The following is a 72,089-nucleotide window of genomic DNA, read 5'->3' as shown; positions in this document are numbered from 1 at the left end:
ACTGCTCCTCCGCTTCCACATACTCCTGCTCCCGCTACTGCTCCTGTTTTGTTAACCCCTGTTGTTGCTACTGTTTCTACTCCTTCTCTTGTTAGCCCTGTGTCTTATTCTTCTCCCTCTACTCGTAGTCGCAATTCTCCCCTTGCGGCTAGCTTCTTTCAGTCGCTCGGACCTGTTCATGGGTCTGCTGGTTCCGATGGTCCTCAGAGACGTAGTCAGCTTCCTGGAAACAGAGAACGTGTTGCGCTATATAATATGGCGATGGGTTGGATGGTAAATCCGCAGAGAAGTCCACCCCGTGTTGTTCTCGAAACGTTCTGTCAATTCAATATACCAACCCAGAGATATGTGTTTAATGAAATGTGTAAGTTCCTTTATGATCAAATAGCGGCCAATGCGCCTGACGAGGTGCTCGCCGCCCTGTCTGATCTCCAGCTTCAGTTCGCAAATGGGCTGATAGTGGATACCAACGTTCGACGTGCTGTTGAACGATTGCTATCTCTTCGTCCCGCTCCCATCCCTCATGCATTATTTGTTGAGGATATTGAAAAACAACCAGACGAGTCTGGCCAATACCCTATGCGGGAAGTTCCACCAGTGTGGATGCCAGGCGATGCTACTGCTATTCCTATTGTTCCGCCGCATTTCCAGAGAGTATGGATACATCTCCCATGGAAAAGATCGGAAGTGTTACAGGTGAAGCAATCTTTGCCTGACCCTCGCAAGAATCCTGCAGGGTATTACAAAGAATTATCGCAGCTCGTAGATGCTACGATAATGAATCTTGCCGATATCGATATGTTTGGTAACGTCGTACCGCAACCGGTATGGGCTAAGATTCGTCAACAAGATCACACAAACGAACTAGGTGGTGATTGGGCTGCCATTGTAGCGGCGGATGGGTTGCAAGTTGGTGGTGCAAAGCCTGAGCAGTTGATTGCTGCTCTTCCCCAGCGAATAATTACGTTGATGAAGACTCTTATGCCAGCTATGAGGGTAAATTGGGACAAATTGTCAGCTTGCAAACAAAAGAAAGACGAGAGTGTTTCCGACTTCTTTACGAGGTTTGAGGAAGCATTCATTGACCATAGTGGACAGGATATGGGTACCGAGGGTGGACAAAGGTTGTTTGTGGATAAATTTGTGTCAAATTTGTTGCCCGATCTGAGCAATAAATTAAAGAATTCGGAGAGTGCATGGGCCGTTTCTACCTCAGCTCAGATATTGGCTACGGCACAATATTATGAGAATAGGGAGAAAGAGGAGAATGACCGTGCTGACAAAAAGACGAAAGAACTGAAAACTAAAGTGTTGTTGCAACAAGCGTATCCGCCGCGTTCTAATCAGAATGCGCCCCAACAGAATAGATCGCAGTCGCAATCGAATCGATCGCAGCCGCGTAATGATTCCTCCTCTCAAAGATCATCGTTAGGGTACAATCAATGTGCTTATTGTAGACAGGAAGGACACATTAAATTCAACTGCCCCGTTCTAAATGAACGTAATAGTGGTAATTCGTCTAAAGGAGGTCGTGGTGGTTCACAGCAGGCATCGCGTGGTAGAGGTCGTGGTGCTCAAAACGATCGCTCAGACAACTCATCTAATTCTAATAACTGTTTCGATCAACGTGGATCATCGCAAGGACGATCTGTGCAGTACAATGTAGACGATTATTACGTCGATCAGGGAACTGACGACAGTAATTACTAGGACAGCCAAAGACAAGGAGAGGGAGTGGTATCAGTTCCGGTTGATCAGAGAGGGCCTTACGTCGCAGTTGCTACATCGGGCGTCGTTGAGCCTTTTCTGTTGGACACTGGTGCAGCGAAAAGTTCTATCATACATTCGAAACTCCCTGGCGCACCTTTGTCTGGCTTAACAAATGTTTCCGTTGGATTCTCTGGCGCCCCTGTTAGCAATCCAGTTTCGCGCCCTTTGCCCCTTCAAATTGGGCCACTTGAGCTCCAAGCTCCGTTGATTTTGACTACTGGTTGTGGTGAAAATCTTTTGGGCCTGGATTTGCTTAAACGTTTGTACGCAACTTTGTATTGTTCTCCTGCGGGTGTAAAGCTTACGTTAGGAGAGAGGGTTGTCTCTCCTATGTATTTGTCTCTCGATAAGCTTCCACCGGAATTGAGTTCTCTTCCTGCGTCTTTGTGGGCGACGGGTCCAAATGACGTGGGCCTACTTGATATCTCCCCCTATGTTGTTCAGTTGAAAGCTAATGTGCGATTGCCACGAATTCCCCAATATCGTATCTCCCTTGATGGTGAACGAGCTTTGTTAGCGATCATTTATGATCTGATCGAGAAAGATGTTATTGAAGAGACTCGGGGAAACGTGTGCAATAGCCCTGTACTGCCCATTCTTAAACGTACTGATCCTACAAAACCGCCTGTTTATCGTTTTGTTATCGATTTACGGGAGGTCAATAAAATTGTGGTTCCTCAATTCCCTGTTGTGCCTGACATCACGGCGCTACTGACTCTGATTCCAGCTACTGCATCATGGTTTTCGGTGATTGATTTGAAAAATGCGTTTTTCAGCATCCCGATTGCCGAAGAGAGCAGGGACCTTTTCGGTTTCTCTCTCGGTGGACGTAGCTTCCGGTTCAAACGCGCTCCTCAGGGCTACTGTGAAAGTCCATCTATTTACAGTCAAGCCTTGAAGGGTCAACTGGATGCATTTAGGTTGCCGGTTGGTGCGGCTTTAATCCAATACGTCGACGACTTATTGGTGGCCGCTGATACTCAGGACATTTGCAAAATTGCTACTGTGTCGTTGCTGCAACATCTCTGTGAGTTAAATCACAAGGTGTCACCTTCTAAACTCCAATATTGTTGTCAAGAAGTAACCTATCTAGGTCACTTATTGTCAAAGGAGGGAAGGAGATTGACCCCAGAGAGAATTGCAGCGATTGCGCGAATGGCTGTGCCAAAAACCCAAAGAGATGTGCGTGCCTTTCTAGGTATCACGTCGTACTGCAGGCAATGGATTCCTAATTTTTCATTGCTAGCGAAACCATTGGTGGCTCTTACGTGCAAGGATGTTTCAACTCCTTTACCATGGACGGAAGAATGTCAGAAAAGTTTTTCAGAACTGCGTGATTCATTGTGTTCGGCTCCTGTGTTAGGTACCCCTGATTACAGTAAGCCGTTCACGTTATATGTTCACGAGAGGGAAGGTTGTGCTTTGAGTGTTTTAACGCAACCTTTTGGTGGTAAACAGCGTCCATGTGCATATTTTTCCTCGACCTTAGACCCAGTAGCTAGAGCATTGCCGAGTTGTTTACGAGCAACAGCGGCAGCTGCGGTCTCCATCCGACAATCAGCAGGATTGGTCATGGATAATATGCTTACGGTGATGGTTCCGCATGCAGTCGATACTCTTTTGAATCGAACGAAAACTCAGCACTTGACGAGTGCGAGGTTGTCTGGGTACGAATTGACGCTCTTGGCAAGCCACATTCAGATAAAACGTTGTAACGTCCTGAACCCGGCAACTTTGTTACCAATTAGCACAGAGTCAGATGAAGTAGCAGAACATGACTGCTACTTGAGGACTGAAGAGGAAACGAAAGGTCGAGTGGACCTTAAAAACACCCCATTGGAAGATCCGGATGGCACTCTGTATGTGGATGGGTCATGTTTTAAGTTGCCGAATGGTGATGTGACTACTGCTTATGCTGTTGTAACATTGAATACTGTTGTTGAGACTGCAAGATTGAATCAGAATTCTGCCCAAGCTGCGGAATTGATTGCTCTCACTAGAGCATGTGTGTTAGCAAAAGGGAAACGTGTGAATGTGTACACCGATAGTCAATACGCTTTTGGTGTAGCGCATAGTTTTGGACGATTGTGGCGAGAGAGAGGTTTCTTGACGTCGCACGGTACGAAGATACAGCATGGCCAGCTTGTGAACGATCTTTTGGATGCATTGACTTTGCCTACGCAAGTTGCGATTGTTAAGTGTAGTGCGCATCGTAAAGTGACGGATGATGTTGGTCGTGGTAATGCGTTTGCGGATGAGACTGCTAAGGAGACTGCCCGGAACCTTAGCACTCGAATGTATGTGACGAGTTCGGTTAGGTGGCCTACAGAATCGAGTATGTGTGAAGATACTATCGAGAGCGTGAAAGCAATTCAGAATGAGGCCACTGAGATTGAAAAGACGAAGTGGAAAGAAAGTACGGGAAAGTTGGATGCGAATGGTTGTTGGATTGATTTGTCGGATCAGAAAAGATGGATGTTGCCTGATGCGTATGTGCTGGCCGTTGTGACAATGGCACATGGGTTAGCACATATTAGCGCGAAAGGTATTTGTAAGTTGCTGGCTGCTGTGTGGAAGAATGATGGCATTACGAAATGTGCTGAACGTTTGGTGAAGAATTGTATGGTGTGTATAATGTACAACCCTGGCAAAGGAACCCCAACTCCTCCTGGCAGTTTTGCTCCCCCTTCATATCCCTTTGAGGTGATTCAATTGGACTTCATCCATATGGAGCGATGCAATAACCTGAAATACGTTTTAGTTGTGGTTTGCGCATTCTCCCGATGGATCGAGGCCTATCCCCTCAAAGACAATACTGCTTTGTCTACTGCGAAAATCCTACTGAAGGAATATTTTCCTCGGTATGGAATGCCTAGAGTCGTGTGGTCAGATAACGGAAGTGAGTTTGTTGGAAGTGTGATGAAGAGTGTGTGTAAGGGCCTTGGAATAAATCAAAAATTCCATAGCGCCAATCATCCCCAGTCAGCTGGATTAGTTGAGGGGTACAACGGCACCCTTAAACTAAAGTTAGCAAAGATTCAGGCTACGACTGGTCTTTCGTGGCCTGACGCTTTACCTTTAGCACTACTGTCAACTAGGGCGACTGTACACTCCCGAATAGGGCTTAGTCCCTATGAGATAGTGTTCGGCCGTCCTGCGAATGTGTGGGGGGTTCCTAGGCCAGGAATGTTTTCTGATCTTGAGTATCCAATGTTGATTGACTATTTACATGACTTGACTGCTAAACTGAGGTTAATTCACCAACAGGTTTACGACGCATTGCCGACGCAGACGGAGGGTCCAGGCCACCAGCTCCAGCCCGGAGACTGGGTGGTAACACAAAACTTTTCACGCAAGAATAATCTGGACCCGAGGTTCACCGGACCTTACCAGGTGCTCCTGGCCACGAGGACTGCCGTTCGTCTTGAGGGGCGTAAAAATTGGGTGCATGCTACGCACACCAAGCGAGTCCCCATCCCTTTGCCGGCAGACCCGTGGGTAAGGAAAGGCATTGCGTCAACAGAAACAGAAACATTGCCGGCGTTTGTGCCTTTCAGCGACGCACAGCCTGTTGGAGAATCCTCAGCGCAGCAGAAAGCCACTGTTGAACAATTGTCAGCCAAAGACTCAAGACCAGAACAATCAACTGATCAGCAGGACGCTGTCTCTTCAACGGATCCTTTGTTCGACGAGCAGACACGTCCCGGGAAACACCGATATTCTTTGCGATCTCGCACTAAGGACAAATAAAAATTTTTCTTGCTTTGCTGAAATTGACAACTGCATTATCCCCGTTTTCCGTGATCAGTTTTGAACATTCGTATCACTGTGATTTGTGTACATATATATATATTGAGCTTCCTCCCTTGTATCTTTTTACTTCTACAGCCGAGAGACTTTGTGCTTGTATATACATATTGTGTATTGAAGGCCGTAGGGCCGCGCGCGTACTTCCTTCTGGACAGTAGGTCTTGACGCTAGGTTAAAGGCCGTCGGTTCCTAGGAACTCCTAGGGATTGGCTATTGCTGCACAGAACGAAGTGCGTCAAGAAACGTTGCGGACGGTCGTAGGGAATGGCATTCTCGAAGCTGAATGATTTGGAGGGAGCTAAGGCGCACAGACTTAAGCTGCAGCAACTCAGTCGTACCAAATGTTTTATATTCCAACTGTTTGTATTGTTTTTGACTGCTTCTGCATTATTGGCGGGTGGGGTGTATTACATGATGTCTTATTTCTTACCTGCTACACCTACTCCTATTCCTTACCCTAATCTTACCTCTACTGCTTCTCCCCATTCCTTTCACATGTTACCGGAACACGAGCAGGCTAAACGTGTAGAATTCCGCAACAATTCCTTTATTCAGCTCCTCCATCAGCATCAGTTAGTGGTTAACACTACTAATTGTTGGGTGTGTGGGTTGATGCCACATACTACGGATAAGGGAATTCCATATCTGGTGTTACCGTATAGTTCCCAAGGGTCAGCTCGAGCATTCCAAACAATGTTTCGAAGCGCACTGGGTTTCCACCCCATTCGAGAACCACGTTCCCCCTACTCTGGCCCTACCTCGTATCAGAAGCCTTTGTCGATAGCCATAGAGGATTTAGATAGTGAGATCTATGATCCTTCGCTTATTCCCGAAGAAGAGGTACAGGCCTATAAGGTCCTAAGTAGAGGTGAATATAGTGCGTTCACTAGTGAAAAGCAGCTTAAAAGCTCGCCTCCAATATGGGTCGTACCCCACACTGGTAATTTTTGTCTTATGGGTCGTGGCCGAAGATCGCAAGCCCGACTTGGAGCAAGTGCTTGCACTGAAAATTACATTCTGCCGATGTTCTCGTCCCCTGTGTTTCTGGCTGCCAAGGGTACATACTTTATCTGTTATGATCGTGCATACACATGGTTGCCCGCAGACTTCATGGGCTCATGTTTTATTGCAAATCTGTTGCCTCCGACGTTCACTGTAGATGCCGATTATCATAAGACTAGAGTTGTACGAGGCGTAATTAGCGAAGAAGACACTGCCGGTCAAGAGGCAGGAGACTTTTTCAAGGGTTTTCTCCCGTTTTGGGGACCTATGGTTAACAGTAGGAACCTGAGACAGTTGACTCGAGTGGTAGAATCGACAGCTAATATTACTGCCAGTGCCCTTGGTAATATCACCACAGAACTTCAGGCGGAGAGACTTATGACGTTACAAAACCGTATGGTTTTAGATGTCATCTTAGCAGATCGAGGTGGGGTATGTAAGGTGATCCATTCGAGCTGCTGCATTTTCATTCCAGATAATGCTCCTACTGTCTATCAAGCCATCTCGAGGTTGCATAAGATCTCCGAATCCATACACGTGGATGTAGGGGATTGGACGCTACTTGGATGGTTTTGGGGCCTGATGTCGACTTGGGGTTGGAAAATTCTGATGATCATTGGAGTTGTGGTAGTGTTCCTGTTCACGTGTTGCCTTTGTGTGCAGTGTGGTCCTGCCTTATGTGGCCTCTGTGCTACAACGTGTATGAGACAACCATCTGTTACCAAGGGGACTCGGTTGGACAGAGCTATGCTACAGCAACATCTCGATGGTCTGATGAATATCGAGTATGATTCCGACTAGTGCTTGCCTACATGAGGGCAAAAGGAGCGTCTGAGGTTCCGTGACAATTGTAAGTGGTGTTTTTGACTCGCACGAATATGGTCGAGTCTGGTATCTATGAACCGCAAATGACGAGTTTAGTAAGTGTGCGCAGTTTCGCTGTGCTAACTTAAACCGTTCATTTGTTATGTGGGTTTTTCATCTGTACCCACGGGTTCCATCTTAGATACGGCATCCATTTTGTCTCTTGCCCTCAAGTAGCCAGCGAACGGACGTTGTCCGCTTCGCGACCCTGGGACTCCCAAGATATTTGCGGAAGACACATGTTCTTTGTAAGTGTCTTTATGACGAGGGGGATGCTACTGTAAGGCAGATGGCGCCGCTCGAGGCTCATCTTGCCGCACGGACTTATTGTCTCAGCCGTGCATCTCATTAGGCACGTCCCTTTGATGCCTGTATCTCGTGTTTCCCGATACCTCCCCTTTTACACCCTTTCCGATCTCCCCACTGTCTCCGTCTTCCTCTGCACCTGTCTTCGTTCCTATTTCGATCTATTTTACTGCTGATTGGAATTTGCTAATGGTGGGAAGATGGTTTTTACAGTTGGGAACCGCCAAATGTTTCCGCACTTATGTTCCGGACCTGATGTGTTTCAAAGTGACCAAAGCGACCCCTCTGGGGGATAATTGTGGGAACCGGGTTGTAAACTTTTGTGTTCAATGTTATCCTATGGGTAAAAACTGTATAAAAGGAGCGATCCCCAGAACCAATTTGAAGCAGTCTCCCCAAGTTGCACGTGTTGTACTTGTCGTGACTTCTGTGTTCCCTGCAGCAAATAAACCTTGAATCTTTGACGCCGAAGGAAGTGTCCCGTGTCTCTGTGACTTGTACGCCGGAGCAGGTTACCCACGAAGGTTTCAGGTGTTGTGCCCTGGCACCGCTGGGTCTTAAAGAACCCAGTCCTTCAGGCCCTCCCCCCAAATTATGCTATAGTCAGGAAAGATCGATGGAATCAATGTGGGGGCGGCATAGCAATAGTTTTTAAAAAAACTTATCAATGCAAATGGGTAGATCTTAATCTGGCCAACTGTGAAGCTGGTCTTTTCAAAATTATGCTAACTTCCCAAATTACATTCCCTAGAATTTTGATCTATCGGCCACCTGGGGCGGCTGGAGATTGGGCAGCCTCTTTATCAGAGCTGATTGCCCCATTCTTAATGGAAGCTTCTATGTTCTCCATTCTTGGGGATCTCAATTTGCACATGGAGGATCGTAGCTGCCCTATGATCCTCAATTTTCTCTCTAACCTTGAAGCTCTTAATGTTCAATTGAGGAACAATGGCCCGACGCATTTGGCGGGTCACTTATTAGATCCAATTTTTACAAATTTCGATCGTATAGTCTGTAAACCTGCTTCCCCTATTCTATGGTCTGATCACTTTCTTACCCATTTCAAAATGTGGGCTCCCAGTACCAAAAATTTGGTTAGATCACAAATTTAGTATAGAAATTGGCAAAAACTCAGTATAAATGACCTCAATGCACAGCTAATCTATTCTAGCCTTGACATTGCCCCAACTGAGTTTAAAATTAGTGACTATAAAGCCATTAATACCTGGCTAACCACTGCTGTACAGACTATAGCCCCGCTTACTCTGAGTAAATGTACATCTTGTAATCCCCCTGCCCCATGGTTTACCGAAAAATTACGAGAAGAAAAAAGTAACTGTTAAAAATTAGAGAGGCAGTGGAGAAGAGACTACAATCTAACCAATAAGGAAACTTATAAGCAAGCGCTTAATGTTTACCATTTGTCCTGTAAAATAGCTAAGGGTAATCATATTAAAGATACCATCTTAGCCGCACAGAGCAACTCTGGCACCCTTTTCAAAGTTTTAAAAAACTTGGCAGGAGCCGCTCATCAACCAGAACCACCGACTCGATCCACTACGCAATGCAATCATATAGCTAATTTTTTTAATGAGAAATTAACTAAGATCTATTCCCATTTTAGCAAAAATGATGAGGCCACAGTTTCTGTGGCTATCACCTCTCCCCTTAGTGAGAAAGTGGAAAGGGTAGACTCCCCGGAGAATGTATTAACAAGTTGGCAATCTATGTATGGACAATGCGACCTTTGTAGAAATACTTAACTGCATTAGGTCAGGCTCACCTCCGGACCCAATTCCTGTGTCCATTTTAAAGCAGCTGGATTCCTCTATTTTGGGTGTAATTAGATCCTTGCTAAACGCTTCGTTAGAGGAAGCTGTGGTACCCGATGATTGGAAGCGTGCGATGGTAGTCCCTTTACTGAAAAAGGCCGATGGCGACCCAGAGATCTTTTCTAACTTTCGTCCAATATCATTACTACCAATCTGCTCGAAAAGTCTGGAAAAGCATGTAAATAAACAACTATCGGACTTTGTCAATGATAACAATCTGTTGCATTACTCACAGTCAGGGTTTAGAAAGGGACACTCCACGGAATCAACCCTATTAAGGGTTACTGAAGCCATCCGAAAGAAACTGGATGGAGTGGGCACTGCGGCACTCATTCTTTTAGATTTGAGTGCCGCTTTTGACACCATCTCCCACAACACCCTGATCCAGACATTGGAGGACATAGGAGTAAGAGGGAAAGCACTGAGATAGTTGGAACAATTCCTTTCACACCGGACCTTTCAGGTCTTTTCCAAAAAAAACTCCTCTGATATTCTGAATTCTCTTTATGGGGTACCTCAGGGCTCTATTTTAAGCCCACTTTTATTTAATATTTATATTACCCCACTAGCCAAAATTGCTGAAGAAATGGGTCTTACTATTTATTCCTATGCGGACAATATGCAAGTAGTGTTCTCCCTAGCAACGACAGACAAATCTAATATCTCCCCTCTCCGCTCTGGACTCCTAAGAATGGCTGATTGGCTTTACTCTAACAAATTAAAACTGAACGGGGATAAAACAGAGTTACTTATCTTTGGTGACCACAAGGATCTGTGGGGCCCCGTTCATTGGCCAGATGAAATGGTCCCGACCCCGGTTGCGGTACAATCTGCTCGCAACCTTGGAATCATAATTGATGATAAGCTGTCAATGCGTGCACATACCGCGAAAATGGCCTCAACTTGCTTTACAATCCTTAAATGGTTAAGGAAAATTCTTTGGCAACTCCCGGAAGGAGCACAGAGGACAGTATTGCAGGTCTTAATAGGATCTCGATTAGATTATGGAAACATCCTTTATCTAAGATCTAATAAAGATACTATTAACCGTCTTCAAGTTATACAAAACGCTGCAGCTAGGTTGCTCCTTCATCTCCCAGGGCGTACAAGCATGTCAGAACACCTGAAGAAACTGCATTGGCTGAAAATCGCCAACAGAGTGAAATTTAAAGCACTCTGTTATATGTTTAGGATTAATGTGAAGGAGGCACCTTCCTATTTATGTAGACTGGCCCAGAATTACTTGCTCTCTCGTACTCTTCGATCCATGTCACAAGCCAAATTTGTTGTTCCCAGATTTAAACGAGTACGTCTGGGTGGATGCTCATTCACTTTTCTGGCCCCAGTTCTGTGGAACTCTCTCCTGCCCAAACTGCGTCTGGAACAAAATTACCTCCTATTCCGGAGGGGAGTCAAAGCTTGGCTTTTTAATCAGTAGCATCCACAATATTACAATACTTCTAGTTTAGTTAAACAGATCCAAGGCGCCGGGAAACCCTCAGGGTAGCTGTTGCTCCATACAAATGTAATAAATAAAATAAATAAATAAAATAAATTATGCTATGCTAGGTTTTGTTATGTAATGCTATGTTTTGTTGTTTTTTATTATGCTATGCTTTGTTTTGCTATGCTATGTTTTGTTATGCTGTGCTATGCTATGTTTTGTTGTGTTTGGTATGCTATGCTATGTTTTGCTATGCTATTATAGGTTTTGTTTTGCTATGCTATGTTTTGTTGTGTTTTGTTAAGCTATGCTATGTTTTGTTGTGTTTTGCAATGTTTTGTTATGCTATGTGTTGTTGTGTTTTGTTATGCTATGTTTTGTTATGTTATTTTTTGTTTCGCTATCCTATGCTTTGTTTTGTTATGCTATGCTAGGTTTAGTTTTGCTATCCTATGCTTTGTTTTGTTATGCTATGCTATGTTTTGTTGTGTTTAGCTAAGTTATGATTTGTTTTGTTATGCTATGCTATGTTTTGTTGTGTTTTATTATGCTATGCTTTGTTTTGCTTGGCTATATTTTGTTATGCTATGTTTTGTTATGCTATGTTTTGTTATGATATGCTATGCTTTGCTATGCTATGTTTTGTTATGCTATGATAAGCTTTGTTTTGTCATGCTATGTTATGTTGTGTTTTGTTATGCTATGCTATGTTTTGTTGTGTTGTGTTTTGTTATGCTATGCTATGTTTTCCTATGCTATGTTTTGTTATGTATGCTATATTTTGTTGTGTTTTGTTACGCTATGCTATGTTTTGTTATGTTTTCCTATATTTTGTTATGCTATGTTTTACTATGCTATGCTTTGTTTTGTTATGTTATGCTATGTTTTGTTATGTTATGCTATGTTTTGTTATGTTATGCTATGTTTTTTCTGCTATGTTTTGTTGTGTTTTGTTATGCTATGCTATGTTTTGTTATACTTTGCTACGTTTTGTTTCTCAATGCTTTGTTACGTTATGCTATGCTTTGTTTTGCTATGTTTTGTTATGCTATGCTTTGTTGTGTTTTGCTATGCTATGTTTTGTTTTATTATGTTATGTTTGTTTTGCTATCCTATGCTTTGTTTTGTTATGCTATGCTATGTTTTGCTAGCCTATGCTTTTGTGTTATGCTATGCTATGCTGTGTTTTGTTATGCTATGCTATGTTTACTTATGCTATGCTGGTGAGCGTGTGTGAGGGTGAGGGAGGGTGAGTGAGGGTGAGGGTGTGTGAGGGTGAGGGTGTGTGAGGGTGAGGGGGTGTGAGGGTGTGTGAGGGTGAGGGTGTGTGAGGGTGAGGGTGTGTGAGGGTGAGGGGCTGTGAGGGTGAGTGAGGGTGTGTGAGGGTGAGGGGGTGTGAGGATAAGGGTGTGTGAGGATATGAGGGTGAGGGGGTGTAATGGTGAGGGGGTGTGAGGGTGAGGGTGTGTGTGAGGGTGTGTGAAGGTGAGGAGTGTGAAGGTGAGGGAGGGTGAGGGGGTGTGAGGGTGAGGGGGTATGAGGGTGAGTGTGGGTGTGTGAGGGTGAGAGGGGTGTGAGAGTGAGGGTGTGTGAGGATGAGGGTGTGTGAGGGTGATGGGGTATGAGGGTGAGGGGTTGTGAGGGTGAGGGGGTGTGAGGGTGAGGGGGTGTGAGGGTTGGGGGGTGAGGGGGTATGAGGGTGAGTGTGGGTGTGTGAGGGTGAGAGGGGTGTGAGGGTGAGGGTGAGTGAGGGTGTGTGAGGGTGAGGGTGTGTGAGGGTGAGAGTGTGTGAGGGTGAGGGGGGATGAGGGTGAGGGTGAGGGGAGGTGAGGGGGAGTGAGGGTGAGGGGGTGTGAGGGTGAGGGGGTGTGAGGTTGAGGGGGTGTGAAGGTGAAGGGGGTATTAGGGTGAGGGGGTGTGAGGGTGATGTGCTGTGAGGGTGTGTGAGTGTGAAAGGGTGTGAGGGTGAGGGGGGATGAGGGTGAGGGGAGGTGAGGGGGAGTGAGGGTGAGGGGCTGTGAGGGTGAGGGGGGTGAGGGTGAGGGGGTGTGAACGTGAAGGGGTTGTGAGGGTGAGGGGATGTGAGGGGGTGGGGGTGTGAGGGTGAGGGGGTGTGAGGGTGAGGGGGTGTGAGGGTGAGGATGTGTGAGGGTGAGGATGTGTGAGGGTGAAGGGGTGTGAGGGTGACTTGGGTGAGGGTGAAGGGGTGAGGGTTTGTGACGGTGAGGGTGTGTGAGTTCGAGGGTGTGTGAGTTCGAGGGTGTGTGAGGGTGAGGGTGGGTGAGAGTGTTAGAGGTTGAGGGTGAGGGGTTTGAGTGTGATAGGGTGAGGGTGTGTGAGAGTGAGGGGGTGTGAGGGTGAGGGGGTGTGAGGAGGTGAGGGTGAGGGGGTGTGAGGGTGAGGGTGTGTGTGAGGGTTAGGGTGTGAGGGGAAGTGGGGGTGAGGGTGATGGTGGGTGATGGTGGGTGAGAGGGTGAGTGAGGGTGAGGGTGAGAGGGTGAAAGGGTGTCTGAGTGTGAGAGGGTGTGAGAGATTGAGAGGGTGGGTGAGGGTGGGTGAGAGAGGGTGAGGGGGTGTGAAGGTGTGGGTGTGTGAGGGTGAGGGGGTGTGAGGTTGAGGGTGTGTGAGGGTGAAGGGGTGTGAGGGTGTGGTGTTGTGAGGGTGAGGGGGTGTGAGGGTGAGGGTGAGGGTGTGTGCGGGTGAGGGTGTGAGGGTGAGGGTGACTGGGGTGAGGGTGATGGGGTGAGGGGGTGTGAGGGTGAGGGTGTGAGGGTGAGAGGGTGTGAGGGTGTGAGGGTCAGGGTGTGTGAGGGTGAGGGTGGGTGAGAGTGTGTGAGGTTGAGGATGAGGATGAGGGGTGTGAGGGTGTGTGAGAGTGAGGGGGTGTGAGGGTGAGGGGGGTGAGGTGAGGGTGAGTGGGTGTGGGGGAGTGAGGGGGTGTGAGGGTGAGGGGTAAGTATGAGCGGAAAATCCGTTCCGCTCGCGGATTGTGCGAATTTTCGGTAAATTCGCGATCCGCGAACTCCCGCGAATTTACCGAGAATTCGCAAATCCGCGAGCGGCAGATTTTTCCGGGGGCAAAAGTTGAAGCCTGGCCTGTTGTAACTATTTTACGATGGCGCCGGCAAGCTGCCAGCGCCATCCTAAAATAGTTACTAAGTTAGCTTCAACAGGAAGCTCTAATAGATAAAATAAAGCAGGTGCTCGATTTTATCTATTAGAGCTTCCTGTTGAAGCTAATTTAGTAAGTATTTTAGGATGGCGCTGGCAGCTTGCCGGCGCCATCCTAAAATATTTACCATGCCCTTCCTGTGACTCATTCATCAGCCCAAAAACAATCGTGAGCGTCGTCGAGGCAGGTGTGCCTTCTTCACAAATCTACCGTGGAAAATCAGCTGTGATGCTGGATAGAGGCTTTTGCATCCGTGACTTTCACGAGCGCAATACCCGTGCAGTTTCTGTGACCAGGAGCTTATTCCTCTTCATCTGCTGAACTAATCTTTCTCTGACCTTTTATACACACTAGAAGCATGTGTGAACTCGCATGGTAGCCCTGCCCGTTTGGCCCCGTCCACACACTCGCGGTTTGCACGGTCTTCCCGCCATTCACCCACTATGATGGACAGCTCACTCAAGGGACCCCTGCGCCCTTCGGGGCGATTGCATAGTAACACACACATGGTCGCTCGAACTAGTTGATGCTCAAATTCAGTGACTCATTCATTAGCCCAAAAACAATCGTGAGCGTCGTCGAGGAAATCTACCGTGGAAAATCAGATGTGATGCTGGATAGGCTTTGCATCCTTGACTTTCACGAGCGCAATACCCATGCTGTTCCTGTGACCAGGTCAGAGCTTCTTTCTCTTCATCTGCTGAACTGATCTTTCTCCGACCTTTTATTTACACAAGAGGCACATACCCTACTGGGCACATTGTGTTCGCACGGGTTTCTGCAAGTTCGCACGCGTTTTGTACAATTTCGCAATTTGCGAAATTGTACAAAACCCTCGCGAACTTGCAGAAACCCGTGCGAACATAAAAAATAAAAAAAATCCGCAAATTCGCGGGAATTCGTGGATTTTGCGGATTGCGAGTTCGCAAATCCGCAAAATTCGCGAACGCGAGATTCGCAAAATTCGCCCAAGCCTAGTGAGGGGATGTATGAGGGTGAGTGTGTTTAGGGTGTGAGGGTGAGTAGGGGTGAGGGTGAGGGTGGGTGAGAGGGTGTGTGAGGGTGAGGATTAGAGGGTGAAAGCGTGTCTGAGGGTGAGAGGGTGTGAGAGGGTGAGAGAGGGTGAGGGGGTCTGAGGGTTAGGGAGGGTGAGGGTGATGGGGGTGAGGGTGATGGGGTGAGGGGGTGATGGTGAGGGGGTGTGAGGGTGAGGGATGTGAGGGTGAGGGTGTGTGAGGGTGAGAGGGTGTGTGAGGGGGTGTGTGAGGGTGAGTGTGTGAGGGTAAGGGTGTGAGGATGAGGGGGTGTGAGGGTATGAGGGGGTGTGAGGGTGAGAGTGTGTGAGGGTGAGAGGGTGAGTGAGGGTGAGAGGATGTGAGGGTGAGGGGGTGGAAGGGGGTGTGAGGGTGAGGTTTAGGGGGTGTGAGGGTGAGGGGGTGTGAGAGTGAGGGGGTGAGAGGGGGGAGGGGTGTGAGGGTGAGGGTTGGTGAGAGGGTGTGTGAAAGTGATGGTGAGAGGGCATGTGAGCCTGAGGGTGTGTGAGGAGAGAGGGTGTGTGAGGGTGAGAGGGTGGGTGAGGGTTGGTGAGGGGGTGGGTGAGGGGCTGTGTGAGGGTGAGGGGGATTGAGGGGGAGTGAAGGTGAGGGGGTGTGAGGGTGAGGGGGTGTGAGGGTGTGATGGTGTGTGAGGGTGGGTGTGTGTGAGGGTGTGTGAGGGTGAGGGTGGGTGAGGGTGTGAGGGTGAGTGAGGGTGAGAGGGTTGTGAGGGTGAGGGTGTGAGGGTGTGAGGGTGAGTGAGGGTGTTTGATGGTGTGTGAGGGTGAGGGGCCGAGGGTGTGTTAGGGTGAGGGTGTGATGGTGGGTGAGGGTGTGTGAGGGTGGGTCAGGGTATGAGGGTGAGTGAGGTTGGGCCACAGTGTCTCTGAAAGCAGTTGTTTTCATTTACTTGGCGCTGGTTCAGGTCCGATAGAATGAAATGATACGGGCTAAGCGCATTCCTCCGCCGTGAAGCCATCCCAAGAGCCGTTTTAAAGTTAACAGTAGTATATCCCCCATGCTGTTCTCATCTGTCATTCCCTGAGACATCTGTTCTCCAAGCGCTCACTAGTAGTCAGATAGAGAGAGTTAGTGAGTTAGTGAGGTAGAGCGAGATATTGAGGTAGTGAGAGGGAGAGAGAGTGAGGTAGTGATGTAGTGAGAGAGAGTGAGTTAGTGAGAGATAGAGAGAGAGAGAGTGAGGTAGTGAGGGAGAGTGCAATAGTGAGTTAGTGTGATTGAGAGATAGTGAGGTAATCAGGTAGTGTGATTGAGAGACAAAGTGAGGTGGTGAGAGAGATAGAGAGAGTGAGGTAGTGTGGAGAGAGTGAGGTATAGAGAGAGAGCAAGTTAGTGAGATAGAGAGTGTGGTAGAGAGAGAGAGAGAGATAGAGAGAGAGTGAGGGAGAGAGAGAGAGAGAGAGAGAGTGAGATAGTGAGAGAGTGAGGTAGTGAGGTAGTGAGATAGAGAGACTGAGTTAGTGAGGTAGTGAGATAGAGAGAGAGTGAGGTAGTGAGATAGAGAGAGAGTTAGTGAGGTAGAGAGAGAGAGTGAGGTAGCGAGTTTGAGAGAGAGAGTGATGTAGTGAGAGAGACAGAGAGAGTGAGGAAGTGAGGTAGTGTGATTGAGAGAGAGTTTGGTAGTGAGGTATTGTGATTGAGAGAGTGCGGTAGTGAGGTAGTGTGATTGAGAGTGAGTGCGGTAGTGAGGTAGTGTAATTGGAGTGTGAGGTAGTAAGAGAGAGAGTGAGGTAGTGAGAGAGAGAATTAGGTAGATAGAGAGAGAGTGAGGTAGTGAGATAGAGAGAGTGAGGTAGTGAGACAGAGAGTGAGGTTGTGAGAGAGAGAGAGGGTTTGAGAGAGATAGTGAGAGAGAGTGAGGTAGATAGAGAGTGTGGCAGTCAGAGAGAGGGTGGGGCAGTGAGAGAGAGTGTGGCAGTGAGAGAGAGAGTGTGGCAGTGAGAGATTTGGTGGTGTCCATGAATGGTGTGGTGTTGACCATGAGTGATGTGTGGTGGTGTCCCTGAGTGGTGTGGTGGTGTCCATGAGTGGTGTGGTGGTGTCCCTGAGTGGTGTGGGGGTGTACCTGAGTGGTGTGGTGGTGTACCAGAGTGATGTGGTGGTGTACCTGAGTGATGCTGTGGTGTCCCTGAATGATGCCGTGGTGTCCCTGAGAGATGCCGTGGTGTCCCTGAGTGATGCCGTGATGTCCCTGGGTGATGTGCTGGTGTCTTTGAGTGGTGCCGTGGTGTCCCTGGGTGATGTGCTGGTGTCTGAGTGATGCTGTGGTGTCCCTGACTGATGTGCTGGTGTCTCTGAGTGATGTGCTGGTGTCCCTGAGTGATGTGGGGGTATCCCTGAGTGTTGTGGGGGTGTCCCTGAGTGATGTGGTGGTGTCCCTGAGTGATGTGGGGGTGTCCCTGAGTGATGTGCTGGTGTCCCTGAGTGATGTGCTGGTGTCCCTGAGTGATGTGCTGGTGTCTCTGAGTGATGTTGGGATGTCCCTGAGTGATGGTGTGGTTTCCCTGAGTGATGTGGGGGTGTCCCTGAGTGATGGTGTGGTTTCCCTGAGTGATGTGGGGGTGTCCCTGAGTGATGTGGTGATGTCTCAGAGTGATGTGGTGGTGCCCCCGAGTGATGTGGTAGTGAATCCAATCATAACAGTGTTGTTTGCGTAGAATGTCTATTTGTAATTTGCCTTAGATTGTAATCTGTCTAAAGAAAATATTTGCATACAAAACAATGACAAACAAATTTCGGCGCGTAAATGTGACTTACTAAAGCATTGTAAGTAAATAAATGTAATATACGCAGGCAACATGTTTGCATGTAAAACAATGATCGAGTTTGTGCGAGTACATGTAAAAGGAATTCGTAGCTCCAGGGAGGCTGAGAGACGCGTGGGTGGAGAGGAGCCTTTGAGAACGCGCGGCGGAGATCAAAGAAAACTCTAGCGACCATATGGAGAGGGAGGGGGTGTTGTGCTTCGTGAGTTTAATGTTTGTGGTAAGCAGGGGCGTAGCTAGAGCTTGTGGCGCCTGGGGCTACCTCTCGGATTGCCACCCCTGGGGGGGGGGGGGGGGGGAGGGGGGGAACGGAAGGACAGTGAGCACTTGAAAGATGTCCGAGTCTCCGAGGAGAGTCACGTAGTATTGCTGCTAACAGTTACCTCGATCATGCAGGTTACAGTTATTTATTTATAAAGTTTTATATAGCGCAAACTTGATCCCGAAGGATATCAGAGCGCTTTACAGTTTGAGGCAAAGGTAAAAAATCAGAACATTAGTCCAACATGGGGAATCTAATGGGCATTGAGATGTTTACTCCTCTCAAAATCGGAATGGTTGTTTGTTAGAAATGGGGGTCTCTAGTTGGCAATGGCTGGCCAATGTCCAAGTGAGGACCCTTCTTCCTAACTCAGAGTAAGGAGCTGCACCCTTTGATAACCCCTGCTCAACCCTGTGGTAACGTAGTATGAGCAGCTAGGCTTATCTCAGAGGCAGTGTGTAAAGCATTTATGATCATACACAGTAACACAGTGAAGAACACTACACAGGGACACCACACAAGTAGTTATAAAAAATACGCCGCCACAATGTTACACCCCCAGGTCATGTACTGAGATGTTTTGCAGCCTGGTAATGTGGGGACTCCTTGGCCAAATTTGCCTGGATCCTTGAGGAAAAGCCTGTCCGAGGTACCCTATTAATTTATATCAACTAATACTAATGTTGTGTGCAGGGCTAGAGTAAACCCCCAGGGCTGATTGTGGGTAAATTTTTTCCTGATGTAACCTAGGCCACAATTAGTTCAGCTTTTGCTTAAGCGTGTAGCCTAAGGCCTTAAACAGGATACACTCTTTATGACATAGATGTCCCTCTGTTTCTTCTGTGGGGAGTATTGCTGTGATAAAGACAGTGATTTTGGAATGCATGCATTGCTTTCAGCTTCCGAAGTCACGGGATTTCTGTAGGTTATTTTAACACTTCGCATGCTTGGGACCCAGAGCGCTGCACACAGCCACATGCTGGTACATTGAGGCTCGGACGTCACTTTATAATTTTGATATGCTGTTACGAAGGCACACCTCACCCCACGTTTCCTTTCACCCAGTGGCATAGCTAGGGGAGATGGGGGAAGGTCGAGCACTGCTTTTGGTGGTGGCGGAGGTGAGCAAGTCATGTCTGTTGACTACCACCAGCCCCCCCTTCCCACTGAATAAGTCGCCGGCTCCCCCTTACCTGCACCAGGCAGCAAACTTAGGGTATGCCCTGGGTGGCATTAGGTCCAGCTACGCCACTTGCAGGAGTTGGACCCATTCTCTGAGGAAGGAAAGCTCACACTTTTGCTACCAGTGTTGTCCTTCCTCTATGTCGGTGATGGAATCGTGTGCAGCTGGGTCTGATGCTACTATTTGTACGGTATCATTTCCGTCTTTTAGGACAGATTGAATAGCTACAGTTGGGACTGTGTGGTGTGTTAGTGATGCAAGGCATACACTTTTCATATGAAATGATTCATGTTTTCGAAATGGACTAAATCACTTTGTAAAATCATAACTTCATCCATTTCAGATTTTTTAGCCCATATTGAGATTGCGTTAAAAGCAAAACTGCAATCCCCGTAAGGCAAGATCATATTGAGTGGAAAGTCAAGACTGGCCAATGGCATCACATGTCACTGAGACTCTTGACAGCCTTGTGCAAAACAATAGTTAGTTTAGTTGGTGATTTTCTTATTTTTCTTGAAGCAATTAAAGGTGAAACAGTTCAGTGTGAGGAAGAGTGGAGAGGATATTCTGGTGCTGATGCAACAATTGCAGGGTCTATGGCCTAACTTTATTCCTGCTTAAAAGCAAAGGAAGTCGCTGAAGACTTTGTTGCAGTTACCCAGAACAGTGAGGTTTGGGCACTCCAGCATAACAGGAGCTGCAGTTTCTTTCACGGTAAAGCACACGCTGATTTTTGTGATTGAACAAGCATGAAAATAAAAACAATGTCTTGTCGCCTCGAGGACTGGTTCATCCACCCGTTTGAAGTCCCCCTATTAAACACTGCAGTCCTCTTGACCTCCGGTGTGACAGTGACCTGGGCCCATCATAGCATCAGGCAAGGAAGCCGAAAAGAGGCTATTCAATCCTTATTTTTAACAATCGTCCTAGGACTGTATTTTACCTCTCTTCAAGCCATAGAATACTACGAGGCCCCTTTTACAATTGCAGACGGAGTCTACGGCTCAACTTTTTTTGTTGCAACAGGTTTTCACGGTCTGCACGTGGTCATTGGCTCCCTTTTCCTATCTGTGTGTTTATTACGACAAATTAAATTCCACTTTACATCAAACCTTTAACCACCATTTCGGCTTTCGAAGCAGCAGCCTGATATTGACACTTCGTCGACGTAGTGTGATTATTCCTCTACGTCTCAATCTATTGATGAGGATCTTGTCTTTTTAGTACAACCAGTATAAATGACTTCCAATTATTAGACCTGCGTTAAAAATCTAAGAAAAGACAATGAACCTGATCACACTTATACTCATGATTTTTACGGCAGCCCTGTCTACAATTCTCATCACCTTCGGGTTTTGATTACCACTAAACAATCCAGACACAGAGAAACTGTCACATTATGAGTGCGGATTCGACACCCCCCTTGGCTCAGCCTGACTACCATTTTCAATCCGATTCCGATTTTTTTAAATCGCTATTCTATTCTTACTCTTTGACCTAGAAATTGCCCTTTTACTGCCCACCCCCTGAGCATCTCAGATATCCCCAACAGGTACACTACTTTGATGATGATCAGGCCAGCAATCATCCTAGTCAGTCTTACATTAGGCCTAGTGTATGACGATCCATCGGAGATAGAATTGCTAACAACGGGGGGGGGGGGGGAATATGGGGAATATCATCAGAACTCAACGTGCACCTGCTGGTGTTAAAGGCCCTATTACTTCAAGCACAATGCTTTGGGAAAGAATAGGCATTCACAGCAGCTGCCGACACATTACTCTGAACCGCACCGACAGGGCTATGAGCAGGCCAGGTCTGCAAAGTGGGGACAACGCTGTGGTTACCGCAGACGGATGTAGCCTGCGTATTACCTGTGTGTAGACCCCCAACAGCACTAAGCATGCATGCTCCCCCATCGCCCAATGAGAATTGCCCCTGAAAGACGCCAGAGATAAACACCAGCAGATCATCAGCCAGGGGTGGTTGTGGGGTGGAGGGGGCAACCTTAGGATGACAAATCAGGAGGAGTAATCTACCCAATTGTGATTCGACCGAGCTACCTCTGAGCAGTGCTGCTGCCAAAATTTTCGTAAAGGCGACAAGCTTACAGTGCTGGCGTTCCCCAAGGAAATAGAGCTTCACTGGGGCACCAATTCTCCATCAATACAAGGAGGCCAGACCTAGAATGAGATCTAGCGGTCACTGGCCACAGCATGTAGAGTGCAAAACGAGTCTGGGTGCGTGCGTGCTTGTTGTTGGAATTTATTTTGGAAATAAAGACTAAGAGTGTAATTTGGTGCCGTCGTGCAATCATTGTAATTGGGCCACCACGGATGGATTCTTTCTCTCAGTCTGTCTCACCTTGCATTAAGCTGCACAGCAAGTCACAGAATGGTCGTCTCCACACACTCCCGACTCCGGCGAGGGGCGAGCGAGCCGAGCGTAGGGGGCAGTGAGCGCGTAACGCTTCACACTGCTACGGTGCGGCGAGGGGGCTGGCCAAAAATGTCCTACAGGGCCGTCATTGGTTGCGCTCGCGCGCGCCGCGCACGCTACCACAGATTGACGGCCCTGGACTAGTGTGAGAGAGGCTGGGGGTGAATGGGGGGGCCCGCCCAACAACAGTCGGGTTCACTTCAGATTATTGTGATGTTGATCAGATTCGAATCGATTTGTTACAGTATTTATTCCATTGCGCCTTCAATGCCGATGTAGATATAACTTCTTTATATCATATTCATATATATTCTGCAATCCCTAGAAATTGTCTACTCTGTACTAACTTGATGATGGCTGGGACTGGTAACGGCCGGCCGGGTTTATTATCAAAGTGAATGCCGGCCCGTGCGACCGCGGCCGCCTCAGGACAGGTGCCGCCTCAAAAATGGTTCAGAAAATGGGGTGGTGATGAACAGAGTGTCTGAATTAAGCAGACCACTCTTACCCAGTCCAAAGATCAGGGCTTGATCCATCACCGTTATTTATCTCACTGCACCATCCCAGCTCAGAACCTGGCTATATGCAAATCAGTCTGTCCCTGGCCCAGTGCATCATGGGAACAGGGCAGACTAAACTACCAAGCCAATTCTTCACCAGAAAGGAGACAAGCTACCGGGGACCGGTTTCTGGCATTTCAGCCGTCTTCGGCCCGGCTTGCTTGAATCCTGATGGTGCAGTGAGAAAGGGACTCATGTCTGAGTATACCCTGCCACACCTATAGTGGCCAAAAACGATTCAGAAAATGGGGTGGTGATGAACAGAGTGTCTGAATTAAGCAGACCACTCTTACCCAGTCCAAAGATCAGGGCTTGATCCATCACCGTTATTTATCTCACTGCACCATCCCAGCTCAGAACCTGGCTATATGCAAATCAGTCTGTCCCTGGCCCAGTGCATCATGGGAACAGGGCAGACTAAACTACCAAGCCAATTCTTCACCAGAAAGGAGACAAGCTACCGGGGTCCGGTTTCTGGCATTTCAGCCGTCTTCGGCCCGGCTTGCTTGAATCCTGATGGTGCAGTGAGAAAGGGACTCATGTCTGAGTATACCCTGCCACACCTGTAGTGGCCAAAAACGATTCAGAAAATGGGGTGGTGATGAACAGAGTGTCTGAATTAAGCAGACCACTCTTACCCAGTCCAAAGATCAGGGCTTGATCCATCACCGTTATTTATCTCACTGCACCATCCCAGCTCAGAACCTGGCTATATGCTATATGCCTCAAAAAAGGTGGCGCCTGGGGCGGATCGCCCCCCTCTAGCTACACGGCTGGTGGTAAGAGAGTGAGAGCTGGACGCGTCGGCGCCACCACATTTGTAGACTGCAAACCCACGTGCACTTATTGTAAAATGTAGGTATACAAAAAAGATGCACCAAACACATAGCCTCAACAGGCATTTACAACCCCCTACAATTCAAATGAAAATGTAATGACGCCTTTTGGAAACGCTTTCATCCTGAATGTGTGTTTTATTGTATAATTTGAAAAAAAAAATACTGACATCGTAAGAAAGCAGTGTGTGAGGGTGAATTGTATAAGGGCAAAGTGTAAGGGTGCGGCCTGTGTGTGTGCGCAGGTTGTAAGTGTGCAGAGTGTGTGGCCTAAAGTACTCTGAGTGGCTAATGTGTGAGAGAGCAGTGAAATGGGGGCAGTGTGTGAGGAGGGGTCAGTGTATGTGGGTGTAGTGTGCATTCTGAATTCCCGGGTGCGTGAGGCTGGTGTGGTGCATGAGGCAGGTGAGTGTGTCAGACTACGGAATCTTTAATGGTGCAACTCTTGCATTTCAATGTGCTAAATACAGTGACAGCGCAATAGTCTGTTCTGTTAAACTCAACGCAAAACCTATTCCCTACTGCCTTTGCAAATATTAACACCTATTTCCCACCTGTAAGTAAAAATAACGAAACAGTACACTTATTTTTGTATTTGCTAAAATCCAATCTCACTGTAGTGCATCTAAATTCGCCTTCAAACATCAAAAGATGAAAATTGAAAGAATATTAGTACTCAGTGTTAAAGGTCTGTCAGTATAAAAAAAAAGAGGCTTCTGGGGGATGGAAGTGTTAGAAACTGAACCTAAGCAAAGGAGTCCGCAGAAAGGATGCAGGATTAAAGGAGGAGTAATCTCTAGTTTGTGCTCTCCTGGCGCCGCAGGTCAGTTTACTTCTGACACTTGTAAACATCCCATTGTAAGGCAACAGCAGGAAAGTGGCGCTATCGGCATGCGTGCACCACAAGGCCCACTTTGTTTTTCAGTTACTTCTAAGAAAAAAATATTTTTTTTCAGGGAATATATTTTTAAACGTTAAACTATCCTTGAATCAGTGTTTTTTTGAAGCGGATTAAGGCAACACCAAATTGTGTCGAAAATAGGGCAAAAGGGAGAACTATGATAATTTGTTTGTTTATTTTCGTTCCCATACACATTTGATGACAGCTTTTTGATTTTTCAGATAACTGTATTTGTTTTTATTGTAAAAAGGCTGTCTTACTCTTGTAAAAATGAACACAATGTGACACGGGCTCACGTAAATGATTGCAGTGCCTTGCAAGTGAAATATATTTGTATTTTTTGAGGGTGAGGTGGTGCATAGTGTGAGGGGTATTATGTGTGTAGATCAGTGTGTGATATGGCATTTAGTATGGTCTAATGTGTGTAGTGCAGTGTGTGAGGACGAAGTTTGTGTGGGCTAATGTGTGTAGGGGAGTGTGTGATGTGGTATTTAGTGTGGTCTACTGTGTGTAGACCATTGTGTAAGGTGTCAAATTATGGTGTCTAATGTGTGCTGTTGAGTGTGGGCGATGTGTAATTTTGTGTGCTGTAATCTGGTAGGACAGTGTGAGGTGGCAGTGTAGAGTGGGAAGTGTGGAGTAGTCTGTGTGTGGGGGTAATTGTGAGTGGTCTGTGTAGAAGTGTAATTCTGAGTGGTCAGTGTGAGTGGGGCAGTGTGTGTGTGGTCTGTCAGAGGGGGACAGTGTGTATACTTTGTGTGAGGGTGCAGTATGTGTTGTCTGTGAGAGGTGTCAGTGTGTGTGGATTGTGTGAGAGGGGGCCAGTATGTGTGTTTTGTGCGAGTAGTAGAGTGTGTGTGGTGTGTGTGCGAGGGCGCAGTGTGTGTGGTCTTTGTGAGAGGGTGGTATTGTGTTTGGTCTGTGTAATAGGGAGCAGTGTGTGTGTGGTCTGTGTGAGAGGGAGGAGCAGTGTGTGTATGTTGTGTGTGTGAGTGGGGAGTAGTGTGTGTGGGGTAGGGTGTTAAAATATCGATAACAAAAATATAGCTGACATAAATATCGTTGCAAAAATATCATTTACAAAAATATCGACACCCTATACTTAAACAGGTAAGTACATAAATATCGACTCCAAAATATCGTTGTAATTAATATAGATGTAAAAAATATCGACTTTTTAAAATAATTAAAATTACATTAAATAATAAATAAATATAAGTACTATTAACAAAATACATTACATTACTTTTATTTTTTAACTATTTCAAAAAAATTTACTACACTTTTTAATTATAAACTTAATAAATGTGGACATATAAATTGATTTTACACATTACTTTATATAACAACAATAATACATATATATAATTAAAATACCCCTTTACCCAAAAACCCAAAACTGACCCTGAACCCTAAAAATACCCTTTTACCCAAAAACTGAAAACTGACCCTGAACCCAAAAAATACCCCTTTACCCAAAAACTAAAAACTGACCCTGAACCCTAAAAATACCCCTTTACCCAAAAACTGAAAACTGACCCTGAACCCAAAAAATACCACTTTACCCAAAAACTGAAAACTGACCCTGAACCCTAAAAATACCCCTTTACCCAAAAACTGAAAACTGACCCTGAACCCTAAAAATACCCCTTTACCCAAAAACTGAAAACTGACCCTGAACCCTAAAAATACCCCTTTACCCAAAAACTGAAAACTGACCCTGAACCCAAAAAATACCCCTTTACCCAAAAACTGAAAACTGACCCTGAACCCTAAAAATACCCCTTTACCCAAAAACTGAAAACTGACCCTGAACCCAAAAAATACCCCTTTACCCAAAAACTGAAAACTGACCCTGAACCCTAAAAATACCCCTTTACCCAAAAACTGAAAACTGACCCTGAACCCCAAAAATACCCCTTTACCCAAAAACTGAAAACTGACCCTGAACCCTAAAAATACCCCTTTACCCAAAAACATTTTCACTAAAATAATCCTGTACACACACCTAAAAATTATTAAAAAATTAACATAATTAATTACATAATTATTATTCAATTAACTAATTGAAATTAATTAAGTATTATTTATTACACTATTTATATTCATTTAAAACATTAATTAATGTATTATTTCATTATATTTAAATTACTTCCCACCCTACTCCCCTATAAACCCACAACCCGCTACGGAACTATTAATACTAAATTCAACTGAAAATACATTATTAAATAATAATATACTACTAAAAATACTACTTTGACTAAAAATAATCATTAAAAACACTACATTACTTATAATTATTTAAAAAACGATAATATTGTAAACTATGTTTTTGTAAACGATATTTATTACAACTATATTAATGTTAACGATATTACTTACCTGTCTGTCGATATTCTGGTCAGACGATATTTTTGTCATCGATATTTCTTCCTGTAGATATTTTTGCAGCGATATTTATGTTAGTCGATATTTTTACGACGATATTCCTGCTCTGTACCGTGTGTGGTATGTGTGAGAGTTGGGCATTGTGTGTAGTGTGTGCGGGGGGCATTGTGATGTGGTGGTGTCCCTGAGTGATGTGGTGGTGTCTGTGTGATGTTGTGGTGTCCCTCAGTGATGTGGGGGTGTCCATTAGTGATGTGGGGGTGTCCCTGAGTGATGTGGAGGTGTCCCTGAGTGGTGTGGTGGTGTCCCTGAGTGGTGTGGTGGTGTCCCTGAGTGATGTGGTGGTGTCCCTGAGTGATGTGGTGGTGTCTCTGAGGGATGTTGTGGTGTCCCTGTGTCATGTGGTGGTGTCCCACGGTGTTGTCCCACAGTGATGTGTTAGTGTCCCTGAGTGATGTGGTGGTGTCCCTGGGTGATGTGGTGGTGTCCCTGAGTGGTGTGGATGTGTCCCTGAATGATGTGGGGGTGTTCCTGAGTGATGTGGCGGTGTCCCTGAGTGATGTGGTGGTGTCTTTGAGGGATGTTGTGCTGTCCCTGGGTTATGTGGTGGTGTCCCTGAGTAATGTGGTGGTGTCCCTGAGTGATGTGGTGGTGTCCCTGAGTGATGTGGTGGTGTCCCAGAGTGATGTGTGGTGGTGTCCCTGAGTGCTGTGTGTGGATGTCCCTGAGTGCTGTGTGGGGATATCCCTGAGTGATGTGTGTGGTTGTCCATGAGTGATGTGGTGGTGTCCCTGAGTGATGTGGTGGTGTCCCTGAGTGATGTGGTGGTGTCTCTGATTGATGTGTGGTGATGTCCCTGAGTGGTGTGGTGGTGTCCCTGAGTGATGCGGTGGTGTCCCTGAATGATGCGGTGGTGTCCCTGAGGGATGTGTGGTGGTGTCCCTGAGTGGCGTGGTGGTGCCCCTGAAGTAGAAACGGTTTTGACCGCGTAAATTACAATGTTTTAACTAAAAAAAGTATTGTAAGTAAGTATATAAATGTAAAACGCATGCAAAATGCTTGCATAGCGTAAAACCAAAGAAAGAGTATTTGAGCGTAAATAGGCCTGCATATAAGTACATAGAAAAGGTGCGATGCGTGGGCAGAGAGGAGCCAGTGAGAACACGCGGCAAAGCTGAAAGTCAACTCGAGCGACCATATGGAGAGGGAAGGGGTGGGCTGCCTGGGCAGTTTAATGCGTTTAGCAACAGAGAGAGCGCAGCGCGCGCCGGAGAGGGAGGGGGTGGGGTGCCTGGGCAGTTTAATCCATGTGGCAACAGAGAGAGAGTGCGGCGCGCGCTGGAGAGGGAGGGGGTGGGCTGCCTGGGCAGTTTAATGCATGTGGCAACGGAGAGAGAGCACGGCGCGCGCGCACGAAGAGTCTGGGAGCAAATGGAAGCTCTTAAAAAAATGCACGTGGTTGTGCCAGCTGGTGACAATGCACGTGATTGTGTCCACATGAACTGTATGTGATCCGCACTTGGTAGAGAATTCGAGCAGCCTACTATATACTCGCCTATCTATCCCTGCGGGATAGAATAGTCGAGACCTAAAAATGACATTAAACTTCAACAAACAAATGAAATCCGATGCAGGTTATTACATTATGGTTGTTAATGTGTGCCACTCTATGCTGAATTCAAGCCTTTCTTAACATTTTCAGTACAGCAAATCCAGCGATTTTCTTTGATTGTCAAAACTTGATCAACATTAGGTTTTCTAAAGCATATTTCACTACTTCAATAACCCACCATGGCATGTCTTTTTCAGAATAGTTTAACCTAACGTAACGCTCTTCTTAAGGGGCATTCCCAACTTTGCATTGTATTCTGGATTTCTGTTGCAAAATGTGTCTTTTTACTAATTTTGCCAATATACTATGGTCCACAAGGACACATGATACAGTACACTACATTACTGTGTTACAATTGAGAATTGCATCAGCGTAACTTGTTGTTCATTGATCTGGAATGTCTTAATGGTTTTAGTTGTATCACATGCTGCACATGTGTTGCATCTATAATGCCCAACAACAGGTGATAATTGTAAAATGTTGTTCACAGTGACTACATTTTATAGGCATGTACTAGACAGTCTCTGAGGTTTGACCCTCTTTTAAACGCAAACAAGGATTACTGCTCAAATTCAGATAGACTTTTGAGCAGTGTCCAATGTTTTTTTTAAATCTTTTCTATTTTGTTGGAATGAGTTTCAAAGGTAGAGACGCATACATTTGTGGTTGCCTAGACCGTGTTCTCACCTCTAAGAGGCCCTCTCTGTTGTTGTACCAATCTCATTTAAGGGATCATTTAAGATCTGATAAGTTTCATAGAAGAAGTTTTACCCTGGTGGTCCAGAGCGTGGCATTGGAAGAAAGAAGGCAGAAGTCCAGCCGCGCCCAAATATCATGAGGGACGGAGTAGAAGGTATAACCAGGAACGGAGGGATGTTGAGCAAGTCAGATGTCAAGCAGGGGATATGTGGAGTACTCTCCACATGTGGGGTTCACTACTCGGTTGAGTACTTGTGGATTCAATGGTAGGATGCAGCACCATGTTAAAGTCCCCGCCTAAAATAACCAGTTCTGTTTCCGCCGTCTCATATGAGCATGGGTATCTTGGAAAAATTCAGGGTATCTGTGTTTGAGGCGTATGTTAATTAATAGCATATGTTTGTCAGTGAGGAGACCAGATAGAATCAGATATCGCTCATGTACGTTCACATGACTAGTGTGCAATTTAAAGGGGACACTTTTATGTATATGAATACAGACTCCCCTGGAATATGTACTGTAGCATGAAAAGCAACAGTGCGTGTCCTAGTCAATCGCACATATCTGGAGGTCTTGAGGAGGGAGATAAGATTCTTGAAGAAAGGCTATCTTTGTTACATGGACGGAAAGGTATGAGAGGATATGCTTGCCCTTATGGGGATTGTTGATATCACAAATGTTCCATGTAAGTAAGAGGATGTCTATCACCCTCCCAGAGCCTTTAGGAAAAGGCATGGATGATGGAAACATGTAGGAAGGGAAGATGTGTGCTGAGACCCGAGTCAACCTGGGAGGAATTGTGCATTCTGGGCTTCTCCACCTGGAGCAAGAGGATCGTAAGGCAAATTGTTTGCAAAATTCGATCGCCTCTGTTGGCGTGTCAAAGGTGTGGGGCTCCCAATTAACCAAAACTTGCTGGTGGACTGGGTAAAACATGCTATAATTGAGGCCCAACTCGCAAAGTGATTTCTTACCATCACTGAGTTCTTGGCAGGCCTCTTGGACTGTGATTGTGAAATCCAGAAAGAGGGAGATGGAAGAGCCCTGATACCGTATGGGGCCGATCTCATGGGCTAGGCAGTGTCCCTATCTCAATAGTTGACAAGGCGCACTATGATCAAATGTGGGGGGGCTGCCACAGGAGGTCGTAAGCCAAGAGAGCAATGAGTGTGCTCTACAGCAAAGGTGGAAGAAAAGTTATTATGATCAAAGAGATCTGTAAGTAGCTGCTCAACAAATTCTTAAGGACATCCCAAATTCTTAGTTCCTACTATGTCGGAAATGCGAATATTGTTCCTGCGGGTCCTCGCCTCCCAGTCCTCATTTTTTATGACCACTGTCTTTAGAATACATTCAAGTTTTTAAAGATGTTTCAATGTGGTGGTGGTGCAATCGTCCAGCCCCGAAATGCGCTCTTCTACACTGTCAATCCTTGCATTCTGATGGTCCAAGTGATCCCCCACACGATGAATGAGATTTGTGAGTGTGTGTCTAAGTGGGTATCTATGGAGCAAAACCTAGTCCTGAGATCTGCTATGAAAGTAGCTGTGCCCCGTTTGCGTTGCCCATGGACTCACGATCTAGTGGTTCGTCTAAGTGGGAGCCCTGGTTTTTCACTGGTTTGGTCTGCTCAAAGAGCAGTTTGCCCTGTTTAGGGTCGGTGTTGCTTGTTGTGAGAATGGACAAGGAAAGGCAGCTGTGCAGGCTGGGGGAGCAAGGCATTGTATAAAAGGTCATAAAGGACAGGATAGAGGGCAGGAAGATCTCCCTGCCATTTCTTTTTGTCCAGGGGCTATACCTCAGCAGGCGCACCACCAAATAAAGTGCTGCTGGGAGGAAATCTGAAGTGATGCTGGTGCCAGCAGGAGAACACAGGGCGCCACACAGTATGGTGCCTGGTGTTGACATTGCCTGGCAACTGAAGAAGGGGCATTGTAGTTCAAGATAGATGCAATCTGCCATTCAGAGGGGGGAGCAGGCAGTAATTAGAAGATTCATCAACACCTCAGCGGCAGTGTCCCCCTCCACAATAGCAGGTCAGATGGTCCAGAGACTAGAGGCTATGACAAAGGGCCTCAGTAATAAAGGCCAATGGGAGACAGTCCTAGGGCAGATTCGGGTCCCGTAGTGGTCAGCAGGGGAGAGACACCTGCCATGCAGGCAAATGTGAGGGAAGGGGTGGAGAACCCAGCTCGTGAAACCTTTGCCAACATGCGCCCGGGGCCTAAGTGGCTGGCATCAGGGAAATCAGTGCATTGAACAGTACTAGGCCATAGGTGACGTGCCTGCTGCCGCAGAATGGAATGCCACACAGTGATGGTTAGTGGGCCTCTCTGCTAACGGAGGAGATCAAGATCAAGACTTCCCTGCAATGGCAGTCAGCAGCAGTACCCCCAGGATATTTTACTCACCGGCCAGCATGATGGTGCATGAGGTCCTGGAGCCAGAAGGCCGCATTGGTTTCATGCCCACCACTAGGCTGTAGGTGGAAGCAATGGTCAGCAGCAGTGTGGCGTGTGTGTCGAGCCCCAGCTGCACCTTCAGCAGGCCTCTCTGCTATGCAGCAGACAGACGAGGGCTGCCCATGACACCAGCGGGACTGGGTAGTCCCTGCCTCAGGCTCATGCGTGGCCCATGCGTGGGCCTCTGAGGCTGTGCAAGGCTGAGCAGGCCGCCCAACTCAGCAAATATAATCAAAAGGGGCTCCAGGCACAGGAAATCCAGTAATCAGTATGAAGAACCGGTTAAACCCACTTACTGGGTCTTGGCCGCGGGGGAACCGCCCAAGTCTTCCATACCTTCCATACTTAGTAAAAGGAGACACGGGAGCCTTCGTCTGCAGGAGGAACCCAGATTTATTCAATAGCCCGGGCTATGGAACAGAGTCCCAAGCTAGTCAGAGACAAGACAGAGGAGGCTGCTGCATCACTCTGCAGCTTACAAGCCTTTTATACTTTTTCATCCCAGTCTTTTGGCTGTTAGTTCATTGTTTAATCAGGGCAGTGTTTGCAGTTGATAACCAAATCCAGACGATGTTTGCAGATGGTGACCTGGTCAAGGCTTGGTACACAAATCATTGTTCACTCAGCTTTGATCAAGGCTTAGTCTTTCAGGTAACTGTTTAATTGCCTTGACCAAAGCCCTGTCTTTCAAGTCATTGTTTAATCACCCTGATCAGGTTCCGCAGTCAGACCATTGTCCAGATAACCCGATCACTGTGTCAAGGATGTTTACTAGGCTGGGAGCAGGAGATGGAAAACAAATCATTTGCTCAGGGTGTGAGTGTCTCATGGCTTTTAGTTGAACTGCAAAGAACAGGGGGTTGGGAGTGTGTGACAGACCCTGGACAGAAATGCAGGCTGCAAGATGGTTTTTGTCATGTCAGTTAGAATTTCCTCAGGCATCAGCAGAAATAACCAGGTGGGTCGTGTGGAAGTGTTTGACACGAGATGGCAATGAAAAAGCAATGGAGTCCCGGTACAAATGATGCCGATCAGAAGAACACTTTTCCTCAAGTATCCTGTGATTGTCAATAGTGTCATCATGCAGCGAGGGTGGGTTTAGTAGTGATGATGCCAGAGATTCACGATAGATGTGAGCCAAAACCGGCAGAGCTTCTCAAGATTGCGGCCATCTTGGTTGCTTCAATGGCCACGCCCAAGATCTATTTCTGTCAAAGACAGAAAGTCTGGCATCAGCTGTGCTGTCAAGCCAAACATGAAAATGCATGTAGATTAGTGTATCCCTGGGCATCCCATACTGCACTCAATCACACAACTGCTTTCTGAAGTGCTGGAACTAGAAACATATCAATGCATTCATGATTCCTTTACTCACAGCTGTGCTGCTCCCTGAGAAACCAAATACAGTAAATGCTCTTATTAGGGGTGGTCAGTAAACTGTGCTCCTCTGGTGGAGGTCATGGAGTTTTGGCCACTCTGCGATCTGCTAGGAGCACTGATTTTCAGAAAATCTGCACAAACTGCTGTGTGGTGGAGTTTTTTCTCATGCGCGGCTCGCCAACTGTGAATTGCTGGAGTGCAAGCAAGAAAATCAAGTGCTAGATCGCCTACCGGAGAGATTTCTCAAAGCCTCCGTTCGTGGTGAGTCACTACCGCTCAATTTGCAAATGCTGCCGCTCGCATTGAGAAAGCTGCCGCTCAAGTAGGAAATCTTCTTCAGTGGCCGAAAGAAGCAGCGCCCTCTGGCATGCCGCTTGGTGCTGTTCGCGCTGATTTTACAGCACGGGACAAGCTCCAGGTGCTAAAAATCAGCCAAGCAGTGCGACGTAACAAAACTCCACAGCACGTGGAATCTCGCTCAGTTTTTGGGTAACTCCATCAAACTCAAGTTCCTCCCAACTCTTCTTATCTAAGGCGCACTAGCAGCATTACAGTGCCATGTGTGGGACTCCCAAAAGGATGCCAAGGTTCATTTGATTGATAGCTTGATACTTTATGCGTGTTTGTGAGCCTTCTTTGCAGTTATAATGCTGCTGGCTCGTGAGGAAAATTAAATTTTTGGTCATGTTATGTTCCCTAGCGCGTACCCCACCGACTCCATGTACCAGCTTAAAGTGCATGTAACTTCCCTCCTGTGCCAGCTATGAAGACGCAAATACATTTGCGTCCAACGTTAACTTGTCCTCTTTCAGATCCACCATGAATGGATTATATAGTCCGTTCCTAAGTATGCTATGCCACCGTCTTTTTGTAGTACACTTTACATGTTTTCCTGTTCTAAGCAGAGTAGGCCCTGAATTTCTGCCATCGAACCTCTTTTTGGCTCCTGACTCTGACAGCCTCTGCCCAGGCTACCTCTGTACCCGTGAACTCTGACTTACTTTCAGCGCGGCCCCTCGCGCTCAGCTCAGCCTGCTTTCTGCCAAGACTGACTATAACCTTCGAGTTATCTGTTCCGCTCCTCGAGAATGCATTCCTGCCTACTAGCTCCAGTAAACATCCTCCCCAGCTGCAGAGCCAAAGGGCCGACCTGTCTCAATGCAAGTAATTCATAGTAATTCATAGCCTCTGTTACCATGCTTCCATGGAAGGCCCCGTGCCCCCACGCTTCACATGCAGACACTTAGGCGCTTATACACGCATCCACAGTTAGCATAGAATAGCTTCTGCCCTAGAGACCTTTCCGCCCAGATAGTATGGTTCCTAAACATCAGATATCAGATATGATAGAAGTACAAGTTGATCTGACATGCCAGACTTCTGTCTCTTTCCGTCAGTGTAAATGTCAAGTCCCCTGCACCCCTTCAATCACACGTCATGCAGCTGCGCGCGCATCCAAGCTTCCGATTTCTGCTGACATTGCAACAATTCTGTTAGCACCACCCCTTGGTGCCACCCACTTGCGTCACCTATCAGTGACGTTTCTAGCACACACCTCTGGTTCACGCCTAGTTCACGCCTCTTGATCACGTACTAGTACCACGTGTATACTGTTATCTTGTCTTCTCTCAGCTGTTACGCCTCTTACATTATTACTTATGATGTGAATTAAGTATATAAGCTATGTAATATCAATAAAGTTGGCTCTATCCCTTCTGACACCCCTGTGGTGGTCAGAACATGATATCCTGGTCACGACCATTCCTTTTTAAGGAATAAAACCCCTAAGAAACTCTAACACCACGGACTCTGTCTTTTTTCATTCCGATTGAGTTATTATTGATTAAGTACTTACCTGCATAGAAATTAAGAGAGTAAATTAATTATTTACGTCATTTTGGCGCCCGAACAGGGACCCCTCCCCCACCTCACGCGCCGGTTGGTGCGTTGCAAGCTCTGTCCCCTGCCATCAGTTAGAAGGAACCTACGCGTACTGGCAGGATTTCCTGCATCTCCCTCTGACCCAAGGAGGTGACGAAGACCGCGATCAGTGCCCAGACGAGGCGGTGAGGAGTGCGGAGGATCCCGACCAGAGCCTAGTCGAAAGAAGCAAGGTCCGAGGTGTCAAGAGGCCCACCAGGTTTCCGAAGTTTTCTGAGGTTTTCCGAAGTTTTCCGAAGTACCGAGTCGAGTCCAGTCGAGTTTTCCGAGGCTTTCTGTTTCCGTGCTTCCCGGTGAGTACCATTGCTGGGTCGTATCTAGACGGGTTTGGGTACGCAAGTCCGGTCTGCACTGTTTTTAGGCAGTGTATCTGTACTGTTTAGCAGTATATCTAGTATTCCGAATTTCTGCACTGTTACACCAGTGTATCTGTACTGTTGAGCAGTACATCCAGTATAGGGGGGTAGTCATCTATGTCTTCAATGTTCTTATGTGATTAATGTCGTGGTATGAATGTGACTGTTTAAATGTGTATTATTGTGTTTCTCGTATAAACTAGCTGTCAAGAGTATTAAGGAATAAGGATTGAGTATTCAGTAATAAGTAAGCAAAATGCAGTTTTTCAACAAGTTAAAGCAGATAGGAACTAGGAAAGGGATACTGGAGGAAGAAATTCCTATTCCCCCTAGGGACACTCCAGGTAACTTTATGTATCACAAACATGGCATAGATGCCATATTATATCTAGATTTATGGGCCGATTACACCAAGCACCTAGACGAAAGACACAGATGGCCTGTTACCGGAACATGGGATGCCGAGTGCATCATGAAGGTAGAAGAAGCATTATGGAAAAAGAAAGCTAGACAATCCCAGAAAGACGCCATAGAATTCTGGCGTAAGGAATCACATAAGCGTGCTGAGAAAGCACTCCGTAGGGAAGACAGACTTAAAGAATCAGAAAAGGCCCAAGAAAACGAATTAGTTATTGAAGGGATCCGAGTAAAAACAGAACAAATAGACCGTGCCCGAAACAATCTTGTAAACGGAATGTATCTCGCGGCCGAGGGCACATCTGAAGGCCTATCAGAAATACCGAAAAACTTACCGCCACCATTAGTTCCAACTAAAGTAATGCATAAAACTACTAAAGACATATTCTTAAATTCTTATCTAGAGGATGTAGCACCAGCTTACACCAATCTGCCTGTTCGTGCCCTGCCTACTGACAGGGATGGGGGTGGCACTACGCCCCCAGATCATGTTCCGCCAGTACCGCGACAGACCTCCCCTGTTCCGCCAGCTCCGCCACTTCCCGCACTCAAGATTGACCTACCGAAACAAGTCCTACCTGATCCTACTAAACGACAAATTCAAGTTCAGATCCAGACTCCGCAGAGAGATAATGCCCAAGCATCCGCCTCAGGAGGTGCGACTGCGGGCCCTCGGACCCCGCCATTAACACACAGATTCAATTTAAGGGACACGCAGAATCCTTTCACGTTCTCCCCGTCTTGACGCATTAAAGGAAAACATGTCAGTTTGTAGATATGATCCAGTACCCGGAAAAAACGATCTAATGATATTGGCATCACTACGATTAAGATCTGCCACTGATATCTTGCTATGCTATGTAGGAATGAAGGAGCGTCTCGATAGAATATATGAGTTTATTCAGACAGGGAAAGACCCTGACAGTATCAAGGATGCCATGGATAAACAGAAAGTTGACATTCAAGCACAGATATTACGATTTTTCATAAATTGTCTAATAAGAGAACGAGACAGGCCCGAGACAGATCAAAGTGAATTAGATGGACTAACCAAGTGGGGTCAAAATATAGCCGAAGGAAAACATGACAAGGGGGCTTGCATAGCCAGTATGTACCAGAAAATTAGAAGGGCAGTGATAACAGCACATCAGAAAGGGAATGATAAAGCTTCCTCCGAGGAGGAAGAAGAACTTACAGAACAAGGAAGGACTACAGATACTATAGCATATGTAGGTAAGGGAAACTACCTTAGGAAAGGCATCCGTCCGGAAAACAAGAGAGTTTTTCTCTCTGCTTTAACAAACCCGAATTCTTCTGAACATCAGTTCCAGGAAACTGATAAAAGGCTTCGAGACCGAATGGGGTACCATGTACTCAATTCTATGGATGAACAGGAACTAGCTCGGTCAGCCGTGTTATGGGCCGAAAACCCAGACATATATCATGATGATACGTTAGCACAGACATTCTTGAACCTTTCCCCAGAAGAGCAGAAAATAGCAGGTGTATACATGATTCAGCACCTCCTCATCAAGTACAGAAACCACCATTCCGACCCAGGTCCCTTACACGAAACATTAGGAGCCCTACTCATGGATAGATGGAGAGGTTTCAGCACCAAGTTAATTGCAAATAATTCTAGAACAACGACATAAATATACCACCTTCATAAGCTCTGAATATGTTCCCCCCCCGCCTCCAGAAAGAAAAATGTACCACATGCAATGCGGTAGTGGCATTGAAAGTCAGAACCCCTTACGAGAAGTACACCCAGTTATGGGTGCGGATCAAGTCTTGAAGCGTGTGTATGTTCACACACCACTGACTAAGTTAGAACTGTTAGAAATGAAGAAATTAGTCCCGTGTCACGATAAAGACCCTGCAGGTTTTCACAGAGAGCTCAAAGACATGTTACTCATGGGGGATTACACGTATGATGATATCATGAAAATGTTAAAAGTACTGTTGCCCACGGGCATTTACGAGAAATTAAAGGAAAAAGATTGGGAGGTGGGGGAGGCAAAGATAGCATGGGCGGAAATAGAAGACGAAGAAAGCAAACGGATCCCAGGGTTAGGCCTTGGGGATAGGACTAAAGCACTACCCGGATTAATAGTACAGGTTTTGCCAAGATTATTGACAACTAGAAAGGAAGATTGGGACGCAATCTCGTCCTGTAAACAGAAACAAGATGAAGATACTAGTGACTTCTATTCCAGATTCGAGAAATGTTTCATTATAAATAGTGGCCTACAACCTAGTAGCGAGTCATATCCACACCTTTTTGTATCAAAATTAGTCGAGAATTCCCTACCATTAGTTAAAAATAGAGTGTACAAAGTTGAAAGTACTTGGCAGGCAAATACGCCATCCCAGATGTTACAAATGTTACAATATCATCAGAACAGAATTAGGGAAGAACAAGATCAGGAACAGAAACGTATGAAAGACACGAAAATGAAAATGTTAGTAGCTCAGACGGTCCCAGCCGACAGTCAAAGAAAAGGTGGGGCCCAGACAAATCACACTACAGCTCCCGTTAAAGGGACATGTAATTACTGCAAGCAGCCAGGTCACTATGTACATGAATGCCCAGTCCTGAAACATAACATCTCGACAGGTAAAACTAAAGAAAGACCGCATCCGCCTAGACACGATCAGGTCCAGCAACAGACCTCACAAAATGTACAGCCAATGCAGAACACACAGCCTATGCATGCTCCATCCCACACAGCGCAGACAGTAGCAGTACCGCAGCCACAGCCCATTGCCGCGACTCAGCAAGTCTCACAACAGATGTACCAGTATGCCCAATCTGCGTATCCAGATTACCCCCGATATACATGAAACAGCCTAGAGAGGGAAGGTGGTTTGCCTCTTATTGAAATTCCTGTAGATCAAGAAGGTCCTTATGTACACAGTCACGTATTGGGAAAAGACAGAAAGTTTTTAATTGACACAGGGGCAAGTCGCACTACAATCAGTCATAATGACGTCCCAGGGGCACCCCTCTCAGGCTCACAGAATGTTTCCCTTGGTTTTTCAGGACAGCCTATTGTAAATGAAGTATCGGAACCAGTACCATTAGCTGTGGGTCCATTATCCCGAGTTACAGATTTGTTACTTACGAAATCATGTCCAGAAAATCTGTTAGGAATTAAAACACTGAAGGCTCTAGGAGCTATAATATGCTGTTCCCCGGAGGGAGTTAGACTCTTCCTACGGGATTTCAAGGGTCATTATGTTTTACGTGAATTTGATGTCAGATTGAAAAATGTACCAGATCACTTATGGGCAAAAGGCCCAGCTGATGTAGGTTGTATGCATATCACTCCATATCGTGTTACACTCAAGACAGGAGTTGTCCTACCCAGAATCAGACAATACAAGTTACCACCCGATGCTGTAGTGGCTTTACTGAAAATCATTGAAGAGCTAATTGCCCAGGGGGTGGTCGTAGAGACCGACTCCAATATCTGTAATTCACCTATCATTCCAATTCTTAAACGTACAGACCGCAATGCACCGCCAGTATATCGGCTGGTGATTGATCTTCGAGAGCTGAACAAATGTATTGTACCGCAGTACCCTGTGGTCCCCGATATCTCCTCCCTATTGACTGCTATTGATTCAGAAGCAACGTTCTTTACTGTAATTGATCTCAAGAACGCTTTCTTCAGTGTGCCTATTGATCCGGAGAGCCAATATCTCTTCGGATTCAGTTTAAATGGACGAAGTTTCAAATTTTCCCGCGCACCTCAAGGATTCACAGAAAGCCCCAGCATCTATAGCCAAGCACTGAAAAGACAACTAGATTGTATTCAAATGCCAGTTAATACCGCTTTACTGCAATACGTCGATGATCTACTGATCACCGCACGAAGTGAGCCCGAATGTGAACAAGCATCATTGACGGTTTTACATTTTCTGGCCGACAAGGGACACAAGGTGTCTCCTTCGAAGCTACAATTCTGTGTTCAGCAAGTTGTGTACTTGGGTCACTTGCTGTCCAAAGTGGGGAGACAGCTCACTCCCGATCGCATTCAGTTAATTGTAAATATGCCACGACCCCAGACACAAAAGGAAGTGCGGGCCTTCATAGGCCTCACCTCGTACTGCAGACAATGGATTCCTCAATATGCATTTCTAGCTAAACCACTCATCCAGTTAACGACGCAGGAGGCAGCAACTTCGATTGCCCTCCCTTGGACTCAGGAACACACACAAGCCTTTGAGGAATTAAAGAAAGCATTATGCCAAGCACCAGTTTTAGCGACACCATGTTACAGCAAACCGTTTACACTTTTTGTTACAGAACGTGACGGTACAGCATTGTCTGTCCTCACTCAAGATCAAGCAGGTTCACATAAGCCTTGCGCTTATTTTTCAAGTACATTGGATTCAGTAGCCCAGGCACTCCCTGCGTGCTTAAAGTCAGTAGCAGCAACAGCGTTAGCAATCAGACAGAGCGATTCAATTGTTCTAGGTCATCAGTTAACAGTACAAGTCCCACATTCTGTAGAGGTTCTTTTAAACAGAACCCAAACTCAACACTTGACTATAGCACGACTGACAGGTTACAAATTGACATTATTCCAGCCACACATAGAAATCAGACGTTGCAGTATCTTGAACCCAGCAACCCTGTTACCTACAGTTATGACAGATCCAGTTCGACATGATTGCATAGAGATCATTAATGCAGTAACAAAGCCCAGACGAGATTTAACAGATGTTCCATTGACAAATCCAGACCTGACACTTTATGTGGACGGTTCATGCATGAGAACAAGTACAGGAGAGTTAGTGGCCGCGTATGCCGTGACCACTGAAACTGAAGTTAAAGAAACACATCGTATTGATACACTGTCTGCTCAAGCGGCAGAGCTCATCGCTCTGACCCGAGCCTGTATCCTAGCCAAGAACAGAAATGTCAACATATACACTGATTCCCGTTATGCGTTCGGAGTCGTACACGACTTCGGCATGCTGTGGCAAGAACGAGGTTTTTTGACCTCTCATGGTGCCAAGATTCAACACGGTCCTCTCATTCAAGCACTGTTAGAAGCAATACATCTGCCTTCAGCCATATCCGTCATGAAGTGTAAAGCACATACTAAAGTCACAGATTCTGTTTCCCAGGGTAACGACCTGGCAGATCAGACAGCAAAACATACAGCACTGACTCACACTCAGACAACTGATACGACAAAGACAACAGATCCGACAAACTGTATGACAGTCAGGGATCCCACACTAGATGTTATCGACATTCAGACACATGCTACTCCAGAAGAAATAAAGAAATGGATCGAACTAGGAGGGATCCAGACAGATCAAGGTTGGATGACGAAGGGAAAATCTACATGGTTTCTCCCTGACTCTATGGTTCAAGTCATGATAAATACAGCACATAGTCCTGCACATCTAGGAGAGAAAGCGATGTTAGACAGTTTACAAAATCTCTGGAACAATAAACACTTACGAGCAGCCGCAAAACAGAAAGTGCGTACTTGCATGATCTGTTGTCAGTTCAATCCAGGTAAAAGCGTCCCTGTAGAGCAAGGTGGATTTCATCCTCCCGATCACCCTTTTGAAGTCCTCCAGATGGATTATATCCAGATGGACCGTTGTCGAGGATTTAAATATGTTCTCGTAGTTGTCTGTGCTCTGTCCCGCTGGACCGAAGCATACCCAGTCCCAGATTACACTGCTCTGACCACTGCCAAGCAGTTGGTTCGTGAATTCTTCCCACGATACGGCCTGCCTCGTGTCGTGTACTCAGATAACGGTCAGCCATTCTCATCTGCATTAATGAAAGAAGTTTCTTTATTACTGGGATACCAGTGGAAGTTCCATTGTGTCCGACATCCCGAAGCCGCAGGCCTTGTAGAAAGGCATAACCAGACACTAAAGATCCGCCTTGCCAAAATATGTCAGGAGAAAGGGGTCGACTGGATAGTCGCCCTGCCAGTGGCACTATTCTACATGAGGATGGTCGCCCATTCGAGATCAGGGCTATTCCCGTACGAGGTGGTCTTTGGCAGACCACCGAATATGTGGGGGACGCCCATTCCGAAAAAGATTACTGATGTTGATTGTAACATGTTGACAGATTACCTTGCCTCCTTGATGTCTGCACTCCAATCATGTCGTTCACAGGTTGCCGCAGCCTTCCCTGACAACACTGATGTAAAGCCACACGACGTCCGTCCTGGCGATATTGTGCTCGTCCGCAACTTCGACAGAAAAAGTCCGCTGGAGGCCCGCTGGAAGTCCCCGAAGACCGTTCTTCTCACCACCAGGACGGCCGTGAAAATAGAAGGAAGAAAGGGGTGGGTTCACACGAGTCATATAAAAAAATTCTCTGGACTGAAACCTGATCGAGACTCATCCACCCCCACCAAAGACTGTGTCGAACAAAAAGACTTTACAGAATCTGAACGAGAAAAAACTCCTCAAGAAAGTTATCGCATGAAATTACGATCTAGCAAGTCAGACAGTTTAATTGTTTAAGTCCTCCCCTAGGTGAATCGGTTAAATAGTTTCTGACATGTATCCCCTAGATCGAGATAGAGAGAGAGAGAGAGAAGCAAAGAAACGTACATACTGTAAATCACTTCGTAGTCACTGTATAGTGACACTATTAATCATGTTTATTCTGAGTATTTTAATTATTGTTGTCAGTATCGTTTTGCCTATCTATTACCCTATTTTCAAGCGTGAACAATCTTCCTATAATGTCTCTGCTGAACACACTTTTAGTGAGTTACCTCCACACGAGCTTTCCTACAGACTTGCGCTGCGCAACAACACATTCATTAGTATGTTACACCATTCTCATCAAACTAACAATGCTACAAATTGCTGGATATGTGGCCGACTCCCTCCCTACCAGAATTACAAGGGAGCTCTGCCCCTCTTTCCGTATCCGTTCACTCACAATGGCTCCTGCGGAGCATGGTTTAAAATAATTAACTCCTTAGATCCTGATATTGCTGTTTTCGATGGGGGCTGGGTTTGGGGAAATCTGAACTTAGTCCTGCTAGACGTCTGTTACCCAGATAAGGAGGGACTCCCCACCAGAATAGGAACTGATCTAGAAAATGAAGTGTATGGATTAGGTAATTATACAATTAGCCTCATGATTCTCACTGTTGAATCCGAAGCCACACCAGTTCTACCCATTATGTCAGTATTGCCAGTCACTGGTGAATTATGTATCAAGAAGAAAGGTTCAGTACACTTAGGTCATAGTAAATGCACTACTGTGGTCGAATTCAGTGATCATGGAAAATCGTCTTTTAAAGCTATCAGTCATTCTTACTTTGTTTGTGGTCATACCGCATACATACGTCTACCTCCAGATTGGGATGGTACCTGTTATATTGCATTCCTTCTGCCACCTGTTTTTCTAGCTCCTCCTGATTACCATAGAAATACCAATCTAGTAAAGAATAGACCCAGAAGAGATATCCCACTTGTCGACTACACAGAAACGGCATGGGAACAGTACACCGACTTTAATAAAGGATTCTTTTTCTTTTTAGGCCCTGTCCAGAATAGTAAATTAATACGCAGATTAACTAGAACACTTGAAGCAGTAGTGAATGAAACTGCCTCCGCCTTAGGTAACTTAACAGAAGAGCAGTCCGCCATGCGGGTTGTTGTCCTTCAGAATCGTCTTGTTATTGACGTCATCTTGGCAGATAGAGGTGGAGCCTGTAAGGCCATCGGGTCAAGTTGCTGTGTTTTCATACCACAAAACGCACCATCTGTATATCAAGCTATCACCCGTCTCCATAAAATTGCAAATCAGATACATCAGAATCCAGGCACCTGGACTTGGTCCGGTTGGTTCTGGACAACGTTAACAGCTTGGGGATGGAAAATACTATCCTTCCTAGGCATTGGCCTAGTCCTAGTATTCAGTTGCTGCCTGTGCCTGCAGTGTGGGCCAGCGATTTGTGGACTGTGTGCCACCTCTTGTATTGAACACTCCAGTTTTCTCTCAAAACGTAAACGAAAGAAAGAAGAACAAATGATGTTACAAGAACAAACTGATCGATTCATGAGGATCGATATATCATGAAGGGTCCGTAGGGAACAAGGAGGGAATGAGGAAAATTAAATTTTTGGTCATGTTATGTTCCCTAGCGCGTACCCCACCGACTCCATGTACCAGCTTAAAGTGCATGTAACTTCCCTCCTGTGCCAGCTATGAAGACGCAAATACATTTGCGTCCAACGTTAACTTGTCCTCTTTCAGATCCACCATGAATGGATTATATAGTCCGTTCCTAAGTATGCTATGCCACCGTCTTTTTGTAGTACACTTTACATGTTTTCCTGTTCTAAGCAGAGTAGGCCCTGAATTTCTGCCATCGAACCTCTTTTTGGCTCCTGACTCTGACAGCCTCTGCCTAGGCTACCTCTGTACCCGTGAACTCTGACTTACTTTCAGCGCGGCCCCTCGCGCTCAGCTCAGCCTGCTTTCTGCCAAGACTGACTATAACCTTCGAGTTATCTGTTCCGCTCCTCGAGAATGCATTCCTGCCTACTAGCTCCAGTAAACATCCTCCCCAGCTGCAGAGCCAAAGGGCCGACCTGTCTCAATGCAAGTAATTCATAGTAATTCATAGCCTCTGTTACCATGCTTCCATGGAAGGCCCCGTGCCCCCACGCTTCACATGCAGACACTTAGGCGCTTATACACGCATCCACAGTTAGCATAGAATAGCTTCTGCCCTAGAGACCTTTCCGCCCAGATAGTATGGTTCCTAAACATCAGATATCAGATATGATAGAAGTACAAGTTGATCTGACATGCCAGACTTCTGTCTCTTTCCGTCAGTGTAAATGTCAAGTCCCCTGCACCCCTTCAATCACACGTCATGCAGCTGCGCGCGCATCCAAGCTTCCGATTTCTGCTGACATTGCAACAATTCTGTTAGCACCACCCCTTGGTGCCACCCACTTGCGTCACCTATCAGTGACGTTTCTAGCACACACCTCTGGTTCACGCCTAGTTCACGCCTCTTGATCACGTACTAGTACCACGTGTATACTGTTATCTTGTCTTCTCTCAGCTGTTACGCCTCTTACATTATTACTTATGATGTGAATTAAGTATATAAGCTATGTAATATCAATAAAGTTGGCTCTATCCCTTCTGACACCCCTGTGGTGGTCAGAACATGATATCCTGGTCACGACCATTCCTTTTTAAGGAATAAAACCCCTAAGAAACTCTAACACCACGGACTCTGTCTTTTTTCATTCCGATTGAGTTATTATTGATTAAGTACTTACCTGCATAGAAATTAAGAGAGTAAATTAATTATTTACGTCACTCGGGCAGCTGGATGAACAAACAAAATAATCACAGCTGTGTGGATTGGCAACTGTTTTTCTGTAGAAGCACACAACATCTGCCCAATCAAAATATACTCATCTATCCACTAACATTTATGTAGTTCTCCTGAAAGCACTTTTTAGGTGGATCATATAAGATCTAGTAACAACTGCTCTGTCTAGCCAAAACCAAAACTCATTGGTCTTAGTTCTTTAACTATTCCAATACATTTTAGAGTGGCAAAATTTCTGTCACTAGTTTGCCTCCGCTGTTTGTGTCTGCAGACTTCGATTCAGGAATGGGACCGGGGCAGGGAGGTTATAGGGGGAGGCTAAGCCTGTTAAAAGCCATGCTAGTTTCCAAGCTAGATGCCTATACTCTGCATTTTACAACAGTCTGTGTGTGTCAGCTGCTGTACTATGCACTGTTTTTAGTGAGACACATTTTATATTATTAGGGCCTCATGATAATTTTTTTTTTTAAAGAGTTTTATATAGCGCTGGCTGGACCAGGAGGTATCAGAGCGCTTTACATGAGAATCAACAATGTAACAGAAAAAGATCAACAATTATACAATACATCAAAAAATAGGCAATACATTTGGAGAGGAGAGAAGGGAGAGAGAAAAGTAGTGGAGGGGGCAGGGGATGTGAGAAAGGGAGGATAAGGGAAGAGACAACAAGGTGAGACAAAAGGAAGTCTGTCTAAAGACCGACTGGGTAGGTGCCGACCAAGGAGGGAATCCATGGCCCATCTCCCCTATAGCTAAACTAGGTAGCTCCATCGGGCATCAGACAACATAGTTCATTCTCAAAACATTGAGATAGGAGAGAAGGAGAGACATAAATAGAGGGAGGAAGTGGGAAGAGATAACAGGAGAGACGGAAGGAAGTCTGTCTGAAGACCGACTGGGTAGGTGACGTCCAAGGAGGGAATCCCCGAACTATCTCCCCTATAGCTAAACCAGGTAGCTCCATCGGGCAGCGGACAAAATAGTTCGGTCTCAATACATACAGGGCCTGATTCACAGAACTAACTTAAAACAAAATCCTAAACTTACTACCATTTTGGTTTTCAAGGAAGGCACGTACTCATTTTGGTATTCACAGAAGGCACTTACTCATTTCGGCATTCACAGAAGTTAGGAGATCTAACTTTAGGACTCCTAAATGCCTTCTGTGAAAACCGAAAGTCTTAAAGTTCGGATTTTTCTCAATTTAGTAGTAGTAAAGTTAGGACTCCTAACTTTAGGACTCCTATATGCCTTCTGTGAATACCGAAAGTCTTAAAATTAGTATTTTTCTCAATTTAGTAGTAGTAAAGTTAGGACTCCTAACTTTAGGACTCCTAAAGGCCTTCTGTGAATACCGAAAGTCTTAAAGTTAGGATATTTCTCAATTTAGTAGTAGTAAAGTTAGGACTCCTAACTTTAGGACTACTAAATGCCTTCTGTGAATACCGAAAGTCCTAAAATTTGGATTTTTCTCAACTTTACTACTACTAAATTCCCGACCGGGCCCAGTACCTCTGCTCCACCATACCCAGCACTTTTTCGCTATATCAGCGCTCAGTTGTGGCAACTGAACAAACTAATCCATATCCCCCAGCCTCCGCGGGTAAATGTTTTAACTTATTGCTTCTGAACTGTAGATCTTTGCCAAAACACTTGACGGAAGTTTCACTGCTGCTATCGGATCTGGAACCTGAAGTGTTGTTCCTGACCGAGACCTGGCTCTGTGCTAGCTCAGAGCCTGATATAGTTAGAGCTCTCCCTACAGATTATTCAATCCATAGGTTAGATAGAATGACCGGTACGGGTGGTGGCATTGCCATCACTTATAAGAATGATGTGACTTGGCGCCTACTCGGCAGCCCCGTAGCAGACTTTGAGAACGTTCAGTTCTCCATTGAATTTACCCCCTCACTCACACTTTCAGGTCTCCTTATCTATCGCCCCCATGTGTGCTTGGCCAATCCTGCAAATCCTTGTTGGAAACTACTGCTGATCTTGCAAATACCTATGCTAACTTCCCTCTCTTGGGAGATTTTTCTCCTCATTTTAACAAACCTTCCACCCTAGTCGCTAGTGACCTTGCTCAAGACCTTGCGTCCTACCATCTCCAGCAGAAGGTCTCTCAATCCACCCATATTAAAGGCCATTTCCTTGACCCCATCTTTTCCAGTATGGAAGAGCTAAAAGGAAATCCCCCTATTCCCCTCCCCTGGTCGTACCACTTCCTCGTCCCCTTTTTCTGGTCCCCAGCTTCTCCAGGGTCTAACACACAGCTGTCTCAAACCCTTATTCGTCCCTACTCCCTTTGGAAGAATGGTCCCATGAACTTGTAAACTCCCACTCCAGACTCCAACCCGTTGACCGCTTGCAATCGCTTTACTTCCTGGACTGAAGGCACCCTCAGTTAGTGCTTCCGAAAAAACTCATCCAGAAAAAAGCCGGATTAAGTATTCAGCATGGTTCACCCCTGAATTACGCCGTCTTAAACAGCAATGTAAAAAGCTCGAGAGGCTATGGAAAAAGGACTTTTCCTCTATTAAGAAATTAGAATATAGAGCAATCCTATGCACTTACAAAGGGGAAATTAAGAAAGCCCAAGCCTCGTACTTTCAGGAAAAGATTTCCATTGCTGTTAATTCTCCCAGGGTAATTCTTCAGATTGCAAAAAAGTTATTAAAAGTCCCTGACCCACCAACGATCCCTGATCATTCCGGACGTCGGTGTAACGACCTTGCACAATTTTATTCTTTCAAAGTTCAAAACATTCTCAAGTCTCTCCCCGTGAAAAACAACACTTTTATAACTAACAGCTTCATCTCCAGCCAAGCTGAGAATGCCCCTCTTACGGAGACATTCACCCCCCCTGACCCTGGGTTCTCACCTATCCTTGCCTCCGTGAAAAGTGGATCCCCTCTTGACCCTGCACCTCTTAACATTTTGAAAATGTCAGCCTAAATAGTTGCCCCTTCCAGTCTTGGGGTGATCAATGCCTCGCTCGCCGCGGGTCTGGTCCCCCCGGAGTGGAAGAGAGCTATGGTCAAAGCACTGATAAAGAAACCGCATTTAGACCCCAATGACCTAGCTAATTATCGGCCTATTTCGCTCCTCCCTGGAGTAAGCAAAATCACAGAAAAATGTGTGAATCATACACTTTCTGCGTTCCTTGAGTCCTTTGATTTGCTCCATCCTTCACAAACAGGCTTCAATCCTCGCCAAGGAACTGAAACCGCTCTGTTAGCGGTGGTGGAGGAAGCAAGAAAGATTTGTGATGCAGGAGGCTCATCCGCGATCATCCTCCTTGATTTGAGCGTGGCTTTTGATACGGTGAACCATCAAATTCTGGTTCACCATCTCAGGAAAGTAGGAGTGTCAGGCCATGCTCTCTCCTGGCTTCAATCCTTCTTGGAAGGAAGGTGTTTTCAGGTGTTTGAAGAAGACATCACCTCAGAACCTTTGCCTCTGCAGTGTGGAGTTCCGCAGGGCTCTTCCCTGAGCCCTACTCTTTTTAATGTTTATATGGCTCCACTGGTGGATATTGTCGTCCCTTTTGGAATCCACATCATGTCCTATGCCGACGACACGCAGCTGGTCATAGCACTGAACCAGCTGACCAGTCGCCCACAGACCTCCATTCCTGTTTGGAGGAAGAGTTCAAGTGGATGAGCCTTTCCCACCTCAAACTCAACGGCGACAAAACCGAGTGGATGACGTTGGGAAATCACTTAAGCGTCAATCTCAAACCCCTTAGGCCAGCCAGTATGGGAATGGCTCCGGCCCTCAAGCCTGAAATAAAAAGCTTAGGCATCTGGCTAGACCAAGATCTCTCCTTCAAAATCCAAGCCAGGAAGACGGTCGCATCATGTTACGGCCTGCTTAAAATGCTTTGTAAAGTACTCCCTTTACTTCCTTTCCCAGTAAAAAAGCTTTTAATACAGGCTTTGATCCTATCTAGGATACAATTTAGCAATGCGCTCTAGCTGGGAGCCCCAACTATAGTGGTCACCAGACTCCAGATTGTCCAGAATGCGGTGGCAAGATTGCTCACTGGTACTAGCCACCGCTGTTCTGCGAAGCCCGCACTGTGCTCCATGCACAGGCTTCCGGTGCAGGAGAGAATTGACTTTAAAGCTCTCTGTGTGGCCCACAAGTCTCTGGAAGGGAATGGACCTTCTATCATCAAAGCTCTGATCCATCCATATAAAGCCTCCAGAAGTCTCAGCTCTGACACGCTTCATCTGGCAGAAGTGCCCAGAATCAAGAGAGCCAGAAGCGGGGGTAGGCTTTTTTCATACAATGCCACGAAACTTTGGAATGCTCTACCGCTTCACCTTCATAATGAACCCACCCATTCTATTTTCCGGAGGCACTTGAAGTCCTGGCTTTTCCCTTAATCTCTGGCTTGCGCCCTCTGGTTTTTCCGCTCAGCGCTGGGATGCTCCCAAGCAGCTAAATATGGGCGAAATTTGCGAATTCTCGGTCCGCGAATTCATGCGAAATAGCAAAATAAATCCGCGAGTTCGCGAATTTACCCGCGAACTTGCGGATTTTTGTGCCATTTTCACAAAAATGTGACCAAGTGGGCCTGTAACTTTGCCAGCGCGCCAAAAGGTGCAGAGGTCCCTTGAGTGAGTTAGCCATTATAGTGGGGACGGGCGGGAAGACGTTTCATACCGCTAGTGTGTGGTGGACGGGGCCAAACGGGCAGGGCTTCTATGCGAGTTCACATGCATCTTGTTTATAAATGGTCAGAGTCCGAGCAGAGCAGCAGATGAGGAGAAAGCAGCCTCCTGGTCACAGGAGCTACACGGGGATGGAGCTCGGGAAACTCATGGATGCAAAAATACGTTTGGCACAGGACCCCAGAATCCATCAGATGTCCAAGATAGCTCTGCTGCGCATGTTGGTACAAAGCCATTCTGATCCTGCTCAGTGGGTTCAGGTGCATGCAGCTGCTGCTGCTGGACAATGTCCCATCTCATACTAAACTGCCCCGTACAGGCATATGCTGGCGCTGGGCAGTAGGGTGCAGTGGCATGCGGGTGCTTCACGCCTGGTACATGCGCATACCGGTGCCAAGGGGGACACGTGTTTATTGGTGCTGTGTAGCAAGTTATGACTTTACATTTTGACTGCACCAGACGGTGGTACCACCTACACGGATCAGGAGCATCCAGGCACCAGACTTCATGGTGCAAGAGCATAATGGTGCCATGCGGTACAGGTATATATGTACTGGGGCAGGGGGGCACTTAGCACAATGTGTGCTCACACCCAGAGGGCTCCCGGGCAATTGGGCACAAATGATTTTCACACTGAGAGGGCTCCGGGGCTGTTCAGCAGCACGGGGGCTCACATCCACTGGCCCCAGGGCAGTTCAGTACGTGTGGGCTCACAACCCCTGGGCAGCTCACCAGTGCGGGGGCTCACACCCACAGCGCTCCCGGGCAGTTTAGCAGCGCCACCCTCTGGTTCATCACTGCCACCCTCTGGTTCATCACTGCCACCCTCTGGTACACAACTGCCACCCTCTGGTTCATCACTGCCACCCTCTGGTTCACCACTGCCACCTTCTGGTTCACCACTGTCACCCTCTGGTTCATCACTGCCACCCTCTGGTTCATCACAGCACCCTCTGGTTGACCACTGCCACCCTCTGGTTCATCACTGTGACCCTCTGGTTCATCACTGCCACCCTCTGGTTCATCACAGTCACCCTCTGGTTCATCACTGCCACCCTCTGGTTCATCACAGCACCCTCTGGTTCACCACTGCCACCCTCTGGTTCATCACTGCCACCCTCTGGTTCATCACTGTCACCCTCTGGTTCCTCACTGCCACCCTCCGGTTCACCACTGCCACACTCTGGTTCATCACTGCCACACTCTGGTTCACCACTGCCACCCTCTGGTTGATCACTGCCATCCTCTGGTTCATCACAGCACCCTCTGATTCACAACTGCCACCCTCTGGTTCATCACTGGTACCCTCTAGTTCATCACTGCCACCCTCTGGTTCACCACTGCCACCCTCTGGATCATCAATGTCACCCTCTGGTTCATCACTGCCACCCTCTGGTTCACCACTGCCATCCTCTGGTTCATCGCTGCCACCCTCTGGTTCATCACTGCCACCCTCTGGTTCACCACTGTCACCCTCTGGTTCATCACTGTCACCCTCTGGTTCATCACTGCCACCCTCTGGTTCATCACAGCACCCTCTGGTTCACCACTGCCACCCTTTTGTTCATAACTGTCACCCTCTGGTTCACCACTGCCACCCTTTGGTTAATCACTGCCACCCTCTGGTTCATCACTGTCACCCTCTGATTCATCACTGCCACCCTCTGGTTCATCACAGTCGCCCTCTGGCTCATCACTGCCACCCTCTGGTTCATCACAGCACCCTTTGGTTCACCACTACCACACTCTGGTTCACCACTGCCACCCTCTGGTTCATCACTGTCACCCCCTGGTTCATCACTGCCACCCTCTGGTTCACCACTGCCACCCTCTGGTTCATCACTGCCACCCTCTGATTCATCACTGCCACCCTCTGGTTCATCACAGTCGCCCTATGGTTCATCATTGCCACCCTCTGGTTCATCACAGGACCCTCTGGTTCACCACTGCCACCCTCTGGTTCATCACTGCCACCCTCTGGTTCATCACTGCCACCCTCTGGTTCATCACTGTCAGCCTCTGGTTCATCACTGCCACCCTCTGGTTCAACACTGCCACCCCCTGTTTCATCACTGCCACCCTCTGGTTCACCACTGCCACCCTCTGGTTGATCACTGCCATCCTCTGGTTCATCACAGCACCCTCTTATTCACCACTGCCACCCTCTGGTTCATCACTGCCACCCTCTGGTTCATCACAGCTCCCTCTGGTTCACCACTGCCACCCTCTGGTTCATCACTGCCACCCTCTGGTTCATCACAGCCCCCTTTGGTTCACCACTGCCACCCTCTGGTTCATCACTGGTACCCTCTAGTTCATCACTGCCACCCTCTGGATCATCACTGCCACCCTCTGGTTCATCACTGCCACCCTCTGGTTCATTACTGCCACCCTCTGGTTCATCACAGCACCCTATGGTTCACCCCTGCCACCCTCTGGTTCATCACTGCCACCCTCTGGTTCATCACTGCCACCCTCTGGTTCACCACTGCCACCCTCTGGTTCATCACTGCCACCCTCTGGTTCATCACTGCCACCCTCTGGTTCACCACTGCCACCCTCTGGTTCATCACTGTCACCCCCTGGTTCACCACTGCCACCCTCTAGCTCATCACTGCCACCCTCTGGTTCATCCCTGCCACCCTCTGGTTCCTCACAGCACCCTCGGGTTCATCACTGCCACCCTCTGGCTCATCACAGCTCCCTCTGGTTCACCACTGCCACCCTCTGGTTCATCACTGCCGCCCTCTGGTTCATCACAGCACCCTCTGGTTCACCACTGCCACCCTCTGGTTCATCACTGGTACCCTCTAGCTCATCACTGCCGACCTCCGGTTCACCACTGCCACCCTCTGGTTCATCGCTGCCACACTCTGGTTCACCACTGCCACCCTCTGGTTGATCACTGCCATCCTCTGGTTCATCACAGCACCCTCTGATTCACAACTGCCACCCTCTGGTTCATCACTGCCACCCTCTGGTTCATCACAACTCCCTCTGGTTCACCACTGCCACTCTCTGGTTCATCACTGCCACCCTCTGGTTCATCACAGCACCCTCTGGTTCACCACTGCCACTCTATGGTTCATCACCGGTACCCTCTAGTTCATCACTTCCACCCTCTGGTTCACCACTGCCACCCTCTGGATCATCACTGTCACCCTCTGGTTCATCACTGCCACCCTCGGGTTCACCACTGCCATCCTCTGGTTCATCACTGCCACCCTCTGGTTCATCGCAGCACCCTATGGTTCACCCCTGCCACCCTCTGGTTCATCACTGCCACCCTCTGGTTCATCACTATCACCCTCTGGTTCACCACTGCCACCCTCTGGTACATCACTGTCACCCTCTGGTTCACCACTGCCACCCTCTGGTTCACCACTGTCACCCTCTGGTTCATCACTGTCACCCTCTGGTTCATCACTGCCACCCTCTGGTTCATCACAGCACCCTCTGGTTCACCACTGCCACCCTTTTGTTCATAACTGTCACCCTCTGGTTCACCACTGCCACCCTCTGGTTAACCACTGTCACCCTCTGGTTCATCACTGTCACTCTCTGATTCATCACTGCCACCCTCTGGTTCATCACAGTCGCCCTCTGGTTCATCACTGCCACCCTCTGGTTCATCACTGCCACCCTCTGGTTCATCACTGCCACCCTCTGGTTCATCACTGTCAGCCTCTGGTTCATCACTGCCACCCTCTGGTTCAACACTGCCACCCTCTGTTTCATCACTGCCACCCTCTGGTTCACCACTGCCACCCTCTGGTTGATCACTGCCATCCTCTGGTTCATCACAGCACCCTCTTATTCACCACTGCCACACTCTGGTTCATCACTGCCACCCTCTGGTTCATCACAGCTCCCTCTGGTTCACCACTGCCACCCTCTGGTTCATCACTGCCACCCTCTGGCTCATCACTGCCACCCTCTGGTTCATCACAGCACCCTCTGGTTCATCACAGCACCCTCCGGTTCACCATTGCCACCCTCTGGTTCATCACTGTCACCCCCTGGTTCATCACTGCCACCCTCTAGTTCACCACTGCCACCCTCTGGTTCATCACAGCACCCTCCGGTTCACCATTGCCACCCTCTGGTTCATCACTGTGACCCTCTGGTTCATCACTGCCACCCTCTGGTTCATCACAGTCACCCTCTGGTTCATCACTGCCACCCTCTGGTTCACCACTGCCACCCTCTGGTCCATCACTGCCACCCTCTGGTTCACCACTGTCACCCTCTGGTTCATCACTGTCACCCTCTGGTTCATCACTGCCACCCTCTGGTTCATCACAGCACCCTCTGGTTCACCACTGCCACCCTTTTGTTCATAACTGTCACCCTCTGGTTCACCACTGCCACCCTCTGGTTAATCACTGCCACCCTCTGGTTCATCACTGTCACCCTCTGATTCATCACTGCCACCCTCTGGTTCATCACAGTCGCCCTCTGGCTCATCACTGCCACCCTCTGGTTCATCACAGCACCCTTTGGTTCACCACTACCACACTCTGGTTCACCACTGCCACCCTCTGGTTCATCACTGTCACCCCCTGGTTCATCACTGCCACCCTCTGGTTCACCACTGCCACCCTCTGGTTCATCACTGCCACCCTCTGATTCATCACTGCCACCCTCTGGTTCATCACAGTCGCCCTATGGTTCATCATTGCCACCCTCTGGTTCATCACAGGACCCTCTGGTTCACCACTGCCACCCTCTGGTTCATCACTGCCACCCTCTGGTTCATCACTGCCACCCTCTGGTTCACCACTGCCACCCTCTGGTTGATCACTGCCATCCTCTGGTTCATCACAGCACCCTCTTATTCACCACTGCCACCCTCTGGTTCATCACTGCCACCCTCTGGTTCATCACAGCTCCCTCTGGTTCACCACTGCCACCCTCTGGTTCATCACTGCCACCCTCTGGTTCATCACAGCCCCCTTTGGTTCACCACTGCCACCCTCTGGTTCATCACTGGTACCCTCTAGTTCATCACTGCCACCCTCTGGATCATCACTGCCACCCTCTGGTTCATCACTGCCACCCTCTGGTTCATTACTGCCACCCTCTGGTTCATCACAGCACCCTATGGTTCACCCCTGCCACCCTCTGGTTCATCACTGCCACCCTCTGGTTCATCACTGCCACCCTCTGGTTCACCACTGCCACCCTCTGGTTCACCACTGCCACCCTCTGGTTCATCACTGTCACCCCCTGGTTCACCACTGCCACCCTCTAGCTCATCACTGCCACCCTCTGGTTCATCCCTGCCACCCTCTGGTTCATCACAGCACCCTCGGGTTCATCACTGCCACCCTCTGGCTCATCACAGCTCCCTCTGGTTCACCACTGCCACCCTCTGGTTCATCACTGCCACCCTCTGGTTCATCACAGCACCCTCTGGTTCACCACTGCCACCCTCTGGTTCATCACTGGTACCCTCTAGCTCATCACTGCCACCCTCCGGTTCACCACTGCCACCCTCTGGTTCATCGCTGCCACACTCTGGTTCACCACTGCCACCCTCTGGTTGATCACTGCCATCCTCTGGTTCATCACAGCACCCTCTGATTCACAACTGCCACCCTCTGGTTCATCACTGCCACCCTCTGGTTCATCACAACTCCCTCTGGTTCACCACTGCCACTCTCTGGTTCATCACTGCCACCCTATGGTTCACCCCTGCCACCCTCTGGTTCATCACTGCCACCCTCTGGTTCATCACTATCACCCTCGGGTTCACCACTGCCATCCTCTGGTTCATCACTGCCACCCTCTGGTTCATCGCAGCACCCTATGGTTCACCCCTGCCACCCTCTGGTTCATCACTGCCACCCTCTGGTTCATCACTATCACCCTCTGGTTCACCACTGCCACCCTCTGGTACATCACTGTCACCCTCTGGTTCACCACTGCCACCCTCTGGTTCACCACTGTCACCCTCTGGTTCATCACTGTCACCCTCTGGTTCATCACTGCCACCCTCTGGTTCATCACAGCACCCTCTGGTTCACCACTGCCACCCTTTTGTTCATAACTGTCACCCTCTGGTTCACCACTGCCACCCTCTGGTTAACCACTGCCACCCTCTGGTTCATCACTGTCACTCTCTGATTCATCACTGCCACCCTCTGGTTCATCACAGTCGCCCTCTGGTTCATCACTGCCACCCTCTGGTTCATCACTGCCACCCTCTGGTTCATCACTGCCACCCTCTGGTTCATCACTGTCAGCCTCTGGTTCATCACTGCCACCCTCTGGTTCAACACTGCCACCCTCTGTTTCATCACTGCCACCCTCTGGTTCACCACTGCCACCCTCTGGTTGATCACTGCCATCCTCTGGTTCATCACAGCACCCTCTTATTCACCACTGCCACACTCTGGTTCATCACTGCCACCCTCTGGTTCATCACAGCTCCCTCTGGTTCACCACTGCCACCCTCTGGTTCATCACTGCCACCCTCTGGCTCATCACTGCCACCCTCTGGCTCATCACTGCCACCCTCTGGTTCATCACAGCACCCTCCGGTTCACCATTGCCACCCTCTGGTTCATCACTGTCACCCCCTGGTTCATCACTGCCACCCTCTAGTTCACCACTGCCACCCTCTGGTTCATCACTGCCACCCTCTGATTCATCACTGCCACCCTCTGGTTCATCACAGTCGCCCTATGGTTCATCATTGCCACCCTCTGGTTCATCACAGCACCCTCTGGTTCACCACTGCCACCCTCTGGTTCATCACTGCCACCCTCTGGTTCATCACTGCCACCCTCTGGTTCATCACTGTCAGCCTCTGGTTCATCACTGCCACCCTCTGGTTCAACACTGCCACCCTCTGTTTCATCACTGCCACCCTCTGGTTCATCGCTGCCACACTCTGGTTCACCACTGCCACCCTCTGGTTGATCACTGCCATCCTCTGGTTCATCACAGCACCCTCTGATTCACAACTGCCACCCTCTGGTTCATCACTGCCACCCTCTGGTTCATCACAACTCCCTCTGGTTCACCACTGCCACTCTCTGGTTCATCACTGCCACCCTCTGGTTCATCACTAGCACCCTCTGGTTCACCACTGCCACTCTATGGTTCATCACCGGTACCCTCTAGTTCATCACTTCCACCCTCTGGTTCACCACTGCCACCCTCTGGATCATCACTGCCACCCTCTGGTTCATCACTGCCACCCTCTGGTTCATCACTGCCACCCTCTGGTTCACCACTGCCACCCTCTGGTTCATCACTGTCACCCTCTGGTTCACCACTGCCACCCTCTGGTTCATCACAGCACCCTCCGGTTCACCATTGCCACCCTCTGGTTCATCACTGTCACCCCCTGGTTCATCACTGCCACCCTCTAGTTCACCACTGCCACCCTCTGGTTCATCACAGCACCCTCCGGTTCACCATTGCCACCCTCTGGTTCATCACTGTGACCCTCTGGTTCATCACTGCCACCCTCTGGTTCATCACAGTCACCCTCTGGTTCATCACTGCCACCCTCTGGTTCACCACTGCCACCCTCTGGTCCATCACTGCCACCCTCTGGTTCACCACTGTCACCCTCTGGTTCATCACTGTCACCCTCTGGTTCATCACTGCCACCCTCTGGTTCATCACAGCACCCTCTGGTTCACCACTGCCACCCTTTTGTTCATAACTGTCACCCTCTGGTTCACCACTGCCACCCTCTGGTTAATCACTGCCACCCTCTGGTTCATCACTGTCACCCTCTGATTCATCACTGCCACCCTCTGGTTCATCACAGTCGCCCTCTGGCTCATCACTGCCACCCTCTGGTTCATCACAGCACCCTTTGGTTCACCACTACCACACTCTGGTTCACCACTGCCACCCTCTGGTTCATCACTGTCACCCCCTGGTTCATCACTGCCACCCTCTGGTTCACCACTGCCACCCTCTGGTTCATCACTGCCACCCTCTGATTCATCACTGCCACCCTCTGGTTCATCACAGTCGCCCTATGGTTCATCATTGCCACCCTCTGGTTCATCACAGGACCCTCTGGTTCACCACTGCCACCCTCTGGTTCATCACTGCCACCCTCTGGTTCATCACTGCCACCCTCTGGTTCACCACTGCCACCCTCTGGTTGATCACTGCCATCCTCTGGTTCATCACAGCACCCTCTTATTCACCACTGCCACCCTCTGGTTCATCACTGCCACCCTCTGGTTCATCACAGCTCCCTCTGGTTCACCACTGCCACCCTCTGGTTCATCACTGCCACCCTCTGGTTCATCACAGCCCCCTTTGGTTCACCACTGCCACCCTCTGGTTCATCACTGGTACCCTCTAGTTCATCACTGCCACCCTCTGGATCATCACTGCCACCCTCTGGTTCATCACTGCCACCCTCTGGTTCATTACTGCCACCCTCTGGTTCATCACAGCACCCTATGGTTCACCCCTGCCACCCTCTGGTTCATCACTGCCACCCTCTGGTTCATCACTGCCACCCTCTGGTTCACCACTGCCACCCTCTGGTTCACCACTGCCACCCTCTGGTTCATCACTGTCACCCCCTGGTTCACCACTGCCACCCTCTAGCTCATCACTGCCACCCTCTGGTTCATCCCTGCCACCCTCTGGTTCATCACAGCACCCTCGGGTTCATCACTGCCACCCTCTGGCTCATCACAGCTCCCTCTGGTTCACCACTGCCACCCTCTGGTTCATCACTGCCACCCTCTGGTTCATCACAGCACCCTCTGGTTCACCACTGCCACCCTCTGGTTCATCACTGGTACCCTCTAGCTCATCACTGCCACCCTCCGGTTCACCACTGCCACCCTCTGGTTCATCGCTGCCACACTCTGGTTCACCACTGCCACCCTCTGGTTGATCACTGCCATCCTCTGGTTCATCACAGCACCCTCTGATTCACAACTGCCACCCTCTGGTTCATCACTGCCACCCTCTGGTTCATCACAACTCCCTCTGGTTCACCACTGCCACTCTCTGGTTCATCACTGCCACCCTATGGTTCACCCCTGCCACCCTCTGGTTCATCACTGCCACCCTCTGGTTCATCACTATCACCCTCGGGTTCACCACTGCCATCCTCTGGTTCATCACTGCCACCCTCTGGTTCATCGCAGCACCCTATGGTTCACCCCTGCCACCCTCTGGTTCATCACTGCCACCCTCTGGTTCATCACTATCACCCTCTGGTTCACCACTGCCACCCTCTGGTACATCACTGTCACCCTCTGGTTCACCACTGCCACCCTCTGGTTCACCACTGTCACCCTCTGGTTCATCACTGTCACCCTCTGGTTCATCACTGCCACCCTCTGGTTCATCACAGCACCCTCTGGTTCACCACTGCCACCCTTTTGTTCATAACTGTCACCCTCTGGTTCACCACTGCCACCCTCTGGTTAACCACTGCCACCCTCTGGTTCATCACTGTCACTCTCTGATTCATCACTGCCACCCTCTGGTTCATCACAGTCGCCCTCTGGTTCATCACTGCCACCCTCTGGTTCATCACTGCCACCCTCTGGTTCATCACTGCCACCCTCTGGTTCATCACTGTCAGCCTCTGGTTCATCACTGCCACCCTCTGGTTCAACACTGCCACCCTCTGTTTCATCACTGCCACCCTCTGGTTCACCACTGCCACCCTCTGGTTGATCACTGCCATCCTCTGGTTCATCACAGCACCCTCTTATTCACCACTGCCACACTCTGGTTCATCACTGCCACCCTCTGGTTCATCACAGCTCCCTCTGGTTCACCACTGCCACCCTCTGGTTCATCACTGCCACCCTCTGGCTCATCACTGCCACCCTCTGGCTCATCACTGCCACCCTCTGGTTCATCACAGCACCCTCCGGTTCACCATTGCCACCCTCTGGTTCATCACTGTCACCCCCTGGTTCATCACTGCCACCCTCTAGTTCACCACTGCCACCCTCTGGTTCATCACTGCCACCCTCTGATTCATCACTGCCACCCTCTGGTTCATCACAGTCGCCCTATGGTTCATCATTGCCACCCTCTGGTTCATCACAGCACCCTCTGGTTCACCACTGCCACCCTCTGGTTCATCACTGCCACCCTCTGGTTCATCACTGCCACCCTCTGGTTCATCACTGTCAGCCTCTGGTTCATCACTGCCACCCTCTGGTTCAACACTGCCACCCTCTGTTTCATCACTGCCACCCTCTGGTTCATCGCTGCCACACTCTGGTTCACCACTGCCACCCTCTGGTTGATCACTGCCATCCTCTGGTTCATCACAGCACCCTCTGATTCACAACTGCCACCCTCTGGTTCATCACTGCCACCCTCTGGTTCATCACAACTCCCTCTGGTTCACCACTGCCACTCTCTGGTTCATCACTGCCACCCTCTGGTTCATCACTAGCACCCTCTGGTTCACCACTGCCACTCTATGGTTCATCACCGGTACCCTCTAGTTCATCACTTCCACCCTCTGGTTCACCACTGCCACCCTCTGGATCATCACTGCCACCCTCTGGTTCATCACTGCCACCCTCTGGTTCATCACTGCCACCCTCTGGTTCACCACTGCCACCCTCTGGTTCATCACTGTCACCCTCTGGTTCACCACTGCCACCCTCTAGCTCATCACTGCCACCCTCTGGTTCACCACTGTCACACTCTTGTTCATCACTGTCACCCTCTGGTTCATCACTGGTACCCTCTAGTTCATCACTGCCACCCTCTGGATCATCACTGTCACCCTCTGGTTCATCACAGCACCCTCTGGTTCACCACTGCCACCCTCTGGTTCATCACTGGTACCCTCTAGTTCATCACTGCCACCCTCTGGATCATCACTGTCACCCTCTGGTTCATCACTGCCACCCTCTGGTTCACCACTGCCACCCGCTGGTTCATCACTGCTACCCTCTGGTTCATCACAACACCCTATGGTTCACCCCTGCCACCCTCTGGTTCATCACTGCCACCCTCTGGTTCATCACTGCCACCCTCTGGTTCACCACTGCCACCCTCTGGTTCATCACTGTCACCCTCTGGTTCACCACTGCCACCCTCTGGTTCATCACTACCACCCTCTGGTTCACCACTGTCACCCTCTGGTTCATCACTGTCACCCTCTGGTTCATCACTGCCACCCTCTGGTTCATCACAGCACCATCTGGTTCACCACTGCCACCCTCTTGTTCATCACTGCCACCCTCTGGTTCACCACTGCCACCCTCTGGTTCACCACTACCACCCTCTGGTTAATCACTGTCACCCTCTGGTTCATCACTGCCACCCTCTTGTTCATCACTGTCACCCTCTGGTTCACCACTGCCACCCTCTGATTCATCACTGCCACCCTCTGGTTCACCACTGCCACCTTCCGGTACATCACTGTCACCCTCTGGTTCATAACTGCCACCCTCTGGTTCACCACTGCCACCCTCTGGTTCGTCACTGTCACCCTCCGATTCATCACTGCCACCCTCTGGTTCATCACAGTCGCCCTCTGGTTCATCACTGCCACCCTCCGGTTCATCACAGCACCCTCTGGATCACCACTACCACCCTCTGGTTCATCACTGCCACCCTCTGGTTCATCACTGTCACCCTCTGGTTCATCACTGCCACCCTCTGGTTCACCACTGCCACCCTCTGGTTCATCACTGCCGCCTTCTGTTTCATCACTGCCACCCTCTGGTTCATCACAGTCGCCCCGTGGTTCATCACTGCCACCCCCTGGTTCATCACAGCACCCTCTGGTTCACCACTGCCACCCTCTGATTCATCACTGCCACCCTCTGGTTCATCACTGTCAGCCTCTGGTTCATCACTGCCACCCTCTGGTTCACCACTTCCACCCTCTGGTTCATCACTGCCACCTTCTGTTTCATCACTGCCACCCTCTGGTTCATCACAGTCGCCCCCTGGTTCATCGCTGCCAGCCTCTGGTTCATCACAGCACCCTCTGGTTCACCACTGCCACCCTCTGATTCATCACTGCTACCCTCTGGGTCATCACTGCCACCCTCTGGTTCACCACTGCCACCCTCTGGTTGATCACTGCCATCCTCTGGTTCATCACAGCACCCTCTTATTCAACACTGCCACCCTCTGGTTCATCACTGCCACCCTCTGGTTGATCACAGCTCCCTCTGGTTCACCACTGCCACCCTCTGGTTCATCACTGCCACCCTCTGGTTCATCACAGCCCCCTTTGGGTCACCACTGCCACCCTCAGGTTCATCGCTGGTAGCCTCTAGTTCATCACTGCCACCCTCTGGATCTTCACTGTCACCCTCTGGTTCATCACTGCCACCCTCTGGTTCACCACTGCCACCCTCTGGTTCATTACTGCCACCCTCTGGTTCATCACAGCACCCTATGGTTCACCGCTGCCACCCTCTCGTTCATCACTGCCACCCTCTGGTTCATCACTGCCACCCTCTGGTTCACCACTGCCACCCTCTGGTTCATCACTGGTACCCTCTATTTCATCACTGCCACCCTCTGGATCATCACTGTCACCCTCTGGTTCATCACTGCCACCCTCTGGTTCATCACTGCCACCCTCTGGTTCACCACTGCCACCCTCTGGTTCATCACTGCCACCCTCTGGTTCATCACTGCCACCCTCTGGTTCATCACAACACCCTATGGTTCACCCCTGCCACCCTCTGGTTCATCACTGCCACCCTCTGGTTCATCACTGCCACCCTCTGGTTCACCACTGCCACCCTCTGGTTCATCACTGTCACCCTCTGGTTCACCACTGCCACCCTCTGGTTCATCACTGTAACCCTCTGGTTCATCACTGCCACCCTCTGGTTCATCACAGCACCATCTGGTTCACCACTGCCACCCTCTTGTTCATCACGGACACCCTCTGGTTCACCACTGCCACCCTCTGGTTCACCACTACCACCCTCTGGTTCATCACTGTCACCCTCTGGTTCATCACTGCCACCCTCTTGTTCACACTGTCACCCTCTGGTTCACCACTGCCACCCTCTGATTCATCACTGCCACCCTCTGGTTCACCACTGCCACCCTCCGGTACATCACTGTCACCCTCTGGTTCATAACTGCCACCCTCTGGTTCACCACTGCCACCCTCTGGTTCGTCACTGTCACCCTCCGATTCATCACTGCCACCCTCTGGTTCATCACAGTCGCCCTCTGGTTCATCACTGCCACCCTCCGGTTCATCACAGCACCCTCTGGTTCACCACTACCACCCTCTGGTTCATCACTGCCACCCTCTGGTTCATCACTGTCACCCTCTGGTTCATCACTGCCACCCTCTGGTTCACCACTGCCACCCTCTGGTTCATCACTGCTGCCTTCTGTTTCATCACTGCCACCCTCTGGTTCATCACAGTCGCCCCCTGGTTCATCACTGCCACCCTCTGGTTCATCACAGCACCCTCTGGTTCACCACTGCCACCCTCTGATTCATCACTGCCACCCTCTGGTTCATCACTGTCAGCCTCTGGTTCATCACTGCCACCCTCTGGTTCACCACTTCCACCCTCTGGTTCATCACTGCCACCTTCTGTTTCATCACTGCCACCCTCTGGTTCATCACAGTCGCCCCCTGGTTCATCACTGCCAGCCTCTGGTTCATCACAGCACCCTCTGGTTCACCAGTGCCACCCTCTGATTCATCACTGCTACCCTCTGGTTCATCACTGCCACCCTCTGGTTCAACACTGCCACCCTCTGGTTGATCACTGCCATCCTCTGGTTCATCACAACACCCTCTTATTCACCACTGCCACCCTCTGGTTCATCACTGCCACCCTCTGGTTGATCACAGCTCCCTCTGGTTCACCACTGCCACCCTCTGGTTCATCACTGCCACCCTCTGGTTCATCACAGCCCCCTTTGGGTCACCACTGCCACCCTCAGGTTCATCGCTGGTAGCCTCTAGTTCATCACTGCCACCCTCTGGATCTTCACTGTCACCCTCTGGTTCATCACTGCCACCCTCTGGTTCATCACTGCCACCCTCTGGTTCATTACTGCCACCCTCTGGTTCACCACTGCCACCCTCTGGTTGATCACTGCCATCCTCTGGTTCATCACAGCACCCTCTTATTCACCACTGCCACCCTCTGGTTCATCACTGCCACCCTCTGGTTGATCACAGCTCCCTCTGGTTCACCACTGCCACCCTCTGGTTCATCACTGCCACCCTCTGGTTCATCACAGCCCCCTTTGGGTCACCACTGCCACCCTCAGGTTCATCGCTGGTAGCCTCTAGTTCATCACTGCCACCCTCTGGATCTTCACTGTCACCCTCTGGTTCATCACTGCCACCCTCTGGTTCATCACTGCCACCCTCTGGTTCATTACTGCCACCCTCTGGTTCATCACAGCACCCTATGGTTCACCGCTGCCACCCTCTCGTTCATCACTGCCACCCTCTGGTTCATCACTGCCACCCTCTGGTTCACCACTGCCACCCTCTGGTTCGCCACTGCCACCCTCTGGCTCATCACTGCCACCCTCTGGTTCACCACTGTCACCCTCTTGTTCATCACCGTCACCCTCTGGTTCATCACTGCCACCCTCTGGTTCATCACAGCATCCTCGGGTTCATCACTGCCACCCTCTGGCTCATCACAGCTCCCTCTGGTTCACCACTGCCACCCTCTGGTTCATCACTGCCACCCTCTGGTTCATCACAGCACCCTCTGGTTCACTGCTGCCACCCTCTGGTTCATCACTGGTACCCTCTAGTTCATCACTGCCACCCTCTGTATCATCACTGTCACCCTCTGGTTCATCACTGCCATCCTCTGGTTCACCACTGCCAACCTCAGGTTCATCACTGCCACCCTCTGGTTCATCACAACACCCTATGGTTCACCCCTTCCACCCTTTGGTTCATCACTGCCACCCTCTGGTTCATCACTGCCACTCTCTGGTTCACCACTGCCACCCTCTGGTTCATCACTGTCACCATCTGGTTCACCACTGCCACCCTCTGGTTCATCACTACCACCCTCTGGTTCACCACTGTCACCCTCTGGCTCATCACTGTCACCCTCTGGTTCACCACTGCCACCCTCTGGTTCATCACTGCCACCCTCTGGTTCATCACAGCACCCTCTGGTTCACCGCTGCCACCCTCTGGTTCACCACTGCCACCCTCTGGTTCACCACTACCACCCTCTGGTTCATCACTGTCACCCTCTGGGTCATCACTGCCACCCTCTGGTTCATCACAATCACCCTCTGGTACATCACTGCCACCCTCTGGTTCATCACAGCACCCTCTGGTTCACCACTGCCAACCTTTGGTTCATCACTGCTACCCTCTGGTTCATCACTGTCACCCTCTGGTTCATCACTGCCACCCTCTGGTTTACCACTGTCACCCTCTGGTTCATCACTGTCACCCTCTGGTTCATCACTGCCACCCTCTGGATCATCACAGCACCCTCTGGTTCACCACTGCCACCCTCTTGTTCATCACTGTCACCCTCTGGTTCACCACTGCCACTCTCTGATTCATCACTGCCACCCTCTGGTTCACCACTGCCACCCTCTGGTTCACCACTGCCACCCTCTGGTTCATCACTGCCACCCTCTGGTTCATCACTGCCACCCTTTGGTTCATCACAGCACCCTCTGGTTCACCACTGCCACGCTCTGGTTTACCACTGCCACCCTCTGGTTCATCGCAGCACCCTCTGGTTCACAATTGCACCTTCTGGTTCATCACAGCACCCTCTGGTTCACCACTGCCACCCTCTGGTTCACCACTGCCACCCTCTGGTTCATCACAGCACCCTCTGGTTCACAACTGCACCTTCTGGTCCATCACAGCACACTCTGGTTCACCACTGTAAATTATGGGGAGAAAGCACACCTGCCCAGCCTCAACCGGGGGCTGGTTAATGTGTTACTGAATTTGAGCTTCAAGTTCGGCACCTGCTTCCTTATCTGTAAGTGCTTCCTATTGTAGTTTAATTTTTGTGAGAGCCTGGAGCATTGTGCCATACTTGTAACTATTCTCTGCCCCTGCTTCGAGGGTCAGAGCAGGGTCAGAGAATAGTTGCAAGTAGGCAACAACTCTGGAGGCGCCGCTCAGGAAGCACTTACAGGGTTACAGCAGGTGCCCAAGTTTAAGTTAATTTCTTTGAAACCATTTTGTAAATAGTTACAAAGAAATTAGCTTCAACTTGGGCACCTGCTGTAACCCTGTAAGTGCTTCATGTACTTCATTTTCTGAAAATCCGTCCCGCATGCGATTTCGCAGATTTTTCTGCAATTTCGCAAGCTTCGCAAACCGCGAAATTGCAGAAAATGCACAAATTCCGCGAACGGAACGGATTTTACGCCCATGCTTACAAGTAGCCATGCACTTTATAAAAACCCATTCCATGGAGTAGAATGTCGTAGAGTGTTATAGAGTAAAGTGGCGTAGCGCCACAAAGAGTGAAATGTCATTGAGTGGAGTGGAGTAAAGTAGAGTGCCATAGAGTAGAGGGTCATAGAGTGAAGGGATGTAGAGTTGAAGGACATAGAGTGCAGTTTAAGGGATGAGTGGAGTTAAGTGTCGTCGAGTGGAGTGACGTTGAGAGGAGTGGCACAGAGTGGAGTGGTGCAGATTACCCAGAACGCCGCTGCGCGCGCCATCTTTGGCCTTCATCGTCGCACCAGCGCCTCTAACCTTCTTGCATCCCTCCACTGGCTTCCGGTGCGGAAGAGGATACTGTTTAAGGCCATGACTCTTGCCCATAAGGCCTTACATGGCAATGGTGCCAAGTATCTTCAGAGAAGGCTGGACTTCTATCGACCTGCACGATCCCTCAGGTCAGAAGCCCTGGCTTTGGCGCGGGTACCACGTATTAAAAAGGCTCGGCTAGGCGGCCGATCTTTTAGCTTCCTCGCCCCCCAGATATGGAACTCGCTACCGTTGTCCCTACGAAACACCTCTAACCTGCTTGTTTTCAGGAAAGACCTGAAGACCTGGTTGTTTGCTGGATAATCTTTCTTTTTTAGGCCCTTTCTGCTACTGTTATGTTTCATGCTCTCCCTATGATTGGAGCTTAAAGCGCCGGGACACTCCCTTGGAGTAGCCGTTGCGCTATAAAAGTCCCATTTTAACATAACATAACATAACAGTGGTGTTTTTATAGAGTGGAGGGGCATAGAGTGTCTTGAAGTGTCATAGAGTAGTGCAGAGTGGGTTAAAGTGAAATGATAAAGAGTGGAGTGGAGTGGAGGGTTGTGGCATAGAGTGGTTAACTACACAAAATATCAAGTAAAAAATGTCGACTTACAAAATATCGACTTCAAAATATAGAATGGACAAAATATTGAATGGACAGAATATAGTCAACAAAAATATCGAATTTAAGGTAAGTAATTTAATATCGATTTTTATAAATATAGAAAGTCAAAATATCGAAGTATATAATATAGGTTATTAAAATATATCGAATTTTTAATAATATCGAATTTTTGTGTTTTGTATGTTATTATATGTGGGAAAAGTGTATCTTTTTTTGTAATTTATTTTAAGTAATGAATGTTATGTTATTTAATTTTTGTGTAATTTAATTCTGTAGTGATTTGTGGCTTTATAGGGGAATAGGGTGGGAAGTAATTTACTTATATTAAATAAAATATTAATTTTTAGAAATTATTAATTATTTTTAATTTAGCGTCTTAGGTATGTAGCGGGTTGTGGATTTATAGAGGAATAGTGTGGGAAGTAATTTATTGTAATTATTAAAGTAATTTAATTTATTTATTGGTATTTATTTTGAATTAATTGTTAATTAATTTTTGATTGGTAATTAATTAATTTTTAATTGGTAATTAATTTTTATTAACTGATTAATTGATAATTATGTGAATTTTATTAATTTATTTTCCGTAGCAGGTTGTGGGTTTATAGGGGAATAGGGTGGGAAGTTACTTAATTGTAATTAATCAAATATTTTAAATTATTTATTGGTATTTATTTTGAATTATTAATTAATTTTTTATTGTTAATTAATTCATTGTTAATTGGTGATTAATTTGTATTAATAGTTAATGAATTTTAATAAGTAATATTTATTTGTATTTTTAATTGATTAATTATTATATTATATTAAATTGGTAACTACTTTTAATTAATTTTGTATTGCTATTGATATTTAAATTATTTTTATTAATATATTGAATATTTATTTTCCGTACTGTTAAGCTCACTAGAGTGGGAATAGTAATTTTTAACCCTACACTATCCAACGCTTTCCATACTGTTGCACTCTCTGGAGTGGGAATAGTAATTTTCACCCCTACGCTATCCAACGGTTTCCCTACTGTTGCACTCTCTGGAGTGGGAATAGTAATTTTTACCCTCCCACTATCCAACACTTTCCCTACTGTTGCACTCACTGGAGTGGGAATAGTAATTTTTACCCCTACACTATCCAACGCTTTCCCTACTGTTGCACTCTCTGGAGTGGGAATAGTAATTTTTACCCCTACGCTATCCAACGCTTTCCCTACTGTTGCACTATTTGGAGTGGGAATAGTAATTTATACCCCTACGCTATCCAACGCCTTCCCTACTGTTGCACTCTCTGGAGAGGGAATAGTAATTTTTACCCCTACGCTATCCAACGCTTTCCCTACTGTTGCAGTCATTGGAATGTATATAGTAAATCTTACCCTCCCGCAATCCTACGGTAAAAATATTGTATGTTTTTTTATTAATATTATGTTAATATATATATATGCTTTAAAAATTAAAATTGTATGATTTTTTATAGCTTAAATTAATTATTTTATCATTTTAAGGTTTTTAAAGTATTTTTAAGTATGTTTTAGTTAATTATTTTTAATATTTCATTTAATTTAAATTATTTTTAAGACGTTTACAAAAATTCGATATTTTGACTAACTATAATTTTTTTAAACAATATTTTTAGTTCGATATTTTTGTACTTACCTGTTTGTAGATAGGAATTCGATATTTTTGTATTTGATATTTTATCCTCGATATTTGTGTAAGTCTATATTTTTGCAATCGATATTATTTCAGTGATCCATAGAGTGGAATTTTATAGAGTGAAGTAGGGTGTCATAGAGTGGAGTGGATGGGCTTATAATGAAGTGGCTTGGAGTGGAGTATGCATGGTGTGTTAGTACACTGCCATTACAGACAACACATTTTCAATTGAAATGTCCATTACCTGTGTACATACAATTTTACTAATAAAACTATACAGTGCACAAATGATAATGTGTAGAAATGGCATCATCTTGTGTACTGATCTGTTTTGATCGTATTAAAATATTTGTTTCAATCGCACTTCTGAATTACCAAAAAGTGCTTCATTTGTGCTTTCATAATTCTGATATATCATGACATTTTTACACACTTCATTTGCAGACATGTAAATTTTGTTGGGTGAGAGATTTTTTTTTTCTTTCCCACTAATCAGCAAGATTGTTACATAAATGTTCTCACTGCAAAGTCAGTGAAATAAACATAAACACTATGGGGCTCATTAGGATTGCGTGCGGACTTGAGTCAGCCAGCCTCCACCAGCCTTTCCATGGCGCTTCAACCAGCATGAAAAGGCTGGCTGATGCCAGCATTGTGATTGGGCGGGCAGCCACCCCGCACGCCACCATATCCCCAGTCAGGTCTGCTCCGCCAGGCAATCGCAACGATTGCCTGTGGCAGAAGTGTGGCGGGCTCTCTTTGCGCCCGCCATGCTTGTGGCACAAATCCCTCCTCCATCCAATGTGGCAGGGGAAATGGGAGCCAGATGGCAGAGGGACCACCACCGCAGGGCTGGCGGTCTTTCCACCATCGTAATGAGCCCCTAAGTTCCCTCGGAAGACAGAGTCTGATATTTGACCTCTGTCTTTGAACATACAGCAAATATGACAAGATAATGAGAACATGTAAATGCCTGTTTACAGAAAGCGAGGGCTCATGCAAGAATACAAGGAATTCAAGGAATATTAGGAACGCTGGTGCCTGGTGAGTAATTTTTGCTCCACACAATGAATGAATGAATTTGCATTTCTAAAGCGCATGGCTACCAGAAGGCCTCCCAGTACTAGGAGCAGAGTCATCACAGAACTACAGCTGGACATCAAGGAAACGGAAAAGTTTTAAGAAGGTTCAAAAATCCAAATAGTTATCCGCAAGACGGAGATCTGTGTATCCTGGGAAGAGCTGCCAGATGTTTATTTCCAGAACGCTAGGATCTATTGGGACAATAGGAAGAGATGATAGACCGGAGAATAGTTGGACCCTTAGAAGATAAAGTCTTATGGACGATACACAGAGCTTTAAACTGAACTCTTTCTGCAACTGGAAGCCAATGGAGGGAGGCGATAGATGGTCTTACGGATACCCAATTGGTGACCTGCATGAGGAGGCTTGCTGCACAGTTTTGTACAGTCTGTAATTTTTTAATCGTTGAGCACGGGGATCCTAAATAAGGAACGTTGGCGTAGTCAAGTCAGGAAAGAATCAACGCTTGAACCATCAATATCCTAGTATTGAAAGGCAGCAGGGGAAGGATTTTCCTTATCATCTTCAGGATCCCATAACAGGTACCTGCCACCTTCCGTGCTTGCTCCATGAAGTTTAAACTATGATCCAGCCCAACACCAAGGCTTTTGATCTGATCTTTGGGAGGAGGTATGGAGCCCAAGCACCTAGGCCAGAATGAGCTGGTATTTCGGGGGAGGCTTTGCCCAAGAACATCAGATCAGATTTAGCCTCATTAAGTTTTAAATACAACCTTTCCATCCATGCGGACACCCTTTCCAGACAGCCGACCAGATTGATTTCTACCTCATCAGATTGACTTAGTGAAACAATCAGCTGAGTGTCATCAGTATAGGTAACAATCTGAATGCCAAGGGGCCTGACCACCTTGGCCATGGGGCTCATATAAATATTAAAAAGCGTGGGGCTCAGGGAAGAACACTGAGGGACCCCGCTTCTCAGAGGCATATTTTCAGAGATAAAGTTATCATCAAATAATTGAAATGATCTGTCATCCAAAAAGGACTCTAGCCTCTTAAGTGCCGTTCCAGTCACTCCTACCTCTCTAAGTCTCGAAATAAGTAGTTGATGATTAACCATGTCGAAGGCTACGCTAAGGTCCAGGAGGACAATTGCTGTGGAGCCGCCAACATTCAGTATTTTTCTGGCTTCTTCAACCACTACCAGCAGGGCGGTCTCCATGCCCTGTTGGGGTCTAAAACCAGTTTGTGAGGGATGAAAGCATCCATTCTTCTCCCAAAAAGTAGAGAGAATTAATTAAAACACTTTTCAGCAATTTTTGCAATATCTGGCAAAAGCGAAATCGGCCGGTAATTCGTGAATACTTCTGGATCCAAACTCGATTTTTTGAGAAAGGCTTTGACCATGTCCTGTTTCCACAAAGAGGGAACGAATCCAGAGGAGAGTGAGATATTGATGAGGTCCAATATGGTTGGGGAAACTGTACCAGAGCCCTGATTTAGAACAGTGGGGGTGAGTCACATCTCTAGGGGAACCAGATAGTTTATTTGTGGTTTCATATCCTTGGGAGGAATTATCGCTGGGGAACAGTCAGGCGTTAATGTCTGGTTATCCAAAGGGGAAGTGTTTTAAAAAACTGGCGTCTAGGAAAATGGCAAATAAATATCTTTAATTTCTCTAAAAAAAGAATTCTGCCAGATTGTTACAGCACCCTAAAATATCATCAGAGGGCAAGGATGGAGAAGGTGTGTTAAAAAGATATTTCGCAATCTGAAAAATTTCGCAAGGAGAGTTGGAGGCTGAGATAATTTTTTTTTCGTAGTACATGGATTGGGCACTTCTAATTGCTGCCTTGTATGCTTTATTAGCTTCTCTCTATTTAATTTTCTTAGCGGTGGAGAACTCTTTCCTCCAACTTCTCCCCAAGCGTTTACATTTTTGCTTCGATTCTCTAAGCTTAGGAGTGTACCATGCTATTCTATTGGACCCTTTCTTATTGGTCATCCATTTTTTGGGGCCACCAAATCTAAAGAGGAATCAAGCCAGTTATTAAACTTATTGTTGGCGGTTTCTGGGTCGTCCTCGAACACGGGTCTGGTGTTACTAAGAATTAGCGCCCAGAACTCAGTGGGGAGTTTAGACCAATTGCGACTCAACTTTTTAACCATTTCTACTGGCGGACTACTAACCAGAGGGGTCCACGAAAAGGAGACCATATGATGATCCGACCAAGGTTTCGAAATGCGCTTTTCAACAAGGTTGTTAATGTTGGAAAATATAGGGTAGGTCTTTACTGAAATGACCAATAGCTCCTGGGGGCCGATATATTAAGACTCCAGAAAGGGTACACGTATGGGAGAAACCAAGTGCAAAAGAGAGACTTTCACAATCAGACTTGCCGCTATGCGACAATTGATTGTATCTTTATAAATAATAGCAAAGCCACCTCCTCTATTTAATTCACGATCTTGCCTCTTGATCAAACATCCAGGGGGAAGTGCTTGGACCACCACCAGATCTGATATGTTGGCGAGCCATGTTTCGGTAAGAAACAAGGCATCTGGGTCTTCTTCGT

This window comes from Lissotriton vulgaris, chromosome 1_2, assembly GCF_964263255.1.
Source record: "Lissotriton vulgaris chromosome 1_2, aLisVul1.2, whole genome shotgun sequence".
NCBI lineage: Eukaryota > Metazoa > Chordata > Amphibia > Caudata > Salamandridae > Lissotriton > Lissotriton vulgaris.
This window is presented reverse-complemented; position numbering follows the sequence as displayed.